Source organism: Urtica dioica, chromosome 8 (assembly GCF_054948205.1).
Source record: "Urtica dioica subsp. dioica isolate 48M chromosome 8, U.dioica_male_clone48M_v1_H2, whole genome shotgun sequence".
NCBI classification, from domain to species: Eukaryota; Viridiplantae; Streptophyta; class Magnoliopsida; order Rosales; family Urticaceae; genus Urtica; species Urtica dioica.
In genome coordinates this window covers 42759459-42831310 of record NC_142763.1, presented here as the reverse complement: position 1 = coordinate 42831310, position 71852 = coordinate 42759459, and the positions used below count along the sequence as shown (strand labels likewise).

Here is a 71852-nt window from a genome sequence, read left to right as displayed (position 1 = left end):
CCGAATTCATAACTCGTTCGTTCACTCAACTCGAAGATCTAAACCCTCTAAATACCTCTACACTCCACCTCAATCCTCCTAATGTTAAGCGTCGGAGAGGTAAACAGAGGGCCCCCATCTGTTTCCCCTTTGTAGTTCATGTGTTATCTCTTTGTTTCAGGTATACGATGAACGTATCTACAAACAAGCTAAGGGACGACTCGGGATACCGAGTCCGACACGCTCAAGCCCGAACGCGACCACTCGGTGTTGCCTGGGGTCGAACCGTTCTGGAGCTTCTGAATCCTTGTGCTAAAATGAGCAACAACATTTTGGCGCTAGAAGGAGGGGACTTCCCGACCTTGGCAGCTCGTTCCCTCTACCACGACCTTCTTTGGCATCGACAACCTTGCTCTCGAGAGATGAGCAAGGCACTCGACGCCTCCACAGCGGACCGTCCAAGTGACAACGACATCCGAGAGAGTTGCTCGAGGTATGAATTCTGCCGACTCCCTCACAGGGAATTGGGGCGACAGTCCCAAGGCGACGAACTTACTCTTGACTCTCTTGCCCCCGATGGCGATAGCCTCGTAGAGGAGATGAATCGCCACCTAGCCGAGTTGCTAGCACGGCCCGGAGTGGACAAGGCCCTTATTGCTATCCTATTGGGCTATGAGGGCGACGAAGAAGACTCTGAAGACCATGACTAAATTACAGGCCCGAGTCATTGCGACCGAGACGGGTCAATCCTACACCCAATCACCAACCACTCATGGTGACGAAGAAACGTGTGCGCCTTAAGGGGACACTCTCGAGCGACCGCGTCAAGGCGTCAAGGTTCGAGGAACACTCAAGGACGCATAATCTCGAGGTCCCACGAGGGGCGTTCCAAATTTACAACACACGCCCAATCACCCCGGGGAGAGGGTGTCGACGATAATCGAGATGTATGTCAAGGAAATCGTTCAAATGATGTTCCCACGCCGAGAGTCATGGGAACGACCAATGGAGATCTAAGGGATCGCCTCAATTCCCGAAGGGAATTGAGAAAGGGAGATTTGGGGCATAGACTTAACTTTCATGGTGGGACCATGGGGGGAATAACTCTGGGTCACCCGCTAGCCAACGTTGTCGATCAAGCATCCAACGAGAAGCATGTCACCACGCCCATGGCCCCGACCATTATTCCTGTCAAGATCTTGGACATAATGACAATGATCCAAGGTCTCCAAAATCAAATAATGGAGTTGCGAGAATCGGGGACTGGTGGACACGGGCCGTACAGTAGGGTGGAGACATAATACTCGACCTTCACCGCCCAAATCCTCGTGCAACACTCTGGCGGGAATTTTAAGTTGCTTGTGATCCCAGTATATGACGGTCAATCTGACCCGAATTTCCATATCCAACACTACGAGACATGGATGAGGATGCAAAGGCAGCCCGATGCCACGCTATGCCAAGCTTTTAGCTTGACCCTTAGTTGCTCAGGCTTTGAGTAGTTTAGTAGCCTCAGACCGGGCGGCATCGCCTCCTTCCAAGTGCTCCGAGAGGCATTCCTTACTAGATTCACCATGCTCGTGGCACAAAAGAAGTCTAAGTCACACCTATGGACAATAAAACAAGAAAATGGCGAGATACTACGTCAATACTTCGCCAGGTTCACAGAGGAGTCACACAATGTTGAAGACTTCAACGACAAAGATGCCATCACCGCCATCACTGAATGAGCTAAGAGGAGTGATTTCCTCAGGTCAATCGTGGGTAGAATCCCGAGAAACATGGCGGAGTTGATGGCGAGGGCCAGAACTCACATGGGAATCGAGAACTACCTCGACGGGCGAAATGGAGATGATTGTGATAGCCATCGACATGAGCGAGATGACGAGTGTCCTGAGTCGCGAAGGAAAAGGCGTAAGAACGGCCAAGCCCCTAACGGCCATCCCACCTTGATTTCAAGGCAACCGTTTGTTGATGACATTCGGAGGAAATCCATTGTCCCCCTCAACGCAACACCCGACTGAATCCTAGCCTTGCACAGAGACAAGTTAGGATCACCGCCGCCACTGAGGAGCGACCCCATGACGCGGGACAGGAGAAATTATTGCGAGTATCACCGGGATGACGGACACGTGACATCCGAATGCCACTAACTCATAAGACAAATTGAGGCTCTGGTACAAGACGGAAAACTCAAAGAGTTCGTCATGTGCGCTGCCGGGGTGACAACCTCGACCGAGCGCCAAACACGGAAAAGGAAAGGAAACGAGGTGGTCGCGATAGCGAATCCTACAACGAGGGATGACTCGGGGGGCTCGGGCATGAACGTGGTCAAGACGATCATAGGAGGACCAGCATACGGTGATTCTTGCAAGCAACGAAAGAAGTACCCGAGGGCTGTCTCTCACAGAAAAATTGTCCACAGCATAAGTCTCGCCAACATGGAGCCGCTACCTGCACCGTTCGAGTCAATCCACTTCACCGAACTCGAAGCCAAACGAGTATTGCATCCACATAACGACGCAATAGTTGGAACGACGATAGTCGCAAACAACCTCAATCAACGGATCCTGATTGACAACGGCAGTGCGATGGACATCATCTTCAAGTCAGCCTTGGAGTGCATGAAGCTCGGCGGAGCAAGCCTCACACCGATCAGGACACCACTCTACGGTTTCTCTGGGAAAAGGTCTGGACTAAAGGGTCCATCGACTTGCCAATAACTTTTGGCATACGGGGCGACATCGAGATCACTCGCGTTGTGACCTTCCTCATCATCGACGAGCCCATGGCCGACAACATGATCAAAGGCCGACCAACCCTAATTGGTCTCAAAGCCATAACGTCAGTTTACCACCTCATGATGAAGTTCCCGACCAAAAAGGGAATTGCCTACATGATAGGGAACCAAGCCATGGAAAGAACTTGCTACGTAATGGCCGTAGACAGAAAGACAACGAAAGAAGACGAAGGGAACAAGATGGTGAGCACAATCCACCTGCTTCGAAACAAGCTCCCACCAATGGCTAACACGATCAGCCACGCCGAAAAGAAACGACGTTGCCTCAGGTGCTCGGCGTTCCACGGATGAGTGAACACGAGCCCTTCCAGGTTCTCGAGCTCGTACGTGCCACCATGTATGGCTCGGCGCACATGATACGGGCCTTCCCTGGTGGGACCTAGGACTCCCGCCCCCTGCACTTTCGTGTTTTGGAACACCCTTCTGAGGATGAGGCTTCCGTCGGTGAACTTCCGAAGCTTGACCTTAGAGTTGTAGTATTTCTCGACCTTACTCTTTTGTGCGGCGAGGCGAGTAAGCGCGTCCGCCCTCTTCTCGCCTATGAGGTCCAGCTCGAGCCTCATTGCTTCGTTTTTGGCGGTTTCCTCGAATTCTTCGATGCGGAAAGTCGGAAGCTTGGTCTCGACGGGTACCACGGCCTCGATGCCGAATGCAAGTGCGAACGGGGTTTCGCTGGTTGCGTTCCGCGCGGTCGTCCGGTACACCCACAGGACTATGGGAAGCTCCTCGGCCCATGCTCCCTTTCTTTCTTCCAGCTTCTTCTTTAAATTCTCCTTGATCGTTTTGTTGACTGCTTTGACTTGGTCGTTGGCCTGAGGATGACGGGGGGAAGAAAAGGTCTTGCTAATGCCCAATTGTTCGCATATGTCGCGTACGCGCGCGTTGTCGAATTGCTTTCCATTGTCATTCATGATCGATGCGGGGATTCCGAAGCGGCAGATTATGTTCTTCCAGATGAAATTAGTCGTGTTCGCCTCCATGATCTTTGCTATTACAGGTCGTTTTCGGGGCACCAGAAATTCAAAAACAATTCAAGGCTAGCCGGGCTTCGCCTTCCAGAAAACCCAATGGGCCCCGGCCCACTTGGCCCGAGTGCCCAGGCACACCCGTGGCCCGATGGGCCTACGCGTGCCAGCCTCCCGCGTCCACAGGCCGCGCGCACACCGGCGCCCCCGGCCTAATGGGCCTAAGCGCTCGCCCAGCGCCCCGGCCATCCCAGCCCGCACGTGCTCCCGCGTCCCGGCCCGCGCGCGCTCCCTCGCCCCAGGCATCCCGGCCCGCGCGCGCTCCCTCGCCCCGGGCGTCCCGGCCCGCGCGCGCTCCCGTGCCCCGGACGTCCCGGCCCGCGCGCGCTCCCGCGCTCCCGGCCGAGCACCAGTGCTGCCTCGGCCGGGCGCCCCTGCTGCCCCGGCCGAGCGCTCCTGCTGCCTCGGCCGGACGCTCCTGCTGCCCCGGCCGAGCGCCCTACTGCCTCGGCCCGGCGCTCCTGCCGCCTCGGCCGGGTGCCCCTGCTACCCCGGCCGAGCGCTCCGGCTGCCCCGGCCGAGTGCCTCTGCCGTCTCGGTCGGGCACACCTACTGCCGGGCACGCCGCGCCAGGCCAAGTCTCACGCCCGGCGCGCCCCGCGCCCATCCAGACGACACGCCATGCGCGCCCTGCGCCCTCCTTGGCATTGCGCCTTGCGCGCCCCACTCCCGGCCACCCGGTGGGCCTCAAGGGGCCGGCCCAAGGCCTCCTCCCAATGCTATAAATACACCCCCTTAGGGGGAGGGAAAGACACGCTCATTCAGCCCCACAACTCCTCATCCAACACTTCTCTCTCACTCGAGAAATCTCTCCTTTCCCGCCCTCTTGTGACATTCCAAGAGCGCGCGCTCCTCCTCCCTCAGCTCAGAAATACAAGGACCCCCCTCCACGAGAGGGAGCTCGCTCCTTTTCTGCGACTCGAGCTTCTGCAGTACACACTGCTCTCCTGCTTCTTGGCCCTTGAGCTAGAACTTCGAGCTACGAGGCACGCGACCCCTCTAAAGTCTTCACTAGAAGCTACGAGCCGGGTCCTACTCTAAAGCCTTGGATTCTCAAGCCTCCGAGACCAAGATAGCCCCCGACACTCAAATTGAACTACGTTCTGACCTGATCCCGACTAAAGGGTACGTAGGCAGCCAACCTTTGGCACGGTCACACCCCCCAAAACATACCTCAGGGTCTGGGGGGAGTAGCTCGGTCTACGAGCTCCCCTTTTTGGCCCGGGCGCGGTCACTTGGTCCAGCCTTGGATCAAACCGCCCGAGGTATTTAATCGTTGTTCATTTTCGTGCGACAATATTTTTGCGCTAGAAGGAGGGGACTTCCCGACTTACACAGCTCAAAATCCCTTCTACAGATCAACCCCTTTCTTCTCGACTCGAGAAAGACATGAGTGGTCAACCACCCGTTCGTTCTGAGGGCGTTAATAACCCTGAAAACGCAACCGGGGTGAAGAAATACTTCCTACGCTCCCGAGCGCAAGGCGACGAGGAGTCTCTCAACGACGAGAGTCACACTCCCTCGCCCCCTCTACTTCAGGACAGTCGGGACGACCGCATCCTTGAGATGGAGGAGAAAATCCGCCAACTAAAGATAGCCAACGCAAGGTACCACCGCCAACTGGCGGGCAAGGCGCCTGCGCAAGGCACCCCCCACGGGGAATCCGAGGACCTCATGGACGAGGGACACGACTATGACCCCGACTATGAAGGCTTGGAAATTTCGGCGGACGTCGAGACTTCTCTCACCAAGGACGGGGAACTCCCTGTTGAGATCGAAGCCGGTCCGTCAATCCCGCTGCCTAAAACAAAGGCAATACCGATCTCTTCTCAAGAAGAGACCTCCCGACGTTCAGCCCATGACCGACTCGGTCAAAGAGGCAATGTCAAGGAAGGTCGAACGACTCAACAAGTGAGGCGTGTGGCTCGAAGCTCACGCCCCCATACCGCCGGGCCGGATCTTAGAGATCGGCTTACTGCCCAATGGAATGACCGTGGCGAAGACCTCCGGGAGAGGCTAAGTGCTCGCAAGGGTTACAACCCTGCGGCCCCAATCAATGAGGACCCTCGCACGGCTCAAGGGTCGAATGAGAGGCGCCAGGTGACTCCTCCTGAACAAGGAGTGACCCCTAACACTGGCCTCGATGTCGTCACCATGATTCACAATCTGCGTAACAAAGTGCGTGACTTGCGGGAAGGCGGCTTGGCCGGTGATACATACGGGGTCGTAGAAGAACATTCCTCGCCCTTCACTGCCCAAATCCTTGCTGAGGTGTGCACGGGAAGCATCAAACTCCTGAATCTCCCTCCGTACAATGGGAAAACTGATCCCACGTATCACATCCAACATTACGAAACTTGGATGACGATGCAAGGCGTTTCACCTGGGACTCTATGCCAAGCTTTTAGTCTTACCCTCGTCGGACCCGGTTTTGAGTGGTTTAAGAATTTAAGACCAGGAAGCGTCCAATCGTTCAAAGACGTGAAGGACATGTTCCTAGCACGATTTGCTACATCGATGGTCCAAAAGAAGACCAAGATGTACTTATGGTCGATCAGGCAAGAGAATAACGAGTCCTTGAGACAGTATCTCACCCGATTCACCGCAGAATCAAATAAGGTTGACCGCTTTGACGACAGTGACGCAATTACAGCCATCATCGAGGGCTTGCGCACCGGAGACTTCTTAAAGTCCGTCGTCGGCAGAGTCCCTTCTACGATGGGCGAGTTAATGAACCGAGCCAAAACCTTCATGGGGGAGGAAGATTACCTCGACGGCCGCAGGAGCAGTAACCAAAGCTCCCGCCGTCGGGATGAGTCCGGCAACGAGCCAGGCAACCCCCGCAAAAGGGTGAACAAGGGCGGTCGAGCTACCGATAGCCGACCCCTTATGTCTCAAAAGCCGCGCCTTGCGAGCAATTTTAGAGACTACTCGAGTTACACTCCCTTGAACGCCCCAGTGGAGCAAATCTACGCTGTGGCGAGTTATCAATTTTAGAGACTACTCGAGTTACAAGTTCGTCGCTCCGGCTCCGATAAGGGGCAGCCTCGCATCTCACGACCGGTCCCGCTATTGTGAGTTCCACCGGGATTACGGTCACATGACCGCTCAATCCTTCCATCTTAGGAGGAAAATTGAAACATTAATCCAAAAAGGCAAACTCAAAGAGTTTGTCCTTCGCATGGTAGGAGCGGCAGCTGTTGTCAATGGTGCCCACAAGAAGAGTAGTAGTGTCTATTTGTGTACATTTGATGTAATATAGTCTCATGAAGACTCTTGCTTGTAATTACTTATTCATTAATAAAAAGTTGAAACGTTCATTCAATCTTCCTTGTCTGAAGCTTTATGATAAAACCTTAGTCTTTTAGTCCATAAACAAACTAAACAACTTACGAAGAGACAAATGTAGATTTGCATGAACAAACTCTTCGTAGTTTGCTTAAAATGATATATTCGCAATCTAAGGGTCAAAGGACTATTGACCTCAGTATGATTGTTAGAAGAATCTATGATGTCTGGTTATGAGGCATTGAGAGTTGGAGACTCTATAGTTCTTCTAGGTATCTTCCGAAGGTACTGAATTGACTAGTGCACTTCTAGAGACAAGATAAGAACAAACCATTTAACCTCTTATGTCTCGAAGTCACTATGTATGAATTGCATCATGCTTACCTTAATCCTGAAATGAGACATGCCATTTCACACCTTAGTATTCTCATTTGAGAAAGTCAAAGTTCGGACTCACTATGTGATTCCGAACAACGCCTATTGGTGAAGTACTAAGTTGTGAGTCTGTCATGAGTAACTTTGTGAAGTTCTCATAGATATGGAATTCATGTACAAGATTGCTGAAATGCAATGTATGTCACCTCATGCTTTGTTCCTTGGAGTGTGAATAAATGAACTAGCCAGTGTCCAAATTGAGTCCTGACTCTTTTGGATGAAACAATGTGACTTGTTAGCTCCTCGTTAATACATTGTTTCTAACTTATTCACAAGCGACAAAGGAGTTGAGGAAATAACAGCTAGAAGGGTGAAATGGTAATTTAGTAAATCCCGACTAGCTGATGACATTCATGAAGGGTAAACATAGATAATATTCAGTGGATCCGCTCATCATAATTAGGTCAAATTCTTGAGTAGAAAATAAATTCATTTGAACCGAGAGATTTTCAGTGTCAGCTCTTTAGTGGAGTCAGTTGGCATTAAGCTAAACTTGGAAAAGGTTTGTGAACTTTTGAGTCCAAGTGTTTAGCTCAAGCTTTGTTCATTTGGGTCCATGAGGTCACTGTCACGAATCACATCGATAGGAATAGTTAAACTGGAAGCTAAGTCAAAACAAGAACGAAAATAGTTAAAAGGGTATTTTTGTCTTTTGAGACAAAGGATGAAATGAATGTCAATAAATTTTTTAACAACTTCATTTGATGACTTAATGTCACTCGGCCATAACTTGTTTATTGGGCCTTGTGGATTAATTTCATTTCATAAGAATTTTATTGAAAATTCTTAATGGGCTTTTCTCATGTTGTCATGAACAAATGAAGAAGCTTCTAGAAGCTCCTTCTAGATGAGAGATGGGCGCCCAAAATAACCAAGAGAAAGAGAATATTTTGTGCATAAATGTATCAAGATACTTGCCAAAAGAAAAAGAGGAAATAAATTTCCTCTATGAGGAAACAAGGAGAATCGGCCAAGGCAACCAAGAAGGGAAACAAAAGAGGAAACTAATCCCTTGTGGATTGTATGAGATGGGCGCCTACATTGATAGGTATGGGTAATAAAAGATTGCTCATAAAGGCTTGGAAAATAAGAGGAAACTACTTCTTTCCAAGGCCAACCCCTCTCCTATAAATAGGACCCTCATTCCCTTCATTTTATTCATTCAACATAAGTTAGAGATTGAGAGACTCTCTCTCTAGACATTGTTGGCCGAAAATCCTCTCTCTCTCTCTCTAGTTTATTTTCGATTTTTTCTTGTCTTGGCACCTAGGTCCTCACTCGACCTAGTGTTTAGCTCTGCGACTTCGAGACTCGTTCTTAAGTCGTAGCGTTTAAAAGTGCCCACTCACTGATTCCTTCTTTTCGAGTGATTTAGTGATAGAAACTTTCATGGTTGCTCGAGGTGCCGAGGAAAGAAAGAGAGACGTGCTGCGAGTGGAGACGAGCGTTGCAAACTTTCCACAAGCTTCTTCAAAGTTCAAGCTTCAAGAAAGGTTAGTAAACTTCTAGCTCATATTGGTTTTTAATTACATGTACTTGCACTTGTCTAGGTTAGTAAAAACTGTTTTACTTGTAAAAGAAAATTTTAAAATTCCGCCGCTTATCGAAGCGTTAATTATTTTCTCAAACCCTAGATCGATTCCAACAACAGCCCCCGCCAACAACAGGCCACAGCCTGAGAAAGGTGGAGAGGCCAACGCCAGCACCGACCGCACAGCGGTCGCGGCTACGGCCGATGCGCAACTCTACGTCGTCACCACCATCCTAGGTGGCTTGCAAGACGGGGACTCGGCCCGGCAAAGGAAAAGCTCCTCAGAGCTGCCTCTCAAGAAGGCCTTGCCGGACAGGTTAACCTCACCTATGAGGAACCTCCGTCCGTACCTCACGAGACGATACAATTCACCAATGAAGAGGCCAAGCGAGTTGTGCACCCGCACAATGACGCTATAGTCCTTAAGGCTCAGGTGGCCAACAACTTGGTAAAAAGAGTTCTTATTGATAACGGCAGCGCAGCCGATATAATCTTTAAGACCACCCTAGAGCGCATGAAGCTCGGAGGGCTTCGCCCTGTCCCAACTCAGACACCTCTGTTTGAATTCACGGGAGAAAAGGTCATGACTAAAGGAATCATCGATTTGCCAGTCACCTTCGGAACTACCGGAGGTATTGAAGTCGTTCACATGGTCCCCTTTCTTGTGGTTGACCATGAGTCACCCTACAATGTTATCATTGGGCGACCCACGTTGAACAGACTAAGGGCCATCACGTCCACATATCACCTACTGGTGAAATTCCCCACCGAGGAGGGGATTGGCTTTAATTTATTTCTTTTTCTTCGAGCTGGAGTAAACCCGCATTAAAAGTGGCATAACTCTCTGCTCCGAAATCTAAATTTAATGATTTTAAATCAAATTAAATCTCTGTCTGTCCTCTGTCTAATGCCACCGGTTTCGGCTCAAGAGGACATCGGAGCCGCCAGATATGGCGATTTTACTCCGAGGTGCGCGGCTGTCTGAAACTCCAGTTTTTTTAGAAATCCGGATTTTCAAACCCCACTACCATGAGTTATAGAACTCTAATGAGAAAATTTTCTTGAGAAAAAATGTTTTTCATATGATTATAAACATGATGTGTAAGATTAAAATGTTTTGATTTTTGAAAGTTTAATTGAAATTGAATTTTTACAAAACTAGTTTGAATTTTGAAAAACCGTTTTCACTTTCAAACTTGAAAATATTTTGTCATCCAAATCAAATAAATTTTCAAAATGTTTTCAAAACTATATCTATATCACATATGTTCAAAATCTATATGCTCTTGAAAATTTGAGTGGGAGGTCTCCTTGTAGACAAGCCGAAAAATAAAAAGATGTGTAATCTCAAACTTTCAAGTGTTCGAGTGAGTTGAAGTTCACGCTTCCCTCACGCACTTTCCCGAAATAGAAAATAGGAAAAGATCGAGTATGTACCTTGTGCCTTTATGCACTAATACTGCTCTGAACATGTCGATCTAGGATTCTCTTCTAGTTGTCCGCTCTGTCGCTCTCTAACTAGGAAATTTGTTTCCGAACTTATAAGAGTCGATGAACCAACTCCAAAAACTAAGTGGGAGGGTTATATTCGTTGTTTGTAACCCACGATCCCCAACACTAATGAAAGATGCAATAACGTGGGACTAAGAGCCGCTCTTGCGACCCTCACTTAAATGTGAGTACTCCAAGGCGTTATTGCTTCGATCATTGCTCAATGAGCTACGTCCGAGAGTGATGCAATGATGACAAGGCCTCCCCTTGGGGGATTGTTTTTCAAAGCTGATCTTTTGGACTAAGTGGTTGGTTACACACTTAGGCTCAATCCCTAGTAATCCTCCCTTGAGGCTCTGCGAAAGGATGTGAGTGATCAAACCAATTTAAAAGGTGGCTAGTCAAAATAGATGTATTGACATCTTGGCTTAGCATTAATGATGTGTCATTTACTTATAAATGGAGATATTTTGCGGCCTTCTCTTGAGGGAGTAAATTATTGTTTGGTTTATAACACTTTTGGATTTTACAAAAGTCTTAATAAAACTTAAATCCTAAACCAAAGACTTATCATAAACTTGTTTCAACTTTTATAGGCAACATGTCTTTCAACCCTCTCTCTACAATTCTTTCCTCGAATAAACTCGAAGGCGACAATTACGTCGACTGGAAACGTAACCTCGACATAGTCCTTACTGTCGACAAGCACAAATGGGTTCTCACCACCCCCTGTCCTCAAACGAATGAAGATTCGACGCAAGAGGAGAAAGACGCCCTGGCGGCCTGGCTTCGATCCGATGAGATTGCGAGATGCTATATTTTGGCATCGATGAACAATGTGTTGCAACAACAACATCGTGATTATGAAACTGCCACCGATATGCTCTACAATCTCCATGAGATGTTTGGAGGGCAAGGACGTCAAGCTAGGCAACAAGCGGTCCGACAATTCATGAACTGTCGTATGAAGGCTGGAACTCCCGTTAGAGATCATATGATGCTGATCATTAGCTATCTAAACGAAATGGAGATTCTTGGATCTGAGATTGATGGGGAGACTAAAATAGATATGATCTTGGAAACTCTCCCCGAAACCTTTGATACCTTCAAGTTGAATTATTCCATGAACAAGCTGGAGTACACTGTTACCGAGCTCATGAAGGAACTTCAAACCGTTGAGGCACTCACTAAGAAAAAGAGGGCTCAAGGAGAAGTACATGCTACTGCCTCCACCTCTGGATCTAAGAAGAGACCTCGCAACGCCGAGAAGAAGAACAAACCTAAGGTTCACACGAAGAAGAAGGCGCCAAAGGCTTCGCAGGTGGACAAGTCTAACGACAAGTGCCACCACTGCAACGAGCCTGGTCACTGGCGTAGGAACTGTCCTGCCTACCTCAAAACCAAAGCAAAAGGTATTGTACTTGTTACTGAAGCCTGTTTAGTAGCTGATAATGTATCATCGTGGATTATTGACTCCGCTGCTACTAACCATATTTGCTGCTCCTTGACTGGTTTTAGGAAAAGCAAAAGCTTAGAGGATGGCGACTTCTGCTTCAAGTGGGGTGATGAGAGCGTGGTGTCTGCGAAGTCTGTGGGATCCATGACGCTATCTTTTGAAGATCGAACTTTAAATTTGAATAATGTTTATTATGTTCCTTCCTTTGGGAAAAACCTAGTATCTGTTGCTCAACTTTTCGAGCAAGATTATTATTTAAAGTTTATAAAGAATGGAATTCGTATTTCTTTTTCTAATTCTTTTGTCACTGATGCATGTATGAAGAATGGTCTTTTTTACATCTATCCCACTCAACCTTCTCTTTTAGACACCGAAATAGATAACGATCTAATTAGGGAGCCAAAGAGGATCAAACTTTCTGAATCCTCCGATCTAACAAAATCAACATACCTCTGGCACTTAAGACTTGGTCATATCAGTCTATATAGGATTAAGAGACTTGTGAGGGATGGTCCACTCCAAGCCTCTGCAATAGGTTCACTACCTACTTGTGAATCCTGTATAAAAGGAAAAATGACTAAGCGACCTTTCTCCGATAAGGGTCGAAGAGCCACTGAGTTGCTGGAACTAATACATTCTGATGTATGTGGTCCGCTCAACCAACAGGCACGTGGAGGATACGAATACTTCGTTACCTTCACTGATGATTACTCAAGATATGGGTTTGTCTATTTGCTCAAACACAAATCCGAGACCTTTAACGTATTTAAGGTCTTTAGGGCTTTAGTGGAAAAGCAAACTGGCAAAGTGATCAAAACCCTTCGATCCGATCGAGGTGGTGAGTATATGTCTGGAGAGTTCGATGACTTTCTTAAAGAAGAAGGTATCGCTTCTCAGCTTACCGCACCTGGCACACCTCAACAAAACGGAGTGTCAGAGAGAAGGAACCGAACTCTAATGGAGATGGTTAGATCAATGATGAGTTACTCATCACTCCCTCCTTCGTTTTGGGGATATGCCCTCGAAACAGCCGCTTACATTCTGAACCAAGTTCCGTCTAAAACGGTTCCTGGTACTCCTTATGAACGATGGACTGGCCGTAAAGTGAATCTTGGCCGCATCCGAATTTGGGGTTGCCCTGCACACGTGCTGAGGCAAAAGACTAGCAAGTTGGCTAGTAGGTCAGAATTGTGCCTGTTTGTAGGATATCCGAAGGAAACCAAAGGTTTTACTTTCTATAGTCCCGAGGACGATAAGACTTTCGTTAGCACGAATGCTCGTTTCCTCGAGGAGGACTTTATGAAAGATGCAAAACCTAGAAGCAAAATTGTGCTTGAAGAAAAGTTGGGTGAGGAAGCTTCTACCTCATCTGTAAGAACTGTTCTTACCCCAACTGAAACACAACCTAACTCATCAGAATCTCGTCAAGTAGTACTTAGACGTAGTGGGAGGGCTACTCAAAATCCTGACAGGTACATGTCTTATGGAGACTCTCTTGTAGCCGTCTCCGACATGGATGACCCTATTTCCTATAGCCAAGCGATGGCTTGTTCTGAATCAAACCTTTGGCTTGACGCCATAAAAGTTGAAATGCACTCGATGTATGTCAACAAAGTCTGGAAACTTGTAAACCTTCCTGATAGGGATTAAACCCGTAGGGTGTAAGTGGATATACAAGAAGAAAAGGGGTCCTGATGGAAACGTCGAGACGTTCAAAGCACGACTTGTGGCGAAGCGTTATATACCCAACAAGAAGGGATTGACTATGAAGAAACCTTCTCGCCAGTCGTGATGCTTAAATCCATCCGCATACTCCTATCCATAGCTGCAGCTCTCGACTATGAGATCTGGCAAATGGATGTCAAGACAGCCATTCTGAATGGCAATCTTGACGAGCGCATTTACATGGCTCAACCAGACGGTTTCATGGATAAAGGTCAAGAGACCAAGGTTTGTGAGTTACTTAAATCCATTTATGGACTAAAGCAAGCATCTAGGTCATGGAATATTAGATTTGATGAAACTGTAAAGAGCTTTGGCTTTGAACAGTCAATAGATGAGCCTTGTGTTTACAAGTTAATACACGAAGGCAAAGTTGTGTTTCTGGTACTATATGTCGATGATATACTACTCATTGGTAATGACGTGGGTAAGTTATCTGAGGTTAAGGTCTGGCTGGAAAAGCAATTCAATATGAAGGATCTAGGAGAAGCCGCGTACATTTTGGGGATCCAAATCTTTCGAGATAGGAAAAACCGGACCCTGTCGCTCTCTCAAGCATCTTATATTGATAAGGTGATGGATCGCTTCTCGATGCAAGACTCCAAGAGGGGTCAAACACCCTTTAGGCATGGAGTTTCACTCTCTAAGGACCAGTCTCCCAAGACTGCACAAGAGATTGAAGACATGAGGAAGATTCCTTACGCCTCTGCCGTAGGAAGCCTCATGTATGCTATGTTTTGCACTAGACCAGATATATGTTTCGCCGTTGATGTAGTTAGCCGTTTCCAATCGAACCCTGGACCCGAGCACTGGATTACTGTTAAGCATGTTCTTAAGTATCTTCAAAGAACTAGGAACTTGATGCTTACATACTCAGGTACTGACCTGACTATGATGGGATATACCGACTCCGATTTTCAAGCGGATAAGGATTCCATGAAATCCACTTTGGGATCTTGCATTGTGTGGAGAAGTATTAAGCAATCTTGCATTGCTGACTCCACAATGGAAGCAGAATATGTGGCTGCTTGTGAAGCATCCAAAGAGGCTGTATGGCTTAGAAAATTCCTTAAGTATTTGGAAGTTGTTCCAAACGTCGACGAGCCCATGACCCTTTATTGTGATAATAGTGGGGATGTCGCTAACTCAAAGGAACCTAGAAGCCATAAGCGCTCTAAACATATTGAGAGGAAATACCATTTCATTCGAGAGATCGCGCAACGCAGAGACGTGGAGGTGAAGTAGATCTCTGGCAGATCCATTCACCAAGGCCCTAGCGAACATGGTCTTCGACCAACTTCGAGAGGGATTAGGCATGTAGGACTACTCACATCTTCTTTGAGTCAAGTGGGAGTTTGTTGTCAATGGTGCCCACAAGAAGAGTAGTAGTGTCTATTTGTGTACATTTGATGTAATATAGTCTCATGAAGACTCTTGCTTGTAATTGCTTATTCATTAATAAAAAGTTGAAACGTTCATTCAATCTTCCTTGTCTGAAGCTTTATGATAAAACCTTAGTCTTTTAGTCCATAAACAAACTAAACAACTTACGAAGAGACAAATGTAGATTTGCATGAACAAACTCTTCGTAGTTTGCTTAAAATGATATATTCGCAATCTAAGGGTCAAAGGACTATTGACCTCAGTATGATTGTTAGAAGAATCTATGATGTCTGGTTATGAGGCATTGAGAGTTGGAGACTCTATAGTTCTTCTAGGTATCTTCCGAAGGTACTGAATTGACCAGTGCACTTCTAGAGACAAGATAAGAACAAACCATTTAACCTCTTATATCTCGAAGTCACTATGTATGAATTGCATCATGCTTACCTTAATCCTGAAATGAGACATGCCATTTCACACCTTAGTATTCTCATTTGAGAAAGTCAAAGTTCGGACTCACTATGTGATTCCGAACAAGGCCTATTGGTGAAGTACTAAGTTGTGAGTCTGTCATGAGTAACTTTGTGAAGTTCTCATAGATATGGAATTCATGTACAAGATTGCTGAAATGCAATGTATGTCACCTCATGCTTTGTTCCTTGGAGTGTGAATAAATGAACTGGCCAGTGTCCAAATTGAGTCCTGACTCTTTTGGATGAAACAATGTGACTTGTTAGCTCCTCGTCAATACATTGTTTCTAACTTATTCACAAGCGACAAAGGAGTTGAGGAAATAACAGCTAGAAGGGTAAAATGGTAATTTAGTAAATCCCGACTAGCTGATGACATTCATGAAGGGTAAACATAGATAATATTCAGTAGATCCGCTCATCATAATTAGGTCAAATTCTTGAGTAGAAAATAAATTCATTTGAACCGAGAGATTTTCAGTGTCAGCTCTTGAGTGGAGTCAGTTGGCATTAAGCTAAACTTGGAAAAGGTTTGTGAACTTTTGAGTCCAAGTGTTTAGCTCATGCTTTGTTCATTTGGGTCCATGAGGTCACTGTCACGAATCACATCGATAGGAATAGTTAAACTGGAAGATAAGTCAAAACAAGAACGAAAATAGTTAAAAGGGTATTTTTGTCTTTTGAGACAAAGGATGAAATGAATGTCAATAAATTTTTTGACAAGTTCATTTGATGACTTAATGTCACTCGGCCATAACTTGTTTATTGGGCCTTGTGGATTAATTTCATTTAATAAGAATTTTATTGAAAATTCTTAATGGGCTTTTCTCATGTTGTCATGAACAAATGAAGAAGCTTCTAGAAGCTCCTTCTAGATGAGAGATGGGCGCCCAAAATAACCAAGAGAAAGAGAATATTTTGTGCATAAATGTATCAAGATACTTGCCAAAAGAAAAAGAGGAAACAAATTTCCTCTATGAGGAAACAAGGAGAATCGGCCAAGGCAACCAAGAAGGGAAACAAAAGAGGAAACTAATCCCTTGTGGATTGTATGAGATGGGCGCCTACATTGATAGGTATGGGTAATAAAAGATTGCTCATAAAGGCTTGGAAAATAAGAGGAAACTACTTCTTTCCAAGGCCAACCCCTCTCCTATAAATAGGACCCTCATTCCCTTCATTTAATTCATTCAACATAAGTTAGAGATTGAGAGACTCTCTCTCTAGACATTGTTGGCCGAAAATCCTCTCTCTCTCTCTCTAGTTTATTTTCGATTTTTTCTTGTCTTGGCACCTAGGTCCTCACTCGACCTAATGTTTAGCTCTGCGACTTCGAGACTCGTTCTTAAGTCGTAGCGTTTAAAAGTGCCCACTCACTGATTCCTTCTTTTCGAGTGATTTAGTGATAGAAACTTTCGTGGTTGCTCGAGGTGCCGAGGAAAGAAAGAGAGACGTGCTGCAAGGGGAGACGAGCGTTGCAAACTTTCCACAAGCTTCTTCAAAGTTCAAGCTTCAAGAAAGGTTAGTAAACTTCTAGCTCATATTGGTTTTTAATTACATGTACTTGCACTTGTCTAGGTTAGTAAAAACTGTTTTACTTGTAAAAGAAAATTTTAAAATTCCGCCGCTTATCGAAGCGTTAATTATTTTCTCAAACCCTAGATTGATTCCAACAGCAGCCCCCGCCGACAACAGGCCACAGCCTGAGAAAGGTGGAGAGGCCAACGCCAGCACCGACCGCATAGCGGTCGCGGCTACGGCCGATGCGCAACTCTACGTCGTCACCACCATCCTAGGTGGCTTGCAAGACGGGGACTCGGCCCGGCAAAGGAAAAGCTCCTCAGAGCTGCCTCTCAAGAAGGCCTTGCCGGACAGGTTAGCCTCACCTATGAGGAACCTCCGTCCGTACCTCACGAGACGATACAATTCACCAATGAAGAGGCCAAGCGAGTTGTGCACCCGCACAATGACGCTATAGTCCTTAAGGCTCAGGTGGCCAACAACTTGGTAAAAAGAGTTCTTATTGATAACGGCAGCGCAGCCGATATAATCTTTAAGACCACCCTAGAGCGCATGAAGCTCGGGGGGCTTCGCCCTGTCCCAACTCAGACACCTCTGTTTGAATTTACGGGAGAAAAGGTCATGACTAAAGGAATCATCGATTTGCCAGTCACCTTCGGAACTACCGGAGGTATTGAAGTCGTTCACATGGTCCCCTTTCTTGTGGCTGACCATGAGTCACCCTACAATGTTATCATTGGGCGACCCACGTTGAACAGACTAAGGGCCATCACGTCCACATATCACCTACTGGTGAAATTCCCCACCGAGGAGGGGATTGGCGTCATGGCTAGTGATTAAACCCAAGCGAGGATATGCTATGTCCAAGGCGTGGACGGCAAGCCCGCCGAAAAAAGGGTTAACACGATCTACCAGCTAGGAGACGACTACTCGTGTGATCAAAAAGACGCACGGCAGTTCGGGAAGCTAGACCCCTGTGACGACACCGAGAGGTTGAAAGTTGACACCCCCGATGATCTCACTTCGATCGTCCTCGACGAAGCTAAACCTGACCAGGTAGTGAAGATCGGTGCACAACTCCCTCTCGCCATCAAAACTCAACTCGCATCTTTCCTTCGAGAGTTTAAGGATGTCTTTGCATGGACACATGCAGACATGCCTGGTATAGACCTCGATGTGATTGTGCACCGGTTGAACGACGATAAAACTATCGCTGAAAAGGTACAAACTAGACGTGCGTTCAACCTTGAACGGTACCTAGCGATAAACGAGGAAGTCGAAAAGCTTCTCTCCGCTGGTTTCATCCGAGAAGCCAAGTACCCCAAGTGGGTGGCCAATGTGGTCATGGTCAAAAATCCTAACGGGAAGTGGCGTATTTGCATAGATTACAAAGATCTTCACAAAGCCTGCCCAAAAGATTTCTTTCCACTCCCACGCATCAAACAACTGGTCGACGCCACGGTAGGACATGAACTGCTAAGTTTCATGGACGCCTACTTGGGCTATAACCAGGTACGAATGCACGAGCCCGATCAGATCAAGACGACCTTCGTCACTGATCGCGGCCTCTACTGCTACAAGGTCATGCCTTTTGGCCTTAAAAATGCAGGAGATACTTACCAACGATTGGTAAACTGGATCTTCGCCGATCTAATCGGCAAGACTATGGAAGTGTACGTGGACGACATGCTCGTTAAAAGCCTATTGGCTACTGATCATGTAGACAACCTTAGGGAGATGTTTTTAATCCTCTGCCGGTACAAAATGAAGCTCAACCCCAACAAATGTGTGTTCGGGGTCGAATCCGGGAAGTTCCTAGGCTATATAGTTAGCCGTCAAGGTATCGAAGCGAACCCCGATAAAATCAAGGCACTCCTTGACATGAAATCTCCGCGACGTGTCAAGGAAGTCCAAAGTCTGACCGGTCGAATTGCCGCCCTCTCGCGTTTTGTGGCCAAAGCAACCGACAAGTGTCAACCGTTCTTCAAAGCAATAAAGAAGACGGACGGCTTTGAATGGACGGACGAGTGTGAGAAGGCCTTTCAAGAAATGAAGGCCTATTTCGGGACACCTTCGTTCCTCTCCAAGCCAAAAGATGGCGACACGCTCTATGTCTACCTCGTCGTCTCCGAACGAGCTGTAAGCGTTGTGCTGATCCTTGAAGAAGATAAGGCTCAATGGCCTATCTTCTACGTGAGCAAAGCCCTACTTGACGCTGAAACGCGTTACACAGAGATAGAGAAGCTCTCTCTCGCTCTCCTCATAGCCGCTAAAAAGCTACGCCCCTACTTCCAGGCTCACCCAATTGTTGTCCGAACAGGGCACCCCATCGGTAAAGCTCTTCAAAAGGGAACATCGACTCGCATGGCGATCTGGTCCCAAGAATTGAGCGAGTACGGGATCGAGTTTCATCCGAGGCCGGCAATAAAGGCTCAAGCCTTAGCCGATTTTATGGCAGAATTCTCCTACACTCCCGACATGGGAAGAGCAGAAGACGACTCGACCGACGACTTGTCGGCTCGTAAGAGAAAGGTCGACCCTACGGGTCCCATCTGGGAACTACACGTAGACGGAGCATCTAATGCCCAGGGAGCAGGCGCTGGCGTAATTTTGACAAATCCCGACCGGGAAAAGTTACGCTACGCACTCCACTACGGGTTCCAGGCCTCCAACAATGAGGCCGAGTACGAAGCCCTCATCGTAGGGCTAGAGCTCGCTCAAAAGCTCAACGTACAGAATTTACGAATACACTGTGACTCGCAGTTGATCGTAAATCAGGTTAAAGGCGACTACGTTGCCAGAGAACCTAACATGATCGCCTACTTGGCAAAGACAAATGCCAAGTTAGATGCCTTCTCCTGGTTCGAGATCATCCAGATCCCACGAGAAGAGAACTCTGAGGCTGACGCCCTAGCTCGCCTCGGATCCGGTATCACCGAAGATGGGTTGGGAACTATCCCAAACGAGTCTCTCTCGCGACCATCTGTCTCACGTGACGAGGTTGGAACGATTGAGAGCGCCGCTCATCCAACTTGGATGACCCCGCTTACGGACTTCTTGCGAAGAGGGGCACTTCCCTAAGACCGCAAAGAAGCCGAAAGGCTGAAAGCCCTCGCATCTAAATACGTGCTGAGAGGCGAAACCTTATACAAGCGCGGGTACTCAACCCCGCTACTCCGATGCCTCAATAGCGTCGAGTCGACTAAAATCCTCCGCGAAATCCACGAGGGTCCTCTGCGGGAACCACTCCGCTGGCAGGTCCCTTGCGCTAAAAGCGCTTCGGCAAGGCTATTTCTGGCCGACGATTAAAAGAGACGCCTACGACTGGCTGAGAAAGTGCGACAAGTGTCAACGTTTCTCTAACGTTCCATGACAGCCGCCGTCTCCCCTAGGTAGCATCGTCGTCCCGCGTCCCTTTGCGAAATGGGGCGTGGACATCATCGGCAAGCTTCCTAAAGCCCCGAGGCAATACGAATACGCCATCGTCGCTATCGACTACTTCACTAAGTGGGTCGAAGCCGAACCTCTGGCCAGGATCACCGAGGCCAAAACCACAAACTTCATCTGGAAGTCTATAATATGCCACCACGGCATCCCCGTGCAATTGTGACCCATAACAGCACGCAATTCGACAACGCTAGGGTTAGAGAAATCTGCGCCCAACTAGGGATAAGCAAGACGTTCTCATCCCCGCGACACCCACAGGCTAATGGCCAAGTGGAAGCCGTCAACAAGACGATTAAAAGCAACCTCAAGAAAAAGCTCGAAGCCAAAAAATGCGCCTGGGCTGAGGAGCTGCCTTTCATCCTGTGGGCCTACCGAACAACAGTTCGAAACGCCACCGGAGAGACCCCCTTCTCCCTAGCTTTTGGGATTGAAACAGTGGTCCCCGTGGAAACGGAGGTCCCCACCTACCGAGTCGACACTTTCAACGAAAAAGACAATGACGAAGCCATACGCCTCGAGTTGGATCTGATCGACGAGAAAAGATCCGAGGCCCTCACCAGACTCGCTGCACAAAAGCGAAAGGTTGAGAGATACTACAACGCCAAAGTCAAAAGTTGGATCTTCGCCGTCGGCAGCCTTGTACTCAGGCGTGTTGTCGCTGATTTTTGGACAACTATTTAGGAGCCCATAGTGGCTAGACCCAAGGCCGGACCAAGTGGTCTCACTCCGGCTCGAGCGTGTCGGACTTGGTATCCCAAGTCGCCCCTTATTTTGTACGTCTTAGTGTATTGTGCGCGTCTTTGTTGTATTGTGCGCGTCTTATTTTCTCGACTTGCCAATGAAGGCATAATCGATTTGCACGTCTTTTTTGTATTGTGCGCGTCTCATTTTCTCGACTTGCCAACGAAGGCATAATCGATTTGCACGTCTTTGTTGTATTGTGCGCGTCTTATTTTCTCGACTTGCCAACGAAGGCATAATCGATTTGCACGTCTTTGTTGTATTGTGCGCGTCTTATTTTCTCGACTTGCCAATGAAGGCATAATCGATTTGCACGTCTTTTTTGTATTGTGTGGACGCAGACCTTGAACCCATTTGTAACTCGTTGCCTATCAGCCACGAGCTGGGCGGCGAGCGCGATGCCACATTTGTGTGGCGAGGTTTTCCGTGGGCGCTGGCTAGACCAGATACGCCATGCGGACGCAGGCCTTGAACCCATTTGTAACTCGTTGCCTATCGGCCCACGAGCTGGGCGGCGAGCGCGATGCCACACTTGTGTGGCGAGGTTTCCCGTGGGCGCTGGCTAGACCAGATACGCCCTGCGGACGCAGACCTTGAACCCATTTGTAACTCGTTGCCTATCAGCCCACGAGCTGGGCGGCGAGCGCGATGCCACATTTGTGTGGCGAGGTTTCCCGTGGAAGCTGGCTAGACCAGATACGCCCTGCGGACGCAGACCTTGAACCCATTTGTAACTCGTTGCCTATCGGCCCACGAGCTGGGCGGCGAGCGCGATGCCACATTTGTGTGGCGAGGTTTCCCGTGGGCGCTGGCTAGACCAGATACGCCCTGCGGACGCAGACCTTGAACCCATTTGTAACTCGTTGCCTATCGGCCCACGAGCTGGGCGGCGAGCGCGAACTCGAGACTCAACTCGAGGACTCATGTAGAGCCTGCATGAGGAGCAGTTAGTTGGCTTGTGGACTCGGGACTTAACTCGAGGGCTCAGGTAGAGCCTGCACGAGGAGTTACGTGAAGAGTCGGCACGAGGAGCATTAGTCGACTCGTGGACTCGGGGCTCGACTCGAGGAATGAACGCATCTCAAGGAGACATGTGGAGAGTCGGCACGAGGAGTATCAGTCGACTCGTGGACTCGAACTCGACTCGAGGGCTCACGTAGAGCCTGCACGAGGAGTTACGTGAAGAGTCGGCACGAGGAGCATTAGTCGACTCGTGGACTCGGGGCTCGACTCTAGGAATGAACGCATCTCGAGGATACATGTGGAGAGTCGGCACGAGGAGTATCAGTCGACTCGCGGACTTGATACTGGACTCGAGGAGTGAACTCAACTCGAGGAGAAATGTAGAGTCGGCACGAGGAGTAGCTAGTCGACTCGTGGACTCGGTACTCGACTCGAGGAGTGAACTGAACTCGAGGAGAAATGTAGAGTCATCACGAGGAGCATTAGTCGACTCGTGGACTCGGGGCTCGACTTGAGGAATGAACGCATCTCGAGGAGACATGTGGAGAGTCGGCACGAGGAGTATCAGTCGAATCGCGGACTCGAACTCGACTCGAGGAATGAACGCATCTCGAGGAGACATGTGACGAGTCGGCACGAGGAGTATTAGTCGACTCGTGGACTCGAACTCGACTCGAGGGCTTATGTAGCCTACACGAGGAGTTTCATGAAGAGTCGGCGCGAGGAGTATCGGTCGACTCGCGGACTCGGAGCTCGACTCGAGGAATGAACTCGTCTCGAGGAGACATGTGAAGAGTCGGCACGAGGAGTATTAGTCAACTCGTGGAGTCGAACTCGACTCGAGGACTCACGTAGAGCCTGCACGACGAGTTTTGTGGAGAGTCGGCGCGAGGAGTATCGGTCGACTCGCGGACTCGAAGCTCGACTCGAGGAATGAACTCGTCTCGAGGAGACATGTGAAGAGTCGGCACGAGGAGTATTAGTCAACTCGTGGACTCGAACTCGACTCGAGGACTCACGTAGAGCCTGCACGAGGAGTTTTGTGGAGAGTCGGCGCGAGGAGTATCGGTCGACTCGCGGACTCGGAGCTCGACTCGAGGAATGAACTCGTCTCGAGGAGACATGTGAAGAGTCGGCACGAGGAGTATTAGTCGACTCGTGGACTCGAACTCGACTCGATGAATTGCGTGAGAAGTCTTTCTTTGGGATCTTCGGCCTAACCGCCGGCCCCTTGAGACTTTGTTATTATTTTTTTTTTTGTTGTTGTTGAGTTGTTTTTTATTGAGCATTGATCCCTGTTAGCCCCCCGAGTTTCTTGCGTTTGTGAGACGAAGGCCAAGAAACTCTCGTATTAGAGGTATACAATAGCGTGCGTTACACTTTTTCATGTGTGAAATAACTCTTTATTGCAATAAGGGGGTCGGTACAGTTTGTTATGGCACTTGGCCTTCTTTGAAAACGGGAAATTACATTTTCAAAATAAAAGCGATAACGAAGCCGATTGGGTTCGGGCGTGAATTTAAAGGTCGAAGCTGCGACAATCATGGCTTGCTAGCAGATGTGACGAATTCCTTGAGATCCCCACCTCGAATTAGGGAATCAATTCGCTTCTTAAGCAGTTTGCATTCGATCGTCACGTGCCCGTGATCCTGGTGGTATTCGCAGAACCTACTTCGATTTCGCTTCGCGGGGTCCTTTGTGAGTGGAGCGGGGCTTCCTAGCTCATCGCGGCGTAAGCTCAGGATCCTGTCGGGCGTTGTGTTGAGCGGGACGAAGGTTTGCTTCGGGGCTGGAGAAGGGTGGTCGTTAGGGACTTGACCCTTCCGGCGCCTTTTCCTTCGTGACTCGGGACCAACGGCCGGTTTCACACCCACGGCTGCGCGCTTTTGGTTTGGTGCTTGATCAATGTTGGGTGGTCGCTGCCCCAAGACGATCGCGGTCTCACGTTGAGCGTCGAGTTTTTCTCTCAAGTCGAACTCGGGATCCTCTCTTTGAGAGTTGAGGCGGTCTCTCAAGTCTCCGGAGGCCGTCCCTATCACCCTTGTTAAGGGCGCATCATTCAGGCGACGCCTTTGGCGGAGGCCGAGACCATCGACGTTGTCACCTTCACAAGGGTTTTGGACGCAGACGGTGAGCTTGGAGCGTCCCTTTCGGGACCTCGAGGCCGAGCGTCCTCGGGCATTGTGCGAGCTTTGATGCCTTGACGTGGTTGCCCGAGGGTGTCCCCTCGAGGGCGCGTGTGGGTGCTCACCAAAAGGTTGATGTTTCGACGCGGCCGCCCGAGGGTGTCCCCTTGGAAGCGTGCGCGCGTGTCCACTTTCGTGAATAGCGTGGTCGAGGTTGGTCTCGTGGTTTACATTGCCGACGTTGTTGGAGTCGAGGAGGTCGGCGATGAGCGCGCCGGTGACGCCGGGGCGGTCTAGGAGCTCGGCGAGCCTTCGAGCCGTGTCCTCTCGGACTGCGGCCTCGGGGTCATTCGTCGGGTCTCGGGCTGGCTCTCGTTATCACGAGGTTGCCCTCCAAGACGACGCACGGGGCTTCGGAGGCCGCACCTCGAGCTCGTTGCTCGGGCGCCCTCGGCGGTGGCAGGCACATGACTCATCTCTCGAGAGTCGTAGGTGTAGTGATAGAGGAATGGAAGGGAGAGCGTCGAGGTCCCCTCCTTCTAGCGCCAAAATGTTGTCGCTAATTTTTGGACAACTATTTAGGAGCCCAGAGTGGCTAGACCCAAGGCCGGACCAAGTTGTCTCACTCCGGCTCGAGCGTGTCGGACTTGGTATCCCAAGTCGCCCCTTAGCTGTGGGTGAAGCTCACCTCGTCTTGATACCTGAAAAGCAAACAAGAGATTGTGAACTACAAAGGGGAAACAGGGGGGTGCCCCTGTTTACCTCTCCGACGCTCAACATTAGTGAGATTGAGGTGGAGTATAGAGGTTTTAGGGGTGTTTAGAGGCCGAGACTTGAGAGAAACGAGCGAGGTACGAGTTCGACAGCGTTTCAGTACTCAAGCCTGGATTACCTGGAGTAGGGGAGCGGCCCCTCTATTTATAGGCAGCCAAGGGGTGGTTTGAAGACCCCTTGGCCGAGTGAACTTGCTTGGTTCGGCCATTGAGTGGCTGGGTCGGCCAATGGCCGAGTGAACATGGTGGTGAGGTTCACTCGGCCATTGGCCGAGTGAAAAGCTTGGGCCGGCTGAGGTTCAGCCATTGGCCGAGTGAACTGCTGGAAGGTTCACTCGGCCAATGGCCGAGTGAACTGCATGGGCAGCTGGAGGGTTCACTTGGCCATTGGCCGAGTGAACTGCTGGAAGGTTCACTCGGCCAATGGCCGAGCGAACTGCCTTGGCGGCTGGAGGGTTCACTCGGCCATTGGCCGAGTGAACTGCTGGAAGGTTCACTCGGCCAATGGCCGAGTGAACTGCCTTGGTGGCTGGAGGGTTCACTCGGCCAATGGCCGAGTGAACTGCCCAATGGCCGAGTGAGCCATTGACTTGGCCATTGGTTTGGGTCGGCCCCTGGTTGGGTCGGGGTTTCGCCGCCCGCGACCTCGCACCAGCCACGTGGGTTGAAGAGATGTCTTTGTCCTCGTCGGCCCTAGACGGGCCGACAACAAGGCGCGTGTTCCAGAACACCCAAGTACAAGGCGTCGGAGTCCTGGGCCCGAATTAGGAAGGTCCGTATAGAGTTCGACAAGTCATACACGACGGAACCTACTACATCGAACACACGGACGGAACGCCAATTCGGCACCCGTGGAACGCGAACACTTGAGGCAGTACCACCAGTGACTGAGTCCCCCCCTATTGCTCTAATTTCCCTTATTCAATAAGGCCTACGCGCCACTGTTTGAGGATGTTCCATGTTAGCAAAAAATTAATAAAAAAAAATAATAAAGTTTGCGGTCTTTTTACCCACTTTATCAAAGTTTTTAGTCATCATGGCACGACCTGTAAACTAAAAACTTGGGGGGCTATGGGTCCTGCGATGTACACCCGAGAAATCACGACATATAAAAAAAAAAAAAAAAAAAAAAAAAAAAAAAAAACCTTAAGCCCCCCACTCATGGAATATAGAGGCTTAAGAAGCTCGAACCCCGACGGCTCGTCAAGCATACGGGTTTGAGAAAAGATGCCGGCCTAACCCGGCAAAACACATATGCTCGGTCGCTCAACCCACGAGCTCAAAGACGTCGGCCTAACCCGACGCAACACATAAGTTCGATCGCTCAACCCACGAGCTCAAAGACGTCGGCCTAACCCGACGCAACACATAAGTTCGGTCGCTCAACAGCACGAACACTTTTACCCAGGCCTAAGTCCCCCACGGGGATACAAGCCTTCGTGCATACGGGTTCGAGTAAAACGTCGGCCTTCCCGGCGTGCCGTAAGACGCGTAAAGGCGCAGGTGAAAGACGTCTCCCGGGACGCATGTAAGTCGCGTAAAGGCGCTGCCTCAAACCCTAAAAAGGCCAAATCTGAGCCAAACAAATGTTCGCTTCGTGGGATCATTCGTGAGAGGAGCGGGGCTTCCTAGCTTATCGCGGTGCAGAGCCAGGATCCGCTCTTGCGGAGTGTTCAGAGGGGTGAATGCCGAAAACTTCCGAAAGTTATCGACATGTAAGGGTCTTGGCCCGGAGAGGGAGTGACCATTAGGGGCCTGGCCTCTCTTATTCCTCCTCTTTCGAGGGTCGGGGCAATCCCCGTCTTGATCGTCGCGGCGGCGACCGCCCTGTCCTCCAGCTTTCCGTCTGTCTCGGCCATCGAGGTAGTCCTCGATCCCCATGTACATACAGGCTCTCGACATCAGCTCCGCCATGTCCCGCGAGACCTTTCCAACAATAGACTTGAGGAAGTCTCTTGTGCGAGCTCCCTCCGTGATCGCCGTGATGGCGTCTTTGTCATTGAATTCTTCGACCTTGTGGGATTCTTCAGTGAAGCGAGCCAGATACTACCTCAAGGTCTCATCTCTCCCTTGTCGGATGGACAGAAGGTACGTCTTCGATTTCTTCTACGCCACCAGAGTGGCAAACTGAGCAAAGAAGGCCTCTCGTAAGGCCCGGAAGGACGAGATCCTCCCCGGCCTTAGGCTTCGGAACCACTCGAATCCCGACCCGGTGAGGGTCAGGCTGAAAGCTTGGCACAGGGTGGCATCTGACTGTCCCTGCATCGTCATCCACGTCTCTAATGCTGGATGTGGAAGTTCGGGTCCATCCGTCCGTCGTAAGGGGGGATGGATGCTAGCTTAAAATTCCCTACGCATGGCTACGCAAGGATTTGAGTGGCGAAGGGAGAGTATGATTCTTCAATCCCGCCATACGGCCTCTGTCCTCTCGACTCCCTCATCTCGATGATCTGATTTTGGAGGCTTTGGATCATCGTCACCATGTCAAGCCCGTTGGCTGGGCTGCCTGCCGGGGCCGCAGGAGTTGCCTGTTGGCATTCATTGGACGCTTGGTCCCCGGTGTTGGCCTGAGGTCGGCCGAGAGTGGTAACAGGGAGCGCGTCCCTCCGGGATTTGAGCCTTTGACGGAGGTCCTCGCCTCGGGAGTTCCTCTGAGCCGTCAAGCGCTCCCTTAGGTCCCCGCTTTGCGATTGGCGGGGTGAAGCAACCCTAGGTCGGGTCGCTCGGTGGGCGTCCCGGCTATCAGCCACATCATCTCCAGGGGCAGCTCTTTCCCCAGCGGGGGGCCATGTCCAGCCACCTCTCGAGCCTGAAGGGGCACACCCCCGAGAATAGGAGCGCGAGCATTGGCGCGCCGGCGGGGCTGGCACGACCATGGCATCCCTCGTCCTCTTGTACCGGGAGCGCACGAGGCTAGGGGTCGCCTCGTCGGTCCTAGACTCCCCCTCGTAGTCGGGGTCGGAGTCGCCATGGTCAGGACCACCCTCAACATCGTAGCCGAGAAGGCCAGCAATGAGTGCGCTATCCACGCCGGGGTGGTCTAGGAGCTCGGCGAGTCTCCGAGCCGTATCCTTGCGGAGAACGGCTTCGGGGTCGGCCGCCGGATCCTGGGGGTGGCCCTTGCTATCACGAGGCTGCCCTCCTAGGCGATGCACGAGGTTCCTGAGGCCGTACCTCGAGACCATCGCTCAAGTGCCAGCGGAGGTGGTAGGGACTTGACTCATCTTTCGAGAGTCACGAAGATTGCGAAAAAAGAGATTGGAAGGGAAACGTCGCCAATGTCGGGAGGTCCCCTCTTTCTAGCGCCAAAATGTTGTCGCTCCTTTTCAGACAACTATTTAGGAGCCCCAAACTGTTCGACCCAAGGCCGGACCAAGTGGTCGCGTTCAGGCTCGAGCGTGTCAAACTTGGTATCCCAAGTCGTCCCTTTGCTGTCGGTGATGCTTGCCTCGTCCAAACACCAGAAACATGGGAAAGAATATGTGAACTACAAAGGGGAAACAGAGGGGTGCCTCTGCTCTCCGAGTGAGTTATGAGTTAGGTGTTTAGATGGCCGAAGTTTGAGAGAAACGAGTGAGTTATGAGTTCAGAAGCGTTTCAGTACTCAATTTCGGATTACCTGGATCAAGGGAGAGACCCTTGTATTTATAGGAGACCAAGGGGTGGTTTGAAGACCCCTTAGTCGAGTAGAGGTCGAGTGAGGCGAGCCTCGGCCTCCCGAGCACCGGCCGAGTGGAGCGTCCTCCACCTCCCGGGCGCCGGCCGAGTGGCGCGTCTTCGACTTCTCGGGCGCCGACCGAGTGAGGGGAACTCGGCCTCCCGAACGCCGGTCGAGTGCTGGTCGGGCACTGGCTGATAGCTGGCCGAGTGGGGCATCCTCGGCCTCCCAAGCGCCAGCCGAGCGAGGGGAACTCGTCCTCCCAAGCGCCGGCCGAGCGCTGGCCGAGTGCTGGTCGATAGCTGGCCGAGTGGGGCATCCTCGGCCTCCGGGGCGCCGCCCGAGCGAGGGGCACTCAGCCTCCCGAGCATTGGCCGAGCGCTGGCCGGGTGCTGGCCGAGCGTAGCACCCTCAGCCTCCCGGGTGCCGTCGAGTCCTGGCTGAGTGGACCGGCCTTGGGCCTCTTATAAGTTCGGAAACGGTTTTCCTAGTTATAGAGCGATAGAGCGGACAACTAAAAAATAATCCTAGATTTTCATGTTCAGAGCAGTGTTAGTGCATAAAGGCACAAGGGACATACTCGGATCTTTTCCTATTTTCTATTTCGGGAAAGTGCATGAGGGAAGTGTGAACTTCAACTCACTCGAACACTTGAAAGTTTGAGATTACACACCTTTTTATTTTTCGGCTTGTCTACAAGGAGAACTCCCACTCAAATTTTCAAGAGCATATAGATTTTGAACATATGTGATATAGATATAGTTTTGAAAACATTTTGAAAACTTTATTTGATTTGGATGACAAGATTTTTCAAGTTTGAAAACGAAAACCGTTTTTCAAGATTCAAACTAGTTTTGTAAAAAATTCAATTTCAATTAAACTTTCAAAAATCAAAACATTTTAATCTTACACATCATTATAATCTTATAAAAAAAACATTTTTTCTCAAGAAATTTTTCTCATTAGAGTTCTATAACTCATGGTGGTGGGGCTAAAAATCCGGAATTCTAAAAAACTGGACTTTCGGAACAGCCGTGTACCTCGGAGTAAAATCGACATAACTGGCGGCTCCGATATTCTTTTGACCTGAAACCGGTGGCATTGGACAGAGGATAGACAGAGCTTTAATTTGTTTCAAGAATCATTAAATTTAGATTTCTGAGATGAGAGTTATGCCACTTTTACTGCGGGTTTTACTCCAGCTCGAAGAAAAAGAAATAATTAAAGCTTGGTCCTTTTTAGGTGCGAAAAAGAATCGAGTGTAACGGAACGTTTTAGGATGTTGTTAAAACTTTTATTTGTGTTTTATTAACATGGTAATAACATGATATAAAAGAAATAACAACATGCATAAAACGATTCAAGTAAATAAAAGAAACTAGTAAGACAAGAAAACTAGTCACAAAATTTACTCGAAATTTCTCAAACCTTTAAAACACGTTTTTCAATATAAAAAATTAAAAACTTTTAGAACTGATTCTAATGTGTTTTAAAAACATCCCAAACTCATAGAAAATCAACATGATTTTTAATTTAAAGGCAAGAGCAATAAATTAAAAAAAAAATCTTAGAAAATAATTCTAACTTGTCACAAAATTAGTAAACTTTCGAAAACGATTTTCAAGCTCATAATTTTAAATACATGTACATGCATATCTTTGACCATAGCTCTGATACCATTTGTTGGAATTGATCTAGGGTTTAAGAAAAAGTTTAACGCTTCGTTAAGCGGTGGAATTTCAAAATTTTCTTTTACAAGTAAAACAGTTTTTACTAACCTAGACAAAGAGCAAGCACATGTAAATAAAAACTAATATGAGCATAACAGATTACTAACCTTTTAGAAGCTTGAACGTTGAGAAGCTTTTGGAAAAGGTTGCAACGTTCGTCTCCCCTCGCAGCACGTCTCTCTTCCTTCCTTGGCAACTCGAGCAACCACGAAAGTTTCTATCACGAAATCACTCGAGAGAAAAGGAATTAGTGTGTGGGCACTTTAAAACACTACGACTTAAGAACGAGTCTTGAAGTCGCAGAGCTAAACACTAGGTCAAATGAGGACCTAGGTGCCAAAACAAAAATCAAAAATTAACTAGAGAGAGAGAGAGGATCGGCCAAGTTCTAGAGAGAGAGTCTCTCAAATCTCTTAAACTTGGATGATGAAATGTGAAGAATGGGGCTCCTATTTATAGGAGAGGTCTCACCTTCAATAAGGTAGTTTCCTCTTCTATAGAATATCACATATTCATGAGCAAATGTTGCCCATTTCCCCTTTGATTCACTCGGTCAAGGCTGCCTTCTAGAAGGCTTGGATTTGTTTCATTTTTTGTTCATTGCCTTGCCTTGACTCTACTTGGCCGAAATTCCTATTACCATGTATAGGAAATTTGTTTCCTCTTTTTCTTTTGGCAAGTATCTTGATACATTCATGCACAAAATATTCTCTCTTTCTTTGGGTATGTTGGGCGTCTAAACCATCTAGGAAAGGCTTCTAGAAGTTTTTCCATTTGTTCATGACAACATGGAAAAGGCTCATTAAGAATTTTCAATAAAATTCTTATGAAATGAAATTAATCCACAAGGCCCAATGATCAAGTCATGGCCGAGTGTTATTGAGTCATCAAACGACCCTGTCAAAAAATTTATTGACATTCATTCCATCCTATGTCTCAAAAGACAAAAATACCCTTTTGACAATTTTCGTTCTTGTTTTGACTTAGCTTCCAGTTTAACTATTCCTACTCGATGTGATTCGTGACAGTGACCTCATGGATCCAAATGAACAAAGCTTGAGCTAAACACTTGGACTCAAAAGTTCACAAAACCTTTTCCAAGTTTAGCTTAATGTCAACTGACTCCACTAAAGAGTTGCCACTGAAAATCTCTCGGTTCAAATGAATTTATTTTCTACTCAAGAATTCAACCTAATTGTAATGAGTGGATCCACAGAATATTATCAGTGTTTACCCTTCATGAATATCAGCAGTTAGTCGGGATTTAAAAAATTACCATTTTACCCTTCTAGCTGTTATTTCCTCAACTCCTTTGTCGCTTGTGAATAAGTTAGAAACAATGTATTGACGAGGAGCTAACAAGTCACATTGTTTCATCCAAAAGAGTCAAGACTCAATTTGGACACTGGCCAGTTCATTTATTCACACTCCAAGGAACAAAGCATGAGGTGATATACATTGCATTTCAGCAATCTTGTACATGAATTCCATATCTATGAGAACTTCACAAAGTTACTCATGAGATTCTCACAACTTAGTACTTCACCAATAGGCCCTGTTCGTAATCACATAGTGAGTCCAAACTCTGACTTTCTCAAATGAGAATACGTAAGCTGTGAAATGGTATGTCTCATTTCAGGATTAAGGTAAGCACGATGCAATTCATACGTAGTGACTTCGAGACATAAGAGGTTAAATGGTTTGTTCTTATCTTGTCTCTAGAAGTGCACTGGTCAATTCAGTACCTTCGGAAGATACCTAGAAGAACTATAGAGTCTCCAACTCTCAATGCCTCATAACCACACATCATAGATTCTTCTAACAGTCATACTGAGGTCAATAGTCCTTTGACCCTTAGATTGCGAATATATCGTTTTAAGCAAACTACGAAGAGTTTGTTCATGCAAATCTACATTTGTCTCTTCGTAAGTTGTTTAGTTTGTTTATGGACTAAAGACTAATGTTTTATCATAAAGCTTCAAACAGACACGGAAGAATGAATGAACGTTTCAACTTTTTATTAATGAATAAACAATTACAAGCAAGAGTCTTCATGAGACTTTATTACATCAAATGTACAATATAAAGATTACAACTCTTCTTGTGGGCACCATTGACAACAAACATAGCAATATACGATACGACGTTAACGACCCTATGGCCAAGCCCATCGTATCTAAAATTATTACAAACTAGAGAAGTCTTGCCCAAAAACCAACGGGCCCAAAAAAAAAAGACAAACGATTATTAAAAAAAGAGTTGATAAAAGTGACGACTGGAACCCGATCCCGATCACTATGCACCCTCGACTAGCTCTTTAGACAGGGTCACGCCCTCCTCAGCATTGACCGCATGCGAACTAACATCAGGCTCCTCAGCAATGCCTGCAAGTGTCGACCTGGGTTATGCGAAATTTGATCCATACTGATCAATCTCCATCCCAAGAGACATATCCTCAGGATGTCATCAAGAGATATCCTCTCGGAGTACAAAGTGAAGACGACATCTTTAGCATCAGTGAGGGAGGGAAGAGGCTCAACCGTGAGAACCGAAGTGAATCTGTCAACGTCGTCCTTCGCCTCTTGCAGGTTGCCAGGCGCACCTTTGAGTTCATTTTGCACCACGTCCTCAAGCATCCAAACCGCAACGCGACATTGATCCACCTTACACTGGATCTTGGCCCTCTTGTACCAAGCAGCGAGATGATCGCAGTATTTGGCAATGACACTCTTGTACTTCGCAGAGGCAGCCTTCATCCACGACCGAGTAGCCTTAGCCTTGATCATCTGTGCACCATGATGGAGCTAAGCGACATAAGTGTTCACCCTCCCAAGTTTTGGCCATGACTTGGACAATGCTCGCAGAGAGAGCCTTGTTTGCCTCTTCCAAGAAGGGGACTTGATCCTCAAACTCCTCGACTTGGGATGTGGAAATGCTCAGCTCATGAGATTTACCCTCCAGCTCGGCGCAAGATTTTTTAATCTCTAAAGTCATGTTCTTGAAGGAATGTTGGTCGACACTAGCATCTTTGAGCTCATCATCCTTTCGGTCCAGTTCGGCTTTGCACCCCTTGAGCTTCTCACCAAGAAAGGCGAATTCGGCCATAAGCCCATCAGTTTGCTCCTGCGACTTGGCCAGCTCGCAAATCTTCTCTCGGCTTGACGGATTTTTTACTCATAGGCATAACCCCCTCGTTGATCTCGGCTTGATACTACAAAAAAATATGTTAAAATATATACGTATGTATACATCATTGAGAGAAGCAACGAATCACACCCAAGGGAAATACGCAAAGTATGATTCCTTGGTACCTGCGAGAGATATCCCCCTGTAGATATTCGCACCCTTCTGCGACCTCACCTTGCCTAGAGGCGCAGTAGGGTACCGAATCTGTTTAAGCAAGAACGCCGACAAGCTCGCATCTTCGTAAATTCTATGGTCGCGCTCGAAGTGGATCATCACTATGTTCAGCTTCAAATTCAAGACCTAATCCAAACATGTGGAATAAGGCCCTCACAACGCCAGAGAGCCACTCTTGGATGCAGCCTGCTTCCCTGAAGCATTCGTTGGAAGAGCAGCTTCACCGCGCTCGAGCGCCTTTGCCCTTCTCGGCCCGCTCCTTCTCGGCTTAATCCTTATCCTCTTTCTTTGTCTTCCCCTCACTCTTTTTCTTCCTATCCTCTTTCTTCTTTTCCTCTTTTTTTTCTCCTATCTCTTGTTCAATTTCCCTTCTTTCCTTTCCCTTTCTTCTTCTTCACCCTCTTTCTCGCCCGACTTATCCTTAGGCACAGCGGCCAGCTTGGCCTCTTTAAACAAAGCACTCTCCCCTTTTGATTTCTTGGCCGACGGGACGACCTCATCTTTCGAAATTGACTTCGACGGAGTTGACTCCCTTTCATCGTGATCTTCGGCAGAACAACATCGGCCGAAGTCTCAGAGGTGGGAATCCCTTCGGTCCCAGTCACTCGGGACCATCATCGTGTTGATCGTCACTAACTACAACAGATGGGCTCGAAGCCCGTGGAACTTCCCTGATCTCCTCCATAATTGGGATCGACGAGCTGAGAGTCGAGCCCTCGCCAGCCTTGGGAGTAGAGCTCTTCTGAGCCTCTTTCTTGGCTTGTCTAAGCCTCTTCTTCTCAGCGGCGTAGTCGATGTCGTCATCCATTGAATTGTTCGCGCTATCTTCACCTAACACATAAGACATCCACTTCATGATTAGCGAAGCAATCATAATAACAAGATTAAACAAAGAAGCAAGTATGCAGTACTTACCAACTCGCAGCACGTCAAGCTTATCCTTGAATTCTTTGTTCGGCTTCGGTGCTCCGAGCTTAGCTGCAAGGACAATACATGAGGTAAATATAAAGAAAAATATATTTAATTTTTCCGAAGTGAGTTCAACTAGCTAAAATTATGAGTTCAACTAGCTAAAATTACCTGTTGATGACACCCATTCCAACGGAAGACGACGATGTAATGAATTGACCGAGTGTTCTTTAATCTAAAAATAAAAATATCTCCTTCCCCAATGAAGATCCTTCCCGGCGAGACCTTCTATGACGCTGCGACGTGGCGCCTTAGCTAGATAGGGAGAATGTTTTGAGTTACGTTTCACGTAACCGAGCCGGGCTAAATCTATAACAGTGAGATTAACCCCACTCTCTTTGGCCATAGTAATCAGCCTGAAACCCATCCTAAGAAAATTGGGACACATTTGCGGGATGGAAATTTTAAGAGAATCTAAGTATTCTAACAGAAGTGGAGAAATCGGGAATCTGAGCCCTCATTCCCTGAAAAATATTCCGTAAACACAACAATATCCATCTCGGATAGTCGCCACGTTGAAATTATGGTTCGGCAGAGCGAGACTGACTTCCTCAAGAATGTCAAACTCTTCAAAATAGCCTTCTAAATCCTTGCCGGTAACGGTTGTTAGAGACCTCAAATCTCTAGAGGCCTCGTCTAATTTCTCAAGAGTCGACATTTTGATTTTTACTTGGAATTAAGCCCAGAAATCTCACCAAAAGAAGAGTCTGCAAAAGATTGGGTTAAACTAAAAAAAACTCAAAGACGAACTAAGAGAACTTCGAAGAAATTTTGGAGAGAAAATTTCCTAGAAAGCGAAAAGAAAAAGAGAGATGAAAAAGAGAAGTGACCTGAAGATGTCTCTGAAACCATATAAAAACAGGAGAATGAAATGAAAAAAATCCATTCTTCATTTTATTGACGTCGATTAAAGCACCAATCATGTCAATCAATTCAAATCTCCCACTCGATTAGGAATCTTAACAGATTCTGCTGAGGAAGTCGAAGAGACGGGCTACAGTTGTCCCTCAACACGAGCTCAGCGCGACACGCCTCCTTGAGCGCTAGACAAAAATTTAAAATTCAAATTTGAAGACACGTCTTGCCACCAAAAATCAATTCTCAAGAATCGATGTTTAATTTACTTTAATTTATTTAATAAATACATTTATCAACTAAACTAGGGGACTAGGAATCGGCCTCGCCAATTAAATCCATCAGATGTGCCTAAGCCCACAAGCTCGAGCCCGACAAACAAGAGCAGTCTGACTTGAGTTTTCAGCCCGATCACCTCGTCACAGGCCGAGGCCCAGCCCGAAACTTCTTAGTCGTCTATCAAGCTGAAGTCAAGATCACGTGTCCTCCGATCTTCCCGTCACCTCAATACCAAGCCAGTACGCACGTTACACCTTGGAGTCCTCCAGGTCGACTATTTGTCCTCCAGATCGACGGAAGAGCAGCATTGACTTCAACTATAAATAGAAGAGGAATCTGATCTCTCACACACATGATTCATCACACTGCACTTTGATATATTATTTTTACTCCCTTACTTTCGTCGAGCTCGTCATTTTCCAGTTCGAGCTCGATCATCTTGTAATCAGTCCAATCAGTTTGCAATAAAATCGACTATTTCATTTCATCTTTAAATTCAGTCTTTATTTTCGATATTAAGTTTTATTTTAATTCTTATACAATGAATTCTTGAGATCCACATAATATAAATACATACTATACCATAAATATAATCTACAGTCTTGTAATTGTTGAAGGACCGAATCCGACATAAACAGCAACTACAGTGCTTCTATAAATGACTTTATTCGTTTATTCGATATATATATATATATATATATATATATATATATATATACATTAAAATAACCCTAATCTTTTTAGAGATTTGTAACTAACTAGGACACTTTAAACATGTGATTTTGGATCTAGTCTATGTTTGATAATTTTTAGGGCTATAGCCAAATGGCTTGTGTGGTAATAATTAAGATCTGATTTGCCCGTATTTATTAACAAATTCATCACTTTCTCTCTCCTATTTTTTTCAAATAATTTTTTTGCCTCAAAACTTCAAAATTCGTATCTTTCTCATACGAACTCGAAATTGAGTGATTTCAGATCTTACAAATTCGTGGCGTCGAGATCTTCAAAAATAGACCCATTGTGTTTGATGAAAAATTATATTTATATCGATAATTTCAAAAAATTTCAGTTATTTCCATATTTAAGGTACTAACGTGATTTTTCTCCATCTATGGTATTAAACATGATTTTTCATCAAACACAATGGATCTATTTTTGAAGATCTCGGCGTCACGAATCTGTAGGATTTTGAATCACTCAATTTCTAGTTCATATGAGCTAGATATGGTTTTTTGAAGTTTTTATGTAAAAAAAAAAAGTGTAAGAAAAAAGTAAGAGAGAAAAAATAATGAATTTGTTAATAAATAATGGTAAATCATACCTTAATTATTTCCACATAAACTTATTGGCTATTTTCCTAAAAATTATAAAACGTAGGTTAAAAACAAATTTTATAGTTTTATTTTGACTATTTTGCTACGTTGCACATTTTTTTATCCCATATAAATTTAAGTATATTGTGCAATACAGATACGTATAATTCATATTATGAACATAAAGGTAACTGACTATAACATTTATAATTTCCAAATTAAGTTTCTTTATTGGTATATAAATTTAAAAATCGTGTTTTTATCAAATTTTAGTCTTATTTATACCTTATATATTTTAGCACTGTTCTTTTTCAGTATGTATAAACTCATTTGTGAAGATAAATCAATTATACATATATATATATATATATATGTTAAATATATATATTATATATTTAAGCATTAAAGATATAATATATATATATATACATTGATGTATATATATATATTATATCTTTAATGCTTAAAACCTAAATTTCTTAAGAAAAATTAAGTTTGTGAAAACTAATTCCCGCTGCAAGGGCACGGGGTAATAGACTCGTCATTTCCATAATTTTTTTTTTTTTTTTTTTATCAACTGTCATTTCCATGATTAGCACCGAGGTGTAAGTTGGTCGTGCGACCTAAATGTACTTTATTGGGCTAGACTTATCACAAGGCCATGGAAGTATATTTCTGAAAGCCCACAAGGCTTAAACTTCAAATAAACAAACAAATAAGAACTCAGAGACCGACGGCGTTTGCAGTTGACGTGCTCTTTACAAAGTCATATCGTGTAATGCACGAGAAACACCAAGGCCAAGTTTGACACGTGTCATAAGATAATTAGCGAAATATTTCCAAGGCCATCTCTGATTGGCCAAACTCTTCAAAAACACGTTGCGTTATGCGCGAACGAAGTCTCGTCAGCAAGTCAGATACCTATTTTGACCCCCGAATTTATAAAACTAACTTTAACACCCTCTTTATTTCCTAAAGAATTTTTTTTTTCAAAGAAGAAAAAGAAGAGACTGAGCTATTCCCATTTGCTCCCTTTCGGATCCGCAAAGCTTCGAAAGTCATCCCCAATGGCGGATCGAAGACCTAGTGTCATCGTTTTCTTGCTATGCGCTCTGTGCTACGCTCTCACCACCATTGCAGCGTAAGATTTCTCGTCCCGCCTTTTTCTTCCTTGTTCTTTTTGACATATTATTTGATTATTCGTGTTGCTTGTTGAATGAAATTTTGTGCGTGAAATTTTATCAGGAAGAGCTACTACGAGGTTCTTCAAGTGTCGAAAGGAGCTTCAGATGACCAGATCAAGAGAGCTTATCGGAAACTTGCTCTGAAATACCATCCGGATAAGAATCCAGGCAACGAAGAGGCTACCAAGCGATTCGCCGAGATTAATAATGGTGATTTCTTGTTTCGTTTTCGTCTTCGTATTTCGGTTCAATTTTCCGTTGATTAGATTGGTGGATTGTTTAGGATTAGAGATTGATGAATTTTGGCGTATTGTCTGATGTTAATGATTGATGATAGCATATGAGGTATTGATCGATAGCGAGAAGAGAAATGTTTACGATCGTTATGGAGAGGAAGGGTTGAAACAGCATGCTGCCAATGGAGGTGGTAGAGGTGGTGGTGGAATGGGAATGAACATCAATGATATATTCTCCAAGTATGTTCATTTCTTTATAACTACTATTCGATGCTGTCAAAAACTTAGGCGCTTATAGAGATCGGAATTGAATTAGATTGTGTTGTAGTGAAGTGTGTGTTTTACGAAGGGATATTGGTCTTCATGCTTTTGGAAAGTAATGTGGTGATTTGTTCTCTGTCAGCTTGTTTGGAGGCGGCTCGGGGGAGGAGGAAGAGGAGCGAGTCCCAAAAGGTGATGAAGTAGTCGTCGAATTGGACGCAACTTTGGAAGATTTGTATATGGGAGGTTCTCTGAAGGTAGCTTATTTTAGCCGTCCAACTAGCATAAATAATGCTTTGCAAATTTGTAATAATATCGCGTGGTCATATTATATTTTATCCGATCTATGGAAAGCTAAGCCCTTTTTATTTTGTCAAGGCAATTTGGTTTCATTTCTTGGTTTGTTAATAATAAAAAAATTTGTGTCGAGGTTACATTAGGTTTGGAGGGAGAAGAATGTTATAAAGAAGGCACCGGGGAAGAGACGTTGTAATTGCAGGAACGAAGTGTATCACAGGCAAATTGGGCCAGGGATGTTTCAACAGATGACAGAGCAGGTACTTGTAACACAAGGGTTTGCTTTGTTAACAGTCTTGTGTTTCTGATTTTTCGCGATCTTATGATGAGTACCTTTGGGTCATTTGTTTGCCGTCATATTAATATTAAGTGCCCTTAAAGATTTGATCAGTAAACTTGTATTATTGTACCACATGATTTTTCACTTATTGGAATTTCCAATATGAACCTACAGGTCTGTGAGGAATGCCAAAATGTCAAATATGAGCGTGAAGGTTACTTTGTCACTGTCGATATTGAAAAGGGCATGCAAGATGGGCAGGTGAGCTTTGAAACTTCATTCGCAAGATTATTTTATTTTTTTCCTTTCAGAAGTATAAGCTGATTAATTGTAAGGTTTATATAGTTGTCTGCTTCTATTTCTTTTTTAAGCCTTAAATTTGTAAAATCTAGCTACGTTTTCTTTATATCGGTACATTCTTTTCTTTTCTGTATTGTATATAAGCCAATGATTGCTTGCTGTTCCTTTACAGGAAGTGCTCTTCTATGAAGACGGTGAACCTAAAATAGATGGAGAAGCAGGAGATTTAAAGGTTAATTCTTTGAACTCCATTTTAGCGACCTGGTACTAAAATTACTTAATAGTTCGTATTTTGACTGTTTCCAAACCTCTTTTTTATTGCAGTTCCGTGTCCGCACAGCTCCTCATGACCGATTCAGAAGAGAAGGCAACGACTTACACACAACTATCACCATTACACTGGTGAGCTCAACATTTTTACCTTGGACTTAATTAATGGAGATATATGAACGTATCAATCTTTGAATGTTTGTCAAAACTTAATTTTAAATCCAAATCGCTGTAATGGTTTCCATTATAGTTCATCCAGTAAGTAGTTCTAGTATTGTATAAAAATTTGGATTTATTCAACTCAGCGATTACATGTATGTATTTCTCATTCTTCGAATCAAAGTTATTTTACAAACTGCTCCTTCAATTCCAGGTTCAAGCACTCGTCGGGTTCGAGAAAACGCTTAAACACCTTGACGACCATCTTGTCGATATCGGCTCAAAGGTGCGTTTACATTTACACATTCCCTCACACATTGGGGTATTTTAATTCATTTATTTAAATTTACACAACTTGTTTGGAATTATATTAACAGGGAATTACAAAGCCTAAAGAGGTGAGGAAGTTCAAAGGAGAAGGAATGCCCCTGCATTTCAGCACAAAGAAAGGAAATCTGTATGTCACATTTGAAGTTTTATTTCCCACGTCGCTAACGGAGGAACAGAAGACGAAGATCAAGGAAGTTCTGGGCTAGTAGGTGACGTTTAGGCTAATATTTTTATTTGGGTTAAAATTAGATTTTCCCATTTGTAATATTATGAGCACATTACTGGAACTTGACAAAGCGCCCAAGGCTTTTCCAATTTTTGTTTATTGTCAACTGGTAGTTGCACTGATATATAGAGAAAAAAAAATCATTTTTTTTTCATTCCGGTAAACTTTTCTTGAAATTATGGCCTTATAGCTTTTGTTGTTTGAGCGAGACTGCATTTCTTTCTTTTTGGATACATTTCAGTCGATTCTTAAAATAAAATAGTTGCTTGAAGTGGAATTGTTATTTTTAAAGCATGGCCTGTAGGTTCATATTGAAAGTTCAAACAATAAATAATAAATAAAATAAAATAAAAATAGATGCACTATTCACAATTCTATATAAGTTTTAGTCAACTTTTGGTGCTAGCATTGGAGCAATGTTACACTATATATGGAGTTTTTGTGTAATGAATTGAAGATGGTTAGAAAATAACAAAGACGTGGCATTTTCAAGGTTTAACGTGCAAAATTTGTGGATTTTTATGTACAAGAACAATAAAACAAGGAGAAGAAGACGAGGATGGAAGTAGGACTGAAATTGGATCGATTCGTTTCAGTTTCGACAATTTTTCACATCTTAATCGGAAATTATGATTTTAAAAAATTTGAATAAATAACCGATCCACTTTAATCTAAAGCCGAAATTCGGTTATTTAGTTTCTTAAATCCAATATCCAATTTTATATCTAATTGTCAAAATTCGATTATTTGATTCTTTAAACTCCAAATCCAGTTTCAAAACCATTTTAAATAAATATCAAGTTCTTAAAATTCATAATCACTTTGAAACTAGTTTTTAAATCGATTTTCGATTATAAAATTATTATAATGATCAAAATTCGAGTAAAAATGAATCATACAATCCTAACGTGATTAATTATTTTTCCAAAATTTCCAAAATAATTGGTTAAATATTTGATAACCGATTTTTCCAAAACTTAAAACCGATATCCGGTCCAGTTTTTAAAATTGAATCGGTTATCCGAATCCAAATCTCGATTATCTAACATGGCACCAATTTTTCGGTTTTGGATCGGTTCAATTATTTATTTTATCCGATTTACGGTTCGATTTTGTACGTATAAACTATAAGATCTATACCGAAATACAATATTTTTTTGTACATGAAGCAAAAAAGAATATAGCACTGTAATGTTGAAATGCAATCATTCTGGCTGCGGCGGTGCGGGTATTGGTGCAGAAGCCAACCTGTTCTCGTCATCGGCCTCAAAAGCCTTCCTGAGCTTCTCTTCATCGGTCTCGAAAGCTTTCCTCGCTTGCTTTAGCTCTTCGTTCATCGACAGCAATTCCGTGCACCGGTTGAGCTTTGGATAGTCCTGTAATCTCACAAAACCCAAATATGACATCAACACAACAACACCTTTGCTCTTTTCACACTCTTACTCTCAACCAGACACACCGATAAATCGTCTGTTTGCCCCCTGATTTACGGTTATTATATCACTTTGATCAATGTAAGTTACAAATCGGTTTTAGTTTAGTCCTTGGATTAGTTGAAAAAAAAAAAAAATATGACCCAAATTGACAGCATTTCGAAAGCTCGTCATTGAAATTTAATCCAAAAACCCTAAATTATTGAATGATCTTTAGTTAAAAAGTAAGAATAGAATGACTTTATTGATACGACTCACATTTACAGCTTAAAGGAGGGACTTATTTTGGACGATGAAGTCATGTGGCAAAGGGATACAACCACTGAAATTGAAAGAACACTTCATTTCATTTTTAAATGCAAAGAATATATGGGCTCAAACGGAACAAACCTTTCGGATCAAGTAAAGAAAATCCTCAACAGCAATCTTTCCTCTCCGAGATCCGATATCTTGAGCCTTATGTACCTGCACACAGTGTTATTCATTTCTTCCCCTTCCTCAATCTCAAAATTCAACCTCAAGGAGAAAAAAATATATTACCAAATCTGTGATGTACTCAACAGCGATGTCCTCCATAAGCGCCACACTTTCGGGTAGAGGCTTAAAAAATAAAAATAAAAAATAAAAAACTGGCATTGCTGAATTACTATAGTTTTCCTTTTCTTCTTACATCTTCAAAAAATACTGAAATTGATAAGGACTTACATTAGCATCATCTCCAAAACCATACATCATATGTTGCACTGCGAATCAAGAAAAAAGATAAATAATTATTTAGAATACTTAGAAAAAAAAAAATTAAAAAGGAGAGATTTCGATTGGTTACACTCTTTGTTAAAGGCTCCTCGTTTTCGCTTGGTTGAAGTATCCGAAGGAAACGCCGCTCCGGCTCTCTTGTTCGAAGATGAAGCCCCGCCTGAAGTGTTCATTTCTTTCTTTCTGTACTCCCACACACTCAAATCTTTAATTATGTCATAAATAATATAACAAAAAGAGCCACAAAACAAGATATTGGATCTGCTCAAATATTATATGACGAGAAAGAGAAAGAGCGTCCTCACCCTCGCCAGCGGCCGCTTTGCCTCGGCCGTCGTGGAAGTCGGAGACGGACTGGTTGAAGGAAACGACGGGGATGGGTTTTGTTTTTTGTTTTTGTTTTTTTTTTTCAAGTGCGTCAGGGAAAATGAAGAGAAGAAAAGAGTTGGAGAATCGGTTAGGTTTAAAAATAAGGGTATTTGAGTAATTAGAAGTAATTTTACTTGGACCATCTCCAAAGATTTGAATATCGTTACCGATGTCGTACCGGGACTCGGATTTTGCCAGGTTACCAAGACGTACCCTTGGTTTACCAGGGTATCCAGTGAAACTGAGGGTAAACCATGCCGGTGAACTTATTGTTACCGATGTGGTTTACCGATAAATACCGAACTTACGAGGGAGTAATTAGTTAACAAATAATTTATAAAAATGTCATACATACCATAGGATAAAAAATGAAAATAGTTTACAATATCTTTATTACATAATCAATTTGAACCACAAACCTAATTAAAATAGCTTACAATATCCAGCTGTTCAACAAAAACAACCCAAAAAATTACTACTCCGGCAATATCACTCGGCTAACGGTCATACAATAATCGTACAAACTCAAATAATGAGCGTATGAATTTTGGTACGTTTTCAAATGGTAGTCGTACTCCCACTGAGTCATACATGTAGAAAAAGAGTATGCGGGATAACCTTGTTGCGGTCGGACTGGGGTAATGATGGGAGCTAGTGGTGGGCAATATTGATTGCTGTAGTAAGAGGAATACCCTTCATAATACGGGTACGATTACCCCGTGTCTTGAGGAGTCATTTCCACCGATCCGAAGTTGGTCGACAAGTCATCAACGTCATTGCGACGTAAATGACATGGCATCGTTCATACCTCCGTCGTGGCCGTCCTTATTGTTAGGAATTCTTGCCCACGAGAAGATACTTATGTAAATTCTCGTTGAAATTATTAATAAAATAAAATTTGACATTTATTATCTATTTGAATTGAAAGCGTTATTTCTTATTTATTGAGATTTATTAAACATTCATTATTCCATAGCCTCCGTATCTAACTGAGTCACGTGATGGGCACCTGAGTTCGGGTGGTGTGCTAAAACATGGTCGATGACTGATATACGCCTGGAAAACTATATCTAAAGTCATATATGTGGAACACATAGGTGAAGGCTGATCACTATGTGGGAGCATTCTACACTTGTGGTAAGTGTACGACTTGGACAGGTCTTGGTGTAGATGTGTCGTTTAAGGACCGTTACGACACACTAATAGAGGCCACTATGATGGTCACAATGAGACTTGATCTAAATCCTGAAGTGATCATGGACACTGGGTTATGTTACTGAGCTCTTTGACTCATTCGCTAAAAGGCTATTCATGCTAATCACAGCTTATGTCTTGGGAGTCTTCTCAGAGCATAATTCGAGTGGGAAATGATTTACAGATACGGAATCCAACCTTCCTGAAAGAAGGTTAATGTTCTCTCACCTAAGGGTTGATTCCAGAACCGATAGATTGCTAGCACTTTCGAAGTAAATAACGTTCGAAAGAATCTTTCGCTAGGAAAGCAACAATGCTTATGGCTGATATGTATCAAGGGAAGTATAACGGAATAAATTGACTTCTCTCGATACGGGTTGAACCTGGAGGATCTTGATCACGAACTGACTATATCAGTGGACACTCTCTAAGAAGGGCCAAACACCCTTTAGGCATGGAGTCTCACTCTCTAAGGACCAATCTCCCAAGAATGCACAAGAGATTGAAGACATGAGGAAAATTCCTTACGCCTCTGCCGTAGGAAGCCTCATGTATGCTATGCTTTGCAGTTGGCGTAGTTAGCCATTTTCAATCCAACTCTGGACCCGAGCACTGGATTAATGTTAAGCATGTTCTTAAGTATCTTCGAAGAACTAGGAACTTGATGCTTACATATTCAGGTACTGACCTGACTATGACAGGATATACTGACTCCGATTTTCAAGCGGATAAGGATTCCAGGAAATCCACTTCGGGATCTGTGTTCATCCTTAATGGTGGAGCTGTTGTGTGGAGGAGTACTCATTAAGCAATCTTGCATTGCTGACTCCACAATGGAAGCAGAATATGTGGCTGCTTATGAAGCATCCAAAGAGGCTGTATGGATTATAAAATTCCTTAAGTATTTGGAAGTTGTTCCAAACGTCGACGAGCCCATGACCCTTTATTGTGATAATAGTGGGGATGTCGCTAACTCAAAGGAACCTCGAAGCCATAAGCGCTCTAAACATATTGAGAGGAAATATCATTTGATTCGAGAGATCGTGCAGCGCGGAGACGTGGAAGTGAAGAAGATCTCAACGGTGGACAACCTGGCAGATCCATTCACCAAGGCCCTAGCGAACAAGGTCTTCGACAAACATCGAGAGGGATTAGGCATAAAGGACTACACACATCTTCTTTAAGTCAAGCGGGAGTTTGTTGTCAATGGTGCCCACAAGAAGAGTTATAGTCTTTACTTTTGTACATCTGATGTAATAAAGTATCACGAAGACTCTTGCTTGTAATTGCTTATTTATTAATAAAAGTTGAAACGTTCATTCATCCTTCCTTGTCTGAAGCTTTATGATAAAACCTTAGTCTTTAGTCCATAAAAAACCTAACAACACATGAAGAAATAAATGTAGATTTGCATGAACAAACTCTTCATGGTTTGCTTAAAACATTATATTCGCAATCTAAGGATCAAAGGACTATTGATCTCAGTACGATTGTTAGGAGAATCTTCGATGTCTGGTTATGGGACATTGAGAGTTGGAGACTCTATAGTTCTTCTAGGTATCTTCCTACGGTACTAAATTGACGAGTGCACTTCTAGAGACAAGATAAGAACAAACCATTTAACCTCTTATGTCTCGATGTCACTACGTATGAATTGCCTCATGCTTACATTAATCTTGAAATGAGACATGTCATTTCATAGCTTACGTACTCTCATTTGAGAAAGTCAGAGTTTGGATTCACTATGTGATTCTTAACAGGACATATTGGTGAAGTACTAAGTTATGAAGATGTCATGAGTAACTTTGTGAAGTTCTCATAGATATGGAATTCATGTACAAGATTACTAAAATGCAATGTATATCACCTCATGCTTTGTTCCTTGGAATGTGAATAAATGAACTGGCCAGTGTCCAAATTGAGTCATGACTCTTTTGGATGAAACATTGTGACTTATTAGCTCCTCGTCGATACATTGTTTCTAACTCATTCACAAACGACAAAAGAGTTAAGGAAATAACAGCTAGAAGGGTAAAATGGTAATTTTGTAAATCCCGATTAGCTGATGATATTCATGAAGGGTAAACATAGATAATATTCAGTGGATCCACTCATCACAATTTAGTTGAATTCTTGAGTAGAAAATAAATTTATTTGAACCGAGAGATTCTCAGTGTCAACTCTTTAGTGGAGTCAGTTGACATTAAGCTAAACTTGGAAAAGGTTTGTGAACTTTTGAGTCCAAGTATTTTAGCTCAAGCTTTGTTCATTTGGATCCATGAGGTCACTGTCACAAATCATATCGATTAGGAATAGTTAAACTAGAAGCTAAGTCAAAACAAGAACGAGACAAGTTTTACGAAAATTGTCTAAAGGGTAATTTTGTCTTTTTGGACATAGAATGAAATGAATGTCAATAAATTTTTTGACATGGTCATATGATGACTTAAATCACTCGGCCATAACAAGTTTATTAGGCCTTGTGGATTAATTTCATTTCATAGAATTTTACTTGAAAATCCTTAATGGGTTTTTCTTATGTTGTCATGAACAAGTGAAGAAAAATCTAGAAACAGTTTCTAGAAGGCCTTCTTGGCCGCCCAACCCATAGTATGAAGGCAGTTTATTTTTTGCATTAATGTATGAAGATACTTGCCAAAATAAAAAGAGGAAACAAATTTCCTCTATGAGGAAACAAACCACACGGCCAAGGCAAGGAGAAGGCAAGCAAAAGAGGAAACAATTTTGCTTCTAGAAGACTTACCTTGCACGTCCAAATGAGAGAAGGAAATAAGGAATATTTGCTCATGAATATGTGATATTCTATAGAAGAGGAAACTACCTTTATGAAGGTAAAACCTCTCCTATAAATAGAGTCATCATTCCTCTCATTTTATTCATTCCAAAGTTTTAGAGATTGAGAGCTTCTCTCTTTAGACTTGGCCGCCCCTCTCTCTTCCTCTCTCTAGTTTTCTTTCGTTTTTGTTTTTGCACCTAGGTCCACATTTGACCTAGTGTTTTAGGTCTTCGACTTTGAGACTTATACTTGAGTCATCGTGTTTAAAAGTGCCCACACACTAATTCCTTTCTTTCTCGAGTGATTATTGTGCTAGAAACTTTCGTGGTTGCTCGAGTTCCCGAGGAAAGAAGAGAGACGTGCTGCGAGGGGAGATGAACATTTCAACCATCCTAAGGCTTCTCAACGTTCAAGCTTCTCAAAAGGTTAGTAAACATATAATTCTCGTTTATAGTTTTAATTTATATGTACTTGCTATTTGTCTAGGTTAGTAAAAACGTTTTACTTGTTTTAAAGAAAAAATTTAAATTCCGCCGCTTGCTCGAAGCGTTAAATTCATTTCGTAACCCTAGATCAATTCCAACAGGGGTATGTTAGGTGGATTCCTAGCCATGCCCCTTGTTTTGATGACGCCCCGTCTACCTTCAATATCCAGGCACCTTCAATTTCTGCATCGGCGGGATTTTCTCTGGGGAGTTCGACTAGGAAATCTGCCAAAACTTGCGATTTGGCGCATGTCCTAATACGATACTCGATGTCGTATTCACTTAGTTCCATGGCCCATTTGGTCAATCTCCCCGACTGGTTGGGACTATGTAAAAAGCTCATAAGCGGCTGGGTCGTCATTACTATTATGGTGTGAGATTGGAAGTATGGTCGAAGTTTCCGTGCAGTGGAAACGACGGCTAATGCCAATTTCTCCATAATAGGGTATCGTTTTTCTGCGTCAACTAATGACTTTCTTACATAAAATATTGGTTGTTGGTCCCCTTGCTCTTCTCTGACGAGCACTCCGCTAACTGCCCATCGGGACACGGTGACGTATAGGTAGAGTGGTTCTTCCTCAATTGGTTTTACAAGGATAGGGGGTGTCGACAAGTATGTCTTCAATTATTTAAATGCTTCTCCGCATTTTTCATCCCATTCGAGCTTTTTATTTCTGTAAGGAGTCGATAGAATGGGAGGCATTTATCTGTAGATCGAGAAATGAAACGATTGAGAGCAGCGACCCAGCCTGTTAATCTTTGCACCTCGCGCATGTTGCAAGGTGAGGGCATTTCTCTTAGGGCGTGCAATTGATCCGGATTTGCCTCGATTCCTCGCTAGGTAACTAAGTAGCCGAGGAACTTGCCGGATGAGACTCCGAATGAACATTTGGTTGGGCTAAGTTTCATTTGGTACTTGTTGAGTACTTTAAAACATTATTCCAAATGTTCGATGTGGTCGTTTTCCCTTAGGGATTTTACGATTATATCGTCGATATACACTTCCATAGTTTTTCCTATTTTTTCGGCAAACATTTCGCTGACTAGCCTTTGATAGGTGGCGCCAGCGTTTTTTAGTCCGAATGGCATGACCTTGTAGCAGTATGTGCCTCGGTCTGTTATAAATGTCATTTTTTCTTGGTCGTCGAGACGCATCAAGATTTGGTTGTATCCTGAGAATGCATCCATGAACGACACGATTTTATGTCCCGCTGTTGCTTCGACTAGTCTGTCGATGTGCGGCAGGGTGAAGCTGTCTTTTAGGCACGCCTTGTTTAGATCGGTGAAATCGATGCATACCCTCCATTTTCCGTTTTTCTTTTTTACGACGACTGTGTTGGCCAACCAATCCAGATAATTTACTTCACGGATGGAGTCTACGGCTAGGAGTCTGTCTACTTCATCATTGACTACTCGTGCTCTATCGGAGCTGAGCTTGCGTCTTTTTTGCTTTACAGGCTTGAAACTAGGATTAACGTTGAGCTGGTGAGATGTAACGTCAATGCTAATTTTTGGCATATCTTCCGTCGTCCAGGCGAATGTGGATTTGTTTCGTTTTGAAAAATAAATCAACTTTCGTCGTATATTCCCTTTGAGCTCGGCTCCGATCCCTACACACTTGGCGGGATCAAGGCCATCGACTTGCACTTGCATTGTCATCTATGTACTTGGGGAGTCCGACTCTTCGGTTTTTTGGTCTTCTTCGTGAGCCGGCACAATCTTCATTAATTGCTATTGTTTTTCACCGGACATCTCAGTTTTTATCTTGTGGCTTGTGAGGTAGCAACTACGAGCAGTTGCTTGGTTCCCTCTGATCTCATATACCCCTTCAGGTGTAGGAAACCGGATGCACAAATGGAATGTTGAGGGCATTGCCCTCATCCTGTGCATCCACGGTCTTCCTGGTATTATATTGTAGGGGGAGAGGCATTCCAGAACCTGTAATTCTACTATTTTGTTTTCTCCTTTTGTCTTCACGGGTAGCTTAATAGTTCCTATCGAATGAGTGGTTACCCCGTTGAAGCCTGTGAGTTGGGTTTGCTCCCTTTCGATCTCTGACTCTTCTATCCCGATCCTCGTTAGGGTGTCCTTGAAGATGAGTTCCACAGAACTTCCTCCGTCCATCAGGACTCTGGCGACTTCACAATTGGATAGGTCGATCGTGATAACGAACGCATCATCGTGTGGGTCTGTTGTCCCGGAAGCTTCGCTTTCTGAGAACGATATTTGGACATCATGTTCTACTTGTTAGGAATAATATTGCCCACTTGAAGATAATGAATAAATGATTACTAAATTCGATAATAAGATTACTTTATTAGCATTATATGATTAGCGAGTTGAGTTCTAAACAATTAGAATCAATAACAACTATCTTCCATAGCCTCCGTATTAAACTGAGTCACGGCTGGGCACCTGAGTTCAGGCGGTGAGCTAAAACGAGGTCGATGACTGATATATGCCTGGAAAGCTATATCTAAAGTCATATATGTGGAACACATAGGTGAAGGCTGATCAATATGTGGGAGCATTCTACACTTGTGGTAAGTGTACGACTTGGACAGGTCTTGGTGTAGATGTGTCGTTTAAGGACCGTTACGACACACTAAACGAGGTCACTATGATGGTCATAGTGAGACTTGATCTAAATCCTAAAGTGATCATGGACACTGGGTTATGTTACTGAGCTCTTTGACTCATTCGCTAAAAGGTTATTCATGCTAATCACAGCTTATGTCTTGGGAGTTTTCTCAGAGCATAATTCGAGTGGGAAATGATTTACAGATACGGAATCCAGCCTTCCTGAAAGAAGGATAATGTTCTCTCACCTAAGGGTTGATTCCAGAACCGATAGATTGCTAGCACTTTCGAAGTAAGTAACGTTCGAAAGAATCTTTCACGGGGGAAGCAACAATGCTTAGGGCTGATATGTATCAAGAGAAGTATAACGGAAAAATTGACTTCTCTTGACACGGGTTAAACCTGGAGGATCTTGATCACGAACTGACTATATCAGTGGACACTCGTCACGATGAGTAAATATAATTCTAGTATAAAGGAGAGTTCAGTCTTGGCTTACAAAGTGGAGTATTTGACCAAGATTAAACGAATCGATGGAAAAAGAGAAAGGACTATTTCGTCTTTTTCATCGGATTTGTTAAGCTTCTATTACTAGGTCCATAGCCCCGATTCGGCTCTGATAAAGGTGGATAAGAACTTTCGTATAATAATGTTTATCATTATTAATCTCACTTGCTGTAATTGTGATTGACAGCATTAATTCTGAAAAACGGGTATTCGCAGAATTAAATAAATATTTATGGTAGAATTGTTTATTTATTGTTTGATCAAGTAAATAAACAATTATTAATTATTTGTTTATTGTTGGACCAAGTAAATAAATGATTAATTGGGTTTTACGCAATTGGGCCTTGCACAAAATATGAAAATCGAATTAGGTTTTTTGGCACTAGGGTTTGCGCAAATTCTCCTTGGCCGTGTGCCTAAAATTCGAATTTTATAATATTGGTATTTATCAATATTTTCTCTTTAGTTGTTTAAATAAAGGAGAGAGAATAATATAAGATATTGTCCTATATTTTCTCCTTATTTAAAGGAAAATATTTAGGAGAATATATGAGAATATATTTAAAGGGAAATAATATATTCTCCTTTATTCTCTCACTAAATAAATTATTCTCTATTTAAATAAAGAATAATATCCCATAGATATTGATCTGATGGATGAGAGAAAAAGTAGGATTCACATGTTGAGATCTAAGGGCCTAGATTTAATCCACGAGTGTGAACACAATAAAAAGAAATAAAATATTCTGGAAGATTCCGTTAATATCTCCTTTTTACTACTATAAATATGGGTTCATGAGAAGGCAAAAATAAGCAATTTTTGTGAAAATTTCGTGCACGCTAGCCTACCTTGGTCGTGCACTTCTGCCTCTCCCTCCCCTCGGAAATTCGTTTCCATTCTCAGTAAAATAAGAGAGAGATCTTGAAACACCTAGTTTCGTGATCTAGTGAGATAAAGACTGTGCCCACTCATCTTTCTTATTCGTCTCGGAGATTACGTTTCGGAAGACTAAGGTGTCATCCTCGAGTCCTTCATCAAGACGACGCAAGGAGTACGCGATTGGTTTAGGAGCGTTCTGTAGCTGAACCGAAAATCAATGTAAGTATTAGTTTTTCGCTCAAACCGGTTGCTTGATAAATATGCTCTCATGAATTAAATTAATTAAACATAACTAGATCTTGTTAATTATAACCATAATTTAATTAGCTTATGATCAGCGTAATTAATTATTTTTCCGCATTAATATGGTTATATGGTGGAATCATCGATCTCAAACGAGTAGCATCAGAACGATTGTTCGTGTCTGATACGCGCTCGATTCCCCAACAAGTGGTATCAGAGCTAGATGTTATGATTAATTAATCGATTCGTTCTTGTAATTAATTTAAATATGGTTTGAATGAAATTATATGTGGATGTGAATTTCATGCAATTCAATATATGATATGTGGATTCTGATTCGTGGTTTGATCGTAGAATATTTGATTCTCGCTTTTCTAGATTTTTTGTAAACCCGAAATTCAAAGGGTATAGGTTTTGTGTAATTATTGGTTGTAATCCGATGGTGCGACGTTCTTGATCACAACGATCGGCGAGAGACGGACACACAACGAAGAAGCATGACGGATGAAGAAAGCCTCCACGACTACGCCACAAGAAAACTTGTCACAAAATTTTGTGACAAGTTTCGGCCGTCCTCTTTGTGCCAGGCCGCGCCTTCATGGCGGCGGCGGTCCGGTGCAGCCTCAAGTCTAATCTTGACCTAGGTCAAGATTAGAGGATTCGTCCGGGCCTCAGCCCGGAAACCCTAGTGGGCCCACACGGGTCCACTCATTAAAAAAAATTACCGAAAAAAAAAAATTTCAGTTTTTAAATGTTTTATTTAATTAATTGTATGGTCTGAGCCCTAATGATTTTTATTTAAAACATTACAAAATAAATAATTATGATATCGATTTATTTTAAATGGGACATTAGAATGGGCTCTTACTTAACTACTTTTTTCGATACAAAAAATTAGAAAAATTAAATAATTTGATATTGATTTATTTTTCTAAGGGACATAAGAATGGGCCCAATTGAATCCATGGGCCAATATGATTGGGCTCATCTTGATTTACTTTATAGAATCAAATAGGAAACGATCAATCCGAATCGAACCATTCTTGCATACTTTTGCTTGTTTATTTAATTACTATGCCATGCTTGTATGCTATAACTTAGATCATGTATCGTATGTTAATGGTTGTCATGGGCTTTCATTCATTAAAATTGTCTAATTGGATTAGGATAGTTAATTAATGAATGAGTTGAACGGATCGGAGAGCTTTGTCACCAAGCCGATAAGAGGCTAAGCTGAGAGGTACTTAAGAAGACCTAGTGTCTCACCTTCTCTACTGGGAGCTTTTCCGTGATTGAATACTTTTAGGATAATCAAGACTAGATGTCACGAATTCCTAATCACTAAGCTATATCGAAACATCTGTTTTTAAGGGTAGCTTAGAAACACTCGAGTTTTTAATATGACTTAGTTAACTCGAGTGGATCACTTAGATTAAAGTTAATGCTAGGAAAATTATGTTGGAATCGATCTAGGGTTTAAGAAAATAATTAATGCTTCGGTAAGCGGCGGAATTTTAAAAAATTTCTTTTACAAGTAAAAACGGTTTTAACTAACCTAGACAAAAGAGCAAGTACATGTAATTAAAAACTATTATAAGCTAAGAAGTTTACTAACCTTTCTTGAAGCTTGATCTTTGAGAAGCTCTTAGAAAGTTGCAACGCTCGTCTCCCCTCGCAGCACGTCCCTCTTTCTTTCCTCGGCACCTCGAGCAACCACGAAAGTTTCTATCACTAAATCACTCGAGAGAAAAGGAATTAGTGAGTGGGCACTTTTAAACACTACGACTTAAGAACGAGTCTTGAAGTCGCAGAGCTAAACTCTAGGTCAAATGAGGACCTAGGTGCCAAAACAAAATCGAAAATAAACTAGAGAGAGAGAGAGGAGTTCGGCCAAAGTTCTAGAGAGAGAGTCTCTCAAATCTCTTAAACTTGGATGAATAAAAAGTGAGGAATGGGGCTCCTATTTATAGGAGAGGTTTTACCTTCAATAAGGTAGTTTCCTCTTCTATAGAATATCACATATTCATGAGCAAAAATCCCTTATTTCCCATTCCATTTTGGGCGCCCAAGGCAGCCTCCTAGAGGCTTGGATTTGTTTCCTTTTTTGTTCCTTGGCTTGCCTTTTTCTCACTTGGCCGATTACCCTAATGCATACACATGCAAATTTGTTTCCTCTTTTTCTTTTGGCAAGTATCTTGATACATTTATGCACAAAATATTCTCTCTTTCCTCTTGGGTGGTGGGCGCCTATTCTAATACTAGAAAGGCCTTCTAGAAGCTTTTCCACTTGTTCATGACAACATGAAAAAGGCCCATTAAGAATTTTCAATAAAATTCTTATGAAATGAAATTAATCCACAAGGCCCAATTAATCATATTATGGCCGAGTGTTACTTGTCATCAAATGACCTTGTCAAAAAAATTATTGACATTCATTTCATCATATGTCTCAAAAGACAAAAATACCCTTTTGACAATTTTCGTTCTTGTTTTGACTTAGCTTCCAATTTAACTATTCCTACTCGATGTGATTCGTGACAGTGACCTCATGGACCCAAATGAACAAAGCTTGAGCTAAACACTTGGACTCAAAAGTTCACAAACCTTTTCCAAGTTTAGCTTAATGCCAACTGACTCCACTAAAGAGTTGACACTGAAAATCTCTCGGTTCAAATGAATTTATTTTCTACTCAAGAATTCGACCTAATTATGATGAGCGGATCCACTGAATATTATCTATGTTTACCCTTCATGAATGTCATCAGCTAGTCGGGATTTACTAAATTACCATTTTACCCTTCTAGCTGTTATTTCCTCAACTCCTTTGTCGCTTGTGAATAAGTTAGAAACAATGTATTGACGAGGAGCTAACAAGTCACATTGTTTCATCCAAAAGAGTCAGGACTCAATTTGGACACTGGCCAGTTCATTTATTCACACTCCAAGGAACAAAGCATGAGGTGACATACATTGCATTTCAGCAATCTTGTACATGAATTCCATATCTATGAGAACTTCACAAAGTTACTCATGACATTCTCACAACTTAGTACTTCACCAATAGGCCCTGTTCGGAATCACATAGTGAGTCCGAACTCTGACTTTCTCAAATGAGAGTACGTAAGCTGTGAAATGGCATGTCTCATTTCAGGATTAAGGTAAGCATGATGCAATTCATACATAGTGACTTCGAGACATAAGAGGGGCCAACGGGAACAAGGGCATCTCTTCGACCCACATGGCTAGTACGAGGTCTTGGGCGGCGAAACCCCGACTCAACCAGGAGCCGGCCCAAACCAATGGCCAAGTCAAAGCCCAGCCATGGGCCGAGTCAATGGCTCACTCGGCCATTGGCTGGGTCAAATGGCTCACTCGGCCATTGGACAGTTCACTCGGCCAATGGCCGAGTGAACCCTTCAGCCACCAAGGCAGTTCACTCGGCCATTGGCCGAGTGAACCTTCCAGCAGTTCACTCGGCTAATGGCCGAGTGAACCCTCCAGCCGCCAAGGCAGTTCACTCGGCCATTGGCCGAGTGGACCTTCCAGCAGTTCACTCGGCCAATGGCCGAGTGAACCATCCAGTTGCCCCTGCAGTTCACTCGGCCATTGGCCCGGAGTTTGGGGACTCGTCCACGCAAAGGAAGAAGTACGTGCGCGAGGTTTCCCGAGGAAAAGTTGCGCACTACATCAACCATACGTACGAGGCTCCCCCTCCGGCCCCGTTCGAGTCCATGTTCTTCACCGGCCAAGAGGCGACACGAGTTCTCCACCCGCACAATGACGCAATAGTCGTCTCGGCCCCGGTCGCCAACAATCTCGTCCGAAGAATCCTGATTGATAACGGCAGCTCAGCCGACATCGTCTTCAAATCAGCGTTGGACAGGATGAAGCTGACCGGACTGAAACCGACCCCAATCTCGACCCCACTCTTCGGCTTCTCCGGGGAGAGGGTCATGACGGAGGGCACTATCGACCTCCCGGTCACCTTCGGGACTCCGGGGGGGCTCGAGGTCACCCGCATCGTGTCCTTCCTAGTGGTGAACCAGCCCTCAGCGTACAACATCATCATCGGCCGCCCGACTCTCAACCGACTGAAGGCTATAACGTCTACCTATCACCTGATGATGAAGTTCCCGACTGAAAAGGGGATTGTCATCATGTTGGGAGACCAGTCGATGGCGAGGATGTGCTACATCCAAGGCGTGGACGGGAAAGGGAAGGAAAAGATGGTGAGCGCCATCCTCTAGCTCGGTCGAGCTACTGAAGCCGGCACTGCAGCGGAAGCCCATCCCCATTTCTCATTATGTCATTTTATTTCCGGTTTTAAGACAATCTCGAATTTCAATAAGGCCAACGGCCCAGGGATGTAATTTTTGACTATTTGTGCATGATAATTGTATCACATTTCACCTCGAAGTCTTTATCTTGTTGCATTATAATTTCTAGTCTCCTCTACGAGTACACGAGAAACTCGGGGGGCTAATGGGAAACAATGCTCAACGAAACTAGAGCTCGCTCGCTCAACAAAAAAAAAAACTCAAAAACAAAGTCGTGCTAATCGATCACGCCTTCGTTGGCAAATCGAGAAAATAAGACGCGCACAACACAACGAAGACGTGCAAATCGATTATGCCTTCGTTGGCAAATCGAGAAAATAAGACGCGCACAACACAACGAAGACGTGCAAATCGATTATGCCTTCGTTGGCAAGTCGAGAAAATAAGACGCGCACAATACAATAAAGACGTGCTAATCGATTATGCCTTTGTTGGCAAGTCGAGAAAATAAGACGCGCACAACACAACGAAGACGTGCAAATCGATTATGCCTTCGGTGGCAAATCGAGAAAACAAGGCGCGCACAAAACAACAAAGACGCGCAAATCGATTATGCCTTCGTGGGCAAATCGAGAAAACAAGACGCGCACAAGACAACAAAGACGTGCAAATCGGTTATGCCTTCGTTGGCAAGTCGAGAAAATAAGACGCGCACAACACAATAAAGTCGTGCTAATCGATCACGCCCTCATTGGTAGATCGAGAAAATGAGCCACGCATGATCAACCCGAAACAAAAAGTCGTCCCTCGCGACGCGCGAAGGCCATTCCTCATGATGCAAACCCGAGAGCATTCGTCCCGCGTCCGCATAAAAGCGTAGATTTTGAGTTTCCACTCGACCTACGCTCGACCGGAAACTCGGGGGGCTAATGTTGTTGGCCCGTCTAGGGCCAACGGGAACAAGGGCATCTCTTCGACCCACATGGCTAGTACGAGGTCTTGGGTGGCGAAACCCCGACTCAACCAGGAGCCGGCCCAAACCAATGGCCAAGTCAAAGCCCAGCCATGGGCCGAGTCAATGGCTCACTCGGCCATTCGCTGGGTCAAATGGCTCACTCGGCCATTGGACAGTTCACTCGGCCAATGGCTGAGTGAACCCTTCAGCCACCAAGGCAGTTCACTCGGCCATTGGCTGAGTGAACCTTCCAGCAGTTCACTCGGCCAATGGCCGAGTGAACCCTTCAGCCACCAAGGCAGTTCACTCGGCCATTGGCCGAGTGAACCTTCCAGCAGTTCACTCGGCCAATGGCCGAGTGAACCCTACAGCCGCCAAGGCAGTTCACTCGGCCATTGGCCGAGTGGACCTTCCAGCAGTTCACTCGGCCAATGGCCGAGTGAACCATCCAGCTGCCCCTGCAGTTCACTCGGCCATTGGCCGAGTGAACCTTCCAGCAGTTCACTCGGCCAATGGCCGAGTGAACCTTCCAGCCGCCCCTGCAGTTCACTCGGCCATTGGCCGAGTGAACCTTCCAGCAGTTCACTCGGCCAATGGCCGAGTGAACCTTCCCGCCGCCCCTGCAGTTCACTCGGCCATTGGCCGAGTGAACCTTCCAGCAGTTCACTCGGGCAATGGCCGAGTGAACCTCAGCCGGCCCAAGCTTTTCACTCGAGTGAACCTCACCACCATGTTCACTCGGCCATTGGCCGACCCAGCCACTCAATGGCCGAACCAAGCAAGTTCACTCGGCCAAGGGGTCTTCAAACCACCCCTTGGCTGCCTATAAATAGAGGGGCCGCTCCCCTACTCCAGGTAATCCATTCTTGAGCACTGAAACGCTGCCGAACTCGTACCTCGCTCGTTTCTCTCAAGCTTTGGCCTCTAAACACCCCTAAAACCTCTATACTCCACCTCAATCACACTAATGTTGAGCGTCGGAGAGGTAAACAGGGGCACCCCCCCTGTTTCCCCTTTGTAGTTCACGTGTTCTCTACTCCTTTTCAGGTACTCTGACGAACTCGAGGGGCATCCACAGCTAAGGGACGACTCGGGACACCGAGTCCGACATGCTCGAGTCAAGACGAGACCACTTGGTCCGGCCTTGGGTCTAACCGTCTTTGGCTCCTAAATAGTTGTCCGAAAACCAGCGACAACACCTTTGTCGCTTGTGAATAAGTTAGAAACAATGTATTGACGAGGAGCTAACAAGTCACATTGTTTCATCCAAAAGAGTCAGGACTCAATTTGGACACTGGCCAGTTCATTTATTCACACTCCAAGGAACAAAGCATGAGGTGACATACATTGCATTTCAGCAATCTTGTACATGAATTCCATATCTATGAGAACTTCACAAAGTTACTCATGACATTCTCACAACTTAGTACTTCACCAATAGGCCCTGTTCGGAATCACATAGTGAGTCCGAACTCTGACTTTCTCAAATGAGAGTACGTAAGCTGTGAAATGGCATGTCTCATTTCAGGATTAAGGTAAGCACGATGCAATTCATACATAGTGACTTCGAGACATAAGAGGTTAAATGGTTTGTTCTTATCTTGTCTCTAGAAGTGCACTGGTCAATTCAGTACCTTCGGAAGATACCTAGAAGAACTATAGAGTCTCCAACTCTCAATGCCTCATAACCAGACATCATAGATTCTTCTAACAATCATACTGAGATCAATAGTCCTTTGACCCTTAGATTGCGAATATATTGTTTTAAGCAAACTACGAAGAGTTTGTTCATGCAAATCTACATTTGTCTCTTCGTAAGTTGTTAAGTTTGTTTATGGACTAAAAGACTAAGGTTTTATCATAAAGCTTCAAACAAATAAAGAATGAATGAACGTTTCAACTTTATTATTAAATGAATAGGCAATTACAAGCAAGAGTCTTCATGAGACTCTATTACATCAAATGTACAAAATAAACACTACAACTCTTCTTGTGGGCACCATTGACAACAAACTCCCAGTTGACTCAAAGAAGATGTGTGTAGTCCTTTATGCCTAATCCCTCACGATGTTGGTCGAAGTCCTTGTTCGCTAGGGCCTTGGTGAATGGATCTGCGAGGTTGTCCACCGTTGAGATCTTCTTCACTTCCACGTCTCCGCGCTGTACGATCTCTCGAATCAAATGGTATTTCCTCTCAATATGCTTAGAGCGCTTATGGCTTCTAGGTTCCTTTGAGTTAGCGACAGCCCCACTATTATCACAATAAAGGGTCATGGGCTCGTCGATGTTTGGAACAACTTCCAAATACTTAAGGAATTTTCTAAGCCATACAGCCTCTTTGGATGCTTCACAAGCAGCCACATATTCTGCTTCCATTGTGGAGTCAGCAATGCAAGATTGCTTAATACTTCTCCACACAACAGCTCCACCATTAAGGATGAACACAGATCCTGAAGTGGATTTCCTGGAATCCTTATCCGCTTGAAAATCGGAGTCGGTATATCCCGTCATAGTCAGGTCAGTACCTGAGTATGTAAGCATCAAGTTCCTAGTTCTTCGAAGATACTTAAGAACATGCTTAACAGCAATCCAGTGCTCGGGTCCAGGGTTGGATTGGAAACGGCTAACTACGCCAACGGCGAAACATATATCAGGTCTAGTGCAAAGCATAGCATACATGAGGCTTCCTACGGCAGAGGCGTAATGAATTTTCCTCATGTCTTCAATCACTTGTGCAGTCTTGGGAGACTGGTCCTTAGAGAGTGAAAATCCATGCCTAAAGGGTGTTTGGCCCTTCTTGGAGTCTTGCATCGAGAAGCGATCCATTACCTTATCAATATAAGATGCTTGAGAGAGCGACAGGGTCCGGTTTTTCCTATCTCGAAAGATTTGGATCCCCAGAATGTACGCGGCTTCTCCTAGATCCTTCATATCGAATTGCTTTGCCAGCCAGACCTTAACCTCAGATAACTTACCCACGTCATTACCAATGAGTAGTATATCATCGACATATAGTACCAGAAACACAAATTTTCCTTCGTGTATTAACTTGTAAACACAAGGCTCATCTATTGACTGTTCAAAGCCGAAGCTCTTTACAATTTCATCGAATCTAATATTCCATGACCTAGGTGCTTGCTTTAATCCATAAATGGACTTAAGCAACTCACAAACCTTGGTCTCTTGACCTTCTTCCACAAAACCGTCTGGTTGAGCCATGTAAATGCGCTCGTCAAGATTGCCATTCAGAAAGGTTGTCTTGACATCCATTTGCCAGATCTCATAGTAAGCAACTCACAAACCTTGGTCTCTTGACCTTCTTCCACAAAACCGTCTGGTTGAGCCATGTAAATGCGCTCGTCAAGATTGCCATTCAGAAAGGTTGTCTTGACATCCATTTGCCAGATCTCATAGTCGAGAGCTGCAGCTATGGATAGGAGTATGCGGATGGATTTAAGCATCGCGACTGGCGAGAAGGTTTCTTCATAATCAATCCCTTCTTGTTGGGTATAACCCTTCGCCACAAGTCGTGCTTTGAACGTCTCGACGTTCCCATCAGGACCCCTTTTCTTCTTGTATATCCACTTACACCCTACGGGTTTAATCCCTTCAGGAAGGTCTACAAGTTTCCAGACTTTGTTGACATACATCGAGTGCATCTCAACTATCATGGCGTCAAGCCAAAGGTTTGATTCAGAACAAGCCATCGCTTGGCTATAGGAAACAGGATCATCCATGTCAGAGACGGCTACAAGAGAGTCTCCATAAGACATGTACCTTTCAGGCTTTTGAGTAGCCCTCCCACTACGTCTAAGTACTACTTGACGAGATTCTGATGAGTTAGGTTGTGTTTCAGTTGGGGTAAAAACAGTTCTTACAGATGAGGTAGAAGCTTCCTCACCAACTTTTCTTCAAGCACAATTTTGCTTCTAGGTTTTGCATCCTTCATAAAGTCTTCCTCAAGGAAACGAGCATTCGTGCTAACAAAAGTCTTATCGTCCTCGGGACTATAGAAGATGAAACCCTTGGTTTCCTTTGGATATCCCACAAACAAGCACAATTCTGACCTACTAGCCAACTTGCTAGTCTTTTGCCTTAGCACATGTGCAGGGCAACCCCAAATTCGGATGTGGCCCAAACTTACTTTATGGCCAGTACATCGTTCATAAGGAGTACCAGGAACCGTCTTGGATGGAACTTGGTTCAGAATATAAGCGGCTGTTTCGAGGGCATATCCCCAAAAGGAAAGAGGGAGTGATGAGTAACTCATCATTGATCTAACCATCTCCATAAGAGTTCGGTTTCTTCTCTCTAACACTCTGTTTTGTTGAGGTGTGCCAGGTGCGGTAAGCTGAGAAGCGATACCTTCTTCTTTAAGAAAGTCATCGAACTCTCCAGACATATACTCACCACCTCGATCAGATCGAAGGGTTTTGATCACTTTGCCAGTTTGCTTTTCCACTAAAGCCCTAAAGACCTTAAATACGTTAAAGGTCTCGGATTTGTGTTTGAGCAAATAGACAAACCCATATCGTGAGTAATCATCGGTGAAGGTAACGAAGTATTCGTATCCTCCACGTGCATGTTGGCTGAGCGGACCACATACATCAGAATGTACTAGTTCCTGCAACTCAGTGGCTCTTCGACCCTTATCGGAGAAAGGTCGCTTAGTCATTTTTCCTTCTATGCAGGATTCACAAGTAGGTAGTGAACCTATTGCAGAGGCTTGGAGTGGACCGTCCCTCACAAGTCTCTTAATCCTATCTAGACTGATATGACCAAGTCTCAAGTGCCAGAGGTATGTTGATTTTGTTAGATCGGAGGATTCAGAAAGTTTGATCCTCTTTGGCTCCCTAATTAGATCGTTATCTATTTCGATGTCTAAAAGAGAAGGTTGAGTGGGATAGATGTAAAAAAGAGCATTCTTCATACATGCATCAGTGACAAAAGAATTATCAGGAAACGAAATACGAATTCCATTCTTAATGAACTTTAAACAATAATCTTGCTCAAGAAGACGAGCAACGGATATTAAGTTCTTCCCAAAGGTAGGAACAAAATAAACATTATTCAAGTTTAAAGTGCGGTCTTCAAAAGACTGCGTCACGGATCCCACAGCCTTCGCAGACACCAGGCTCCCATCACCCTATTTGAAACAGAACTCGCCTTCCTCTAAGCTTTTGGTTTTCTTGAAACCATTCAAGGAACAACAAATATGGTTAGTAGCAGCGGAGTCAAGAATCCACGTTGATACATTATCAGCTACTAAGCATGCTTCGGTAACTAGTACAATACTATGTTCCTTTGCTTTGAGATAGGTAGGACAGTTCTTTTTATCGTCCTTGTGAGGTCTCTTCTCAGTTATAGAGGCGGAGGCTTTGTGCTCAATAGCATATGCCTCTCCTTGATTCCTCTTTCTCTTAGTGAGACCTACAGCAGTGTGAAGTTCCATCATAAGCTTGGTAACAGTGTACTCTAGCTTGTGTATGGAGTAGTTCATCTTGGAAGTATCAAGAGATGCGGGGAGAGTTTCTAAGATCATATCTATGACATTCTTCCCATCAATCTCAGATCCTAGGATTTCCATTTTACTCAGATGACTAATGATCAATATCATAAAGTCTCCAACAGGAGTCCTAGCCTTCATGCGACAGTTCATAAATTGTCGGACTGCTTTTTGCCTTGCTTGACGCATTTGCCCTCCAAACATCTCATGGAGATTGGTGAGCATGTCGACGGCAGTCTCGATGTCACGATGTTGTTGTTGCAACACATTGTTCATTGATGCTAAGATATAGCACCTCACAATCTCATCGGAGCAGAGCCAGGCCGTCAAGGCGTCTTTGTCCTCTTGAGTTGAATCATTATTCGTCAGAGGAGGACACGGGGTGGTGAGTACCCATTTGTGCTTGGTAAGGATTATGTCGAGGTTATGTTTCGAATCTACGTAGTTTTCGTTTTCGAGTTTTTCGAGGAAAGGATGAACGAGACATGTTTGCGAGACATGTTGCTTATTTAAGTTGAAACAAGTTAATGATTAGTCTTTGGTTTAGGATTTAAGTTTTATTAAGACTTTTATAAAATCCAAAGGTGTTATAAACCAAACGATAATTTACTCCCTCAAGAGAAGGCCGCAAAAAATCTCCTTTTATAAGTAAATGACACATCATTAATGCTAAGCCAAGATGTCAATACATCAATTTTGACTAGCCACCTTTTAAATTGGTTTGATCACTCACATCCTTTCGCAGAGCCTCAAGGGAGGATTACTAGGGATTGAGCCTAAGTGTGCAACCAACCACTTAGTCCAAAAGGTCAACTTTGAAAAACAATCCCCCAAGGGGAGGCCTTGCCATCATCGTCTCACTCTCGGACGTAGCTCATTGAGCAATGATCGAAGCAAAAACGCCTTGGAGTACTCCCATTTAAGAGAGGGTCGCAAGAGCGGCTCTTAGTCCTACGTTAATTGCTTCTTTCATTAGTGTTGGGGATCGTGGGTTACAAACAACAAGTATAACCCTCCCACTTAGTTTTTGGAGTTGGTTCATCGACTCTTATAAGTTCGGAAACAGATTTCCTAGTTTAAAGAGCGACAGAGCGGACAACTAGAAGAGAATCCTAGATCGACATGTTCAGAGCAGTATTAGTGCATAAAGGCACAAGGTACATACTCGATCTTTTCCTATTTTCTATTTCGGGAAAGTGCGTGAGGGAAGTGTGAACTTCAACTCACTCGAACACTTGAAAGTTTGAGATTACACATCTTTTTATTTTTCGGCTTGTCTAGAAGGAGACCTCCCACTCAAATTTTCAAGAGCATATAGATTTTGAACATATGTGATATAGATATAGTTTTGAAAACATTTTGAAAATTAATTTGATTTGGATGACAAAATATTTTCAAGTTTGAAAGTGAAAACGGTTTTTCAAAATTCAAACTAGTTTTGTAAAAATTCAATTTCAATTAAACTTTCAAAAATCAAAACATTTTAATCTTACACATCATGTTTATAATCTTATGAAAAACATTTTTGCTCAAGAAAATTTTCTCATTAGAGTTCTATAACTCATGGTAGTGGGGCTGAAAATCCGGAATTCTAAAAAACTGGAGTTTCGGAACAGTCGCGCACCTCGGAGTAAAATCACCATAACTGGCGGATCCGATGTCCGTTTGATCTGAAACCGGTGGCATTGGACAGAGGACAGAAAGAGCTTTAATTTGATTCAAGAATAATTAAATTTAAATCTCTGAGCAGAGAGTTATGCCACTTTTAATGCGGGTTTACTCCAGCTCGAAGAAAAAGAAATAATTAAAGCTTGGTCCTTTTTAAGTGCGAAAAAGAATCGAGTGCAACGGAACGTTTTATGAAGGTTGTTAAAGCTTTTTTTTGTGTTTTATTAGCAAGGTAATAACAAGATATAAAATAAATAACAACATGCATAAAACGATTCAAGTAAAAATAAGAAACTAGTAAAACAAGAAAACTAGTCACAAAGTTTTACTCGAAATTTCTCAAACCTTTAAAACACGTTTTTCAATATAAAAAAAAATAAAAACTTTTAAAACTGATTCTAATGTGTTTTAAAAACATCACAAACTCATAGAAAATCAACATGATTTTTAATTTAAAGGCAAGAGCAATAAATTAAAAAAAATCTAAGATAACAATTCTAACTTGTCACAAAATTAGTAAACTTTCGAAAACGATTTTCAAGCTCATATTTTTAAATACATGTACATGCATATCTTTGACCATAGCTCTGATACCATTTGTAGGAATCGATCTAGGGTTTAAGAAAATAATTAACGCTTCGGTAAGCGGCGGATTTTAAAAATTTTCTTTTACAAGTAAAAACGGTTTTTACTAACCTAGACAAAAGAGCAAGTACATGTAATTAAAAACTATTATAAGCTAAGAAGTTTACTAACCTTTCTTGAAGCTTGATCTTTGATAAGCTCTTAGAAAGTTTCAGCGCTCGTCTCCCCTCGCAGCACGTCCCTCTTTCTTTCCTCGGCACCTCGAGCAACCACGAAAGTTTCTATCACTAAATCACTCGAGAGAAAAGGAATTAGTGAGTGGGCACTTTTAAACACTACGACTTAAGAACGAGTCTTGAAGTCGCAGAGCTAAACTCTAGGTCAAATGAGGACCTAGGTACCAAAACAAAATCGAAAATAAACTAGAGAGAGAGAGAGGAGTTCGGCCAAAGTTCTAGAGAGAGAGTCTCTCAAATCTCTTAAACTTGGATGAATAAAAAGTGAGGAATGGGGCTCCTATTTATAGGAGAGGTTTTACCTTCAATAAGGTAGTTTCCTCTTCTATAGAATATCACATATTCATGAGCAAAAATCCCTTATTTCCCATTCCATTTTGGGCGCCCAAGGCAGCCTCCTAGAGGCTTGGATTTGTTTCCTTTTTTGTTCCTTGGCTTGCCTTTTTCTCACTTGGCCGATTACCCTAATGCATACACATGCAAATTTGTTTCCTCTTTTTCTTTTGGCAAGTATCTTGATACATTTATGCACAAAATATTCTCTCTTTCCTCTTGGGTGGTGGGCGCCTATTCTAATACTAGAAAGGCCTTCTAGAAGCTTTTCCACTTGTTCATGACAACATGAAAAAGGCCCATTAAGAATTTTCAATAAAATTCTTATGAAATGAAATTAATCCACAAGGCCCAATTAATCATATTATGGCCGAGTGTTACTTGTCATCAAATGACCTTGTCAAAAAAATTATTGACATTCATTTCATCATATGTCTCAAAAGACAAAAATACCCTTTTGACAATTTTCGTTCTTGTTTTGACTTAGCTTCCAATTTAACTATTCCTACTCGATGTGATTCGTGACAGTGACCTCATGGACCCAAATGAACAAAGCTTGAGCTAAACACTTGGACTCAAAAGTTCACAAACCTTTTCCAAGTTTAGCTTAATGCCAACTGACTCCACTAAAGAGTTGACACTGAAAATCTCTCGGTTCAAATGAATTTATTTTCTACTCAAGAATTCGACCTAATTATGATGAGCGGATCCACTGAATATTATCTATGTTTACCCTTCATGAATGTCATCAGCTAGTCGGGATTTACTAAATTACCATTTTACCCTTCTAGCTGTTATTTCCTCAACTCCTTTGTCGCTTGTGAATAAGTTAGAAACAATGTATTGACGAGGAGCTAACAAGTCACATTGTTTCATCCAAAAGAGTCAGGACTCAATTTGGACACTGGCCAGTTCATTTATTCACACTCCAAGGAACAAAGCATGAGGTGACATACATTGCATTTCAGCAATCTTGTACATGAATTCCATATCTATGAGAACTTCACAAAGTTACTCATGACATTCTCACAACTTAGTACTTCACCAATAGGCCCTGTTCGGAATCACATAGTGAGTCCGAACTCTGACTTTCTCAAATGAGAGTACGTAAGCTGTGAAATGGCATGTCTCATTTCAGGATTAAGGTAAGCACGATGCAATTCATACATAGTGACTTCGAGACATAAGAGGTTAAATGGTTTGTTCTTATCTTGTCTCTAGAAGTGCACTGGTCAATTCAGTACCTTCGGAAGATACCTAGAAGAACTATAGAGTCTCCAACTCTCAATGCCTCATAACCAGACATCATAGATTCTTCTAACAATCATACTGAGATCAATAGTCCTTTGACCCTTAGATTGCGAATATATTGTTTTAAGCAAACTACGAAGAGTTTGTTCATGCAAATCTACATTTGTCTCTTCGTAAGTTGTTAAGTTTGTTTATGGACTAAAAGACTAAGGTTTTATCATAAAGCTTCAAACAAAGAAAGAATGAATGAACGTTTCAACTTTATTATTAAATGAATAGGCAATTACAAGCAAGAGTCTTCATGAGACTCTATTACATCAAATGTACAAAATAAACACTACAACTCTTCTTGTGGGCACCATTGACAACAAATTAAAATACTGAAAGTATATTGAGTCGTAGGTCTCCAACATTGACACAACACCGTGAGGATGAAAGATTCCCTCGTGACCGGCGGTTTTCTAAACATGGTGGTCAGTTCCATTCGGAAGGGCTTTTCTGATTCCAATACCAAGGTTGTGTCTCTGACGATAGGTGGGAGGGTTGATCTCTGTGTGTACTAGTTACACTAGTGCGTATGAGCTAGATTTCTTTCACTGAAATGTTGGGTTGACTCATGCATGAACCAACCGGTGGTTGCTCATGTGGCCAAAGATTCCTATAAAATTGGTAGTTAGTGAGCATAGTTATGAAGGTGCATGTACTATGATTGCTCACTAATCTGAGATGGTTCTCATTTTCACTAGGTGCACTCCGTTACGTCACCAGAGTGAAACGGACTGTGGCTATTAGTCGAATTACCTTGGAATATAAAAACTGGGTTCTTTTGATTAGTATTTTATCCCGTGCATGTTTGCATTATAGTTTTTATTTCCTAAATTATATTGATGGTTGTTTCTTTTCATTTTGTTAATAAATGTACTTTTATGTTTTTAGTAATCATGTCGAACCGTATTATGGCCCTGTTGTCGAAAGACGTCCTGACTGGAGATAACTTCCCTAAGTGGAAGTCGAATCTAAACATTGTGCTTGTGAGTGAAAGCATTCGCTTTATCCTCACTGAAGACAGACTTCCTCTTCCTGCTCATAGTGCCTCCAAGAACTTGAGCGAGGACTATGACAAGTGGACTACTGCCAATAACAAGGCGGTGGCCTACATGCTCGCAAGCATATCTGATGCATTGCGAACTAAGATGGAAGGGAATGAGACAGCTGTGGAGATCCGTGACTCGTTGCAACAAATATTTGGGATGCAAAGCGAGCAAGCCCGCATTGAGCTCACCCGTAAGTGCACTAGCACTAGGAATACTGCGGGAACTCCGATGAGGGATCATGTCATGAAGATGACTAACTACTTCACCGAAGCTGAACTCCATGGGGCACAGATGGATGAGGTTACTCAGGTGGGAATAATCCCGAATTCCCTTTCGTGTGACTTCATACAGTTTACGTCCAACTACATCATGAACATGTTGATGTATGGACTGTCTCAGCTGTTGAATGAACTACAGACTTTCGAGTCTATCACTCGACATGGGAAGAACAAAGGGTCGGCTCTCTATGCTGACAAGAGTTCTTCGCCTAAAACCAAGAAGAAGTTGACTTCAGGTGCTGAGTCATCTAAGGCACGCCCGAATACGTCAAAGGGGAAAGGTCCCACTAAGAAGGAAAGGAAGAACTTCAAGAGAAGTGGAAAAGGAAAAGAAGCGAGAAAGCATTGGTGAATGTCACCACTGCAACACTGAAGGCCATTGGAAGAGGCATTGTCATTTGTACTTGGCTGAGCTTGAGAAAAATAAGAAGAATGCTGGTATGGTACCTTAAAATTCATGATTAAAGATATCCTAAAAATGTTTTGAGGATAATTATTCATGAGCATACTTCTTTTCTTGTTGCAGAGCAGATCTGATGGAGCACACGTGTGTAGACGAGCTTGCTGAACAATGTCAGATTCAAGCCCGAATTGTAGAGAAGCTCATGCTCCGTTTGAAGATCTAATTTTCCGCTAGTTTTATTACTTTCATTTTTGGATTTATTTTTTAACATGGGATGTGTCATTTAATAATCCGAGGTTCTGGACTGTAGCCTTTATGGTTATTCCAGAAAGGATGAATCTTTCTTTCTTTATGTTTTATTACATTATTTATGGACACATGGTTGTGTCTTTAAATATTTCCTTCTATAATTGAATGCCTTGATTGCTTTTATGATATTTGAATATGCATGAATGCTTATGTCCTTTTGAAAAAGATATAGAATATGAAGGTCACGTTTTTCTGTTCGTATGCTATATAGAAGCACAATAAATAAATATAAATATTTTCTAAGTTATTATCTCTGTTAGAATTTAATTAGCTTTTATTGCTTCATTAAATTCTTATGTTGAATATGTTTTATTGTTTAAGCACTATTTAGAGCTTTGAAAGCATCTAAATAATTATTACCATTATTCGACAATGACTTGTGCGAATAATAAGTAATAAAGGAGACACAACTAAGAGTTAGTGTTGATGATGAATTAAATTAGCGGGAGCTTCCTTAATTGGAATCTAGTCACTAATATTCGTATTGATTGAGTGGGAGCATCCTTGAATCGAACCTAGCCACTCTAGATTTATTGATTGAGTGGGAGCATCCTTAATTGGAACCTAGCCAGTCTAAAATTCAATAATCGAGTACGAGCATCCTTAGCTGGAACCTAGCTACTCTTATTCATTGACTTAGTGGGAGCATCCATAAATGGAACCTAGCCACTAAATAACCAATATTATTGAGTGGGAGTATCCTTAATTGGATTCTAGTCACTATTGTTCAATAAAAGAGTGGGAGCTTTCTTTAATGAAATCTAGCCACTTGTTGTTCAATAAATAGCAACATCCTTCATAGGATTAAACCCATCATTGAAGATGGCATCCTTAACCGGAATGTACATGCTATTATTCAATAATTAAAGTGGAAGAGTAATCAATGATTACTTTGCCACATAAATCAATGAATTGAAAGGAAGGATAATTTTGAATTATCTTGTCGTTAAAATCAATAACCTAGTGGGAGCATCCTAGAATGGATCTTTGTCACTCTCATCAACAATAAACTTTCCTTAAATGGAAAGACATGATCTTGAGATATCACTCTCGATCAAACTAACTTGTCTGAAAGTTATTAGCCCATATTTAATAGATCTACCTGTTAAGCTATTAGCTTAAAGGAATAGAGAGATCTATAAAAGGATTAATGAAATGGTTTAAGCTTTAATAAGCTATAAGGTAAGGGATTGAGCCCTTAAGGAGAGACATTATCATAAATGATACTCTTCTTTCTGATACCACGAACCACTTCATTAGGGATCTTCAAAATTGAAGATGAACTGTCCTTTGAGAATGAAGTTCCAATAACATAAAGACATGGATCGAAGTACTTATACTACTAAACCTTTTGAAATATGAAAGGTAGATCCTAAGTACTTAACAAACTAATCATGATTGTACATGGATGTTTGTTATAATCAATATTTTGAGAATGATCGATAAGTTTGTAGCTCCTAAACAAGTGTCATGAATAAAGTCATTACTATTATAGTTCTAGACCTCATTATGACACAAGTAAATTGACTGAGCTAACTGTTTCTAAAATTAAATTTAGAAACGACATGCTCGTTCCATTATGTCTCGAACATACTTATTGATATAAGGTATGAGCTCAATGTTGAGGCTACCGACATTGTCTTTAAAAGGACTAATAATTAGACCTTAGACAATGTCGTATTTCCGAGAGTAACTACATGTGTTGTAAACACTGTAAATTCTGGAAATAGTGAGATACTTAGTTATTTAAATATAGTAGATCCTTAAAGTCATGTGTATATATTGAATATGAACACGACAAACAAGGATGAACTATAAATAACCAAGTAATGGAAATAGGTCAATAAATTCTTATTTAAACACGTTCAATAAATCACACTATAGTAAGTGGTGATGAGACCAAACCATGCAATGGTGCAACCCCGTTTTGGCACCAAATGGATGTACACCTTGATAGGGAGACTTGTTATCTTTAAATATAAAGTCTGGTGTATAATCTAAAGGTATGCGAGGTGTTAATTTGTTCTAAAGTAAATTTATTTACTATGAACAATTTGACTTGACCTTAAATGGTAAGTCAAAGATCACTTGCAACAATGCATGAACCAGAATAATATAAAAATGGGACATACGTCAGATCGACATAAATGATAGAGTATAGATAAAAGTGGGAATCCATATGATGGGAATCTCAATCCTGGGTCAAGGTCTAAACCGTCTATAATGATGGCAAAGAATCAAATTGGCTGAAGGAAACTAATCTTCTCTGGTCAAATTGGGAGATTGTTAGGAATAATATTGCCCACTTGAAGATAAAGAATAAATGATTACTAAATTCGATAATAAGATTACTTTATTAGCATTATATGATTAGTGGGTTCAGTTCTAAACAATTAGAATCAATAACAACTATCTTCCATAGCCTCCGTATTAAACTGAGTCACGTGTTGGGCACCTGAGTTCGGAAGGTGAGCTAAAACGAGGTCGATGACTGATATACGCCTGGAAAACTATATCTAAAGTCATATATGTGGAACACATAGGTGAAGGCTGATCACTATGTGGGAGCATTCTACACTTGTGGTAAGTGTACGACTTGGACAGGTCTTGGTGTAGATGTGTCGTTTAAGGACCGTTACGACACACTAACCGAGGTCACTATGATGGTCACAGTGATACTTGATCTAAATCTTGAAGTGATCATGGACACTGGGTTATGTTACTGAGCTCTTTGACTCATTCGCTAAAAGGCTATTCATGCTAATTACAACTTATGTCTTGGGAGTTTTCTTAGAGCATAATTCGAGTGGGAAATGATTTACAGATACGGAATCTAGCCTTCCTGAAAGAAG

General features: G+C 43.6%; 3 protein-coding genes across 4 annotated transcripts; 1 reads left to right on the top strand and 2 right to left on the bottom strand.

Moving 5' to 3' along the window:
• The first annotated feature begins 38283 nt into the window (after positions 1-38283).
• Positions 38284-41013, top strand: ATERDJ3B (DNAJ heat shock family protein). The gene is made up of 10 exons (XM_089624423.1): positions 38284-38459; positions 38564-38712; positions 38840-38978; positions 39142-39256; positions 39440-39556; positions 39751-39837; positions 40049-40108; positions 40201-40278; positions 40520-40591; positions 40683-41013. The coding sequence occupies exons 1-10, from the start codon at positions 38386-38388 to the stop codon at positions 40839-40841; spliced, it is 1050 nt and encodes a 349-aa protein (XP_089480549.1). The 5' UTR covers positions 38284-38385; the 3' UTR covers positions 40842-41013.
• Positions 41014-41781: 768 nt separating this feature from the next.
• On the bottom strand, positions 41782-43479 carry TAF13 (TBP-associated factor 13). Of its 2 annotated transcripts, none has more exons than XM_089623626.1 (6): positions 43356-43479; positions 43121-43255; positions 43000-43037; positions 42835-42894; positions 42685-42759; positions 41782-42237 (listed from the first exon to the last, which is right to left on the bottom strand). In XM_089623626.1, exons 2-6 carry the CDS (start codon positions 43221-43223, stop codon positions 42067-42069), a joined length of 447 nt encoding a protein of 148 aa, XP_089479752.1. In that variant the 5' UTR covers positions 43224-43255; positions 43356-43479; the 3' UTR covers positions 41782-42066. The 2 variants fall into 2 exon arrangements, with proteins under 2 accessions (XP_089479752.1, XP_089479751.1); XM_089623625.1 differs by having other exon boundaries at positions 41788-42237; positions 43121-43233.
• A 6147-nt stretch (positions 43480-49626) lies between these two features.
• LOC149389879 (uncharacterized) lies at positions 49627-56400 on the bottom strand. Its single transcript, XM_089622751.1, has 2 exons — positions 56367-56400; positions 49627-50108 (listed from the first exon to the last, which is right to left on the bottom strand). The coding sequence occupies exons 1-2, from the start codon at positions 56398-56400 to the stop codon at positions 49627-49629; spliced, it is 516 nt and encodes a 171-aa protein (XP_089478877.1).
• Between the last annotated feature and the right edge of the window lie 15452 nt (positions 56401-71852).

Coding starts and splice junctions, on each gene's coding strand:
- ATERDJ3B (XM_089624423.1), top strand. CDS start 38,386: ATGGCGGATCGAAGACCTAGTGTCATCGTTTTCTTGCTATGCGCTCTG. Junction 38,979..39,141: donor ATCAATGATATATTCTCCAA/GTATGTTCATTT, acceptor GTTCTCTGTCAG/CTTGTTTGGAGGCGGCTCGG. Junction 40,279..40,519: donor CAACTATCACCATTACACTG/GTGAGCTCAACA, acceptor CTTCAATTCCAG/GTTCAAGCACTCGTCGGGTT.
- TAF13 (XM_089623626.1), bottom strand. CDS start 43,223: ATGAACACTTCAGGCGGGGCTTCATCTTCGAACAAGAGAGCCGGAGCG. Junction 42,760..42,834: donor TTGAGTACATCACAGATTTG/GTAATATATTTT, acceptor CACTGTGTGCAG/GTACATAAGGCTCAAGATAT. Junction 42,238..42,684: donor TTCTTTACTTGATCCGAAAG/GTTTGTTCCGTT, acceptor GTGAGATTACAG/GACTATCCAAAGCTCAACCG.
- LOC149389879 (XM_089622751.1), bottom strand. CDS start 56,400: ATGGGGATGGGCTTCCGCTGCAGTGCCGGCTTCA. Junction 50,109..56,366: donor CCGCTGCAGTGCCGGCTTCA/GTAGCTCGACCG, acceptor TATCGTTCTCAG/AAAGCGAAGCTTCCGGGACA.